Below are 72,089 nucleotides of genomic sequence, written 5' to 3'. Positions count from 1 at the left end.
ATGTCCGGGGTTGGTGGAGGTGAGTTATAGAGAGACAGACCAAGAGGAAAATTTGTTTTATTTAAGACAGGATCTCTCTATGTAGTAATTCTGGCTGTCTTGGACTTCACTATGTACACTAGACTGGTCTCCAAACCAGAGAGATACTCTTGCCTCTCCCTCCTGAGTTCTGAGATTAAGTGTTTGTACTACATGCCCCACTTCCAAGTGAACATGTGAAGAAGAGAAAGAAATGGTAGACAATTTCCAGACGAGAAAAGAAGGCTACTCTGTGGTCTTTCTAAGAAGCTTGAGAGGAAGCTCACAAACACCAATAGTTGAAAACTTGGCAGCCTCCTCATTCTCAGAGGAAGAAAGAGTGAGAACATTTTTTTTTTCTATAGCTCTATGCCCAAGCACAGCATACCCTTGGTCCCTGAGTATGATAAAACTAGAAGGCAAGACAAAGCTGTCAGAATCTGAAGAAGGGCAGAGCTTTGGTGAAATTAGAACATGGGATTCATAAACTCAAAGCCAGTCAGTGCTGAGTGTTAATGGTCAGCCTTGGCCTGATCATCAGAGAGAACTCAGGATTCTACTTCCTTGGTGGTCTGAAAAGACAGACGGAGATAAACTTCAGAACTAGGAGTAAGCTAATATGTCCCCTCTGGACCATGGAGACATAACAGAAAGTGGACCACTGCTTCTGAAAAACGTAAGTTTTACTCGCTAGATGTAATTGTCATCTCAGAGTCTTACTACCTCTCTCTGCTAACCTAGACCTAGTCCTGGAAGATTCTCGCCTCTATACAATCTGATCTATGCCTAGAATTTTTTCAGCCTCTGGGACTTACTGCTGAATAAGCTTACCCTTTCTAGTTCTTTCTGAACTCTGGCTGGCTCTTCAACTCAGCTGTTCTGGCTCAAACTCCTCTCCTAGCTGACTAATTCAAACTGGCATCTCTCAGCTTCTGACTGAATTGTTTTGCTCAGCCTCAAACCATTTCTAGCAATCTGTTCAAATTTTCTGGATCCTTCCTATTCTCTGGTTCTTCCTGTCTTTTCTTGGCCTTACAAGGCTTGTTCTCTCTTTAACCTGTCTCTGTAAAACATTCCTGGCAAAACTGTCTCTGAGTTCCATGAACTGAACTGCCATAAACTTATCTCCACTGCACTGACTCTCAACTCATGGACTCAACAAAACTTCCTAAGAACCGACTAGAACTCAGAGATCTTGCCTCTGTCTCTAGAGTACTGGGATTAAAGACATATACCACCATGCCTGGACCTAAGCTCTACTTTACCTGAAACTTGCTCTATACCAGGCTGGCCTTGAGCTCAGAGTTCTGCTTGCATCTGTTCCCTGGGATTAAAGGCATGTCTGTATTCCAACTGAATTATGTAGACCTAGAAGTTCTTTGGATGGGATCTCTTGCCAGAACAACTATGCTCTAAATTAAAATTTTCTCTACATGCTTCTCCACATTAGGTATAGATAGCAAAGTTTTCTACACTCTGTGATGTTCAAAAACAAGGCTCTTCTGCAGCACGGAGGGTAGAACACCAGAAACTTCTAGATGCTCTGATTCTGTCACCTCAGGTCCTTCTTGATTGGGTGTTCTTTTCACTTTCTCTATCCCAACTCACTCTTCCTTCTTGCCCCCAGATCTGTTCACAACCCTCTCTCAGCTCCCTGTTATCAAGGGTTCTCAAGCACCCTGACTTCTGGGGAGACAGACTGTAGGATAGTAGGGGTGGAGTGCTTCCCTCCCCACCTGCAGATGGCAGACCCTCTACTCCACAGCTCTCTCTCCCAAAATGTACTTTCTACTAGCCTAGCTACTTCACCACCATCAGGTTAGTGCCATGTCCCTTCTTGCCTTTGTCTGTAGCCACTGCAACAGTCTCTCTGAGTCACCTGCTCTGAATGTGCCTCCTGCTTTCTGCTTCTAGATTCCAGATACAGATTGCCACACTGGGTCCAAACAAATACCATTCTGTAGACAAACGAATTAACACATGTTTTGTTGCTGTTCTGTTGCTGTGGGGAGACACCATGACCAGGGCAACTCTTATAAAAGAAAGCATTACAGTTTCAGAGGTTTAGTCCATTATCACGTCAGCACACATGGCACTGTGGCAACAGCTGAGAGCTGCATCCTGTTCCACAGGTAAGAGGGGAGGGGGAAGGGATGGAAGAAGGGAAGAAAAGAGAGAGAGGGAGAGAGAGAGAGAGAGAGAGAGAGAGGTCTGGAATGGGCTTTTTGAAACCTCAAAGCCTACCCCTAGTGTCCCACTTCTTCCAAGGCCACACCCCATAATCCTTCTCAAGCAGTGCCACTTCCTGGTGACTAAGCATTCAGATATGTGTGTCAATGGGAACTACTCTTATTCAAATCTCAGCACACTATTCACACAGCATGCATCCTTGGGTAAGTTTCTCTCTCTCTCTCTCTCTCTCTCTCTCTCTCTCTCTCTCTCTTTCTGAGTCTCAGTTTCCCCAACAGGGGATGCATTCAATGAGGGGTTCAGTCTATGATGTTAGATGTATAGACTGTGAGTTTTGTAAGCTAGACATGTGGCTTAAGAAGTGATTCTGAAATTGCCTGGTGTGCTGGCCTTAGCACCGGGTCCCCTCTCTCAACAGCCCTGCTGTTTCATCTGGGAGATGTTCCTCTCAGCGACTCTTCCCACTTCCTGGACCTTTCATTCTTTGGAAAGCTTAGATCCAGACCCTTGAAAAGACACTCCTTTATCTCTCCACTTCAGCCCTTCCATGGGGCTTCAGCATTGGCAGACAGCTATTTTGATGCTAGACTTGTCAAGAGAAACTGGAGAGTAGCCTTGATTCATCATTTTTATTGATGGGATAAAAGGGCAAATTTCTGCCTTTAGAGTCTCACAGTGCTGCAGCCAGACTATTCATCTGAGGCCGAAATCTGCCTGAAATGTTTTTCACTGTGTACAATTACTGTGGCCTGCAAACAAATTGTGAAGGGCTCATTCGTTATTCCACACAGAAGCCAGGCTGGTGGCTATGGCCTATTCAAACACCCTGCACTGAGGAATTGCTATATCCCATCTCTGTGTTTGCTTCATATGTAGAAAGTGATGAATGGGTGTCTGAGGTATCAGAAGGTAGAGAGAGCCCACAAGGACAGACATAGAACTGGTACAAAGGGTGTTTTGTGATGGCCCCTTAGCCCTTGAGTTAGAAGAGTGGTTTGTTCTGGTCCTGTGGAGTAGAGGGTCTGCCATCTGCAGGTGGGGAGGGAAGCACTCCACCCCTACTATCCTACAGTCTGTCTCCCCAGAAGTCAGGGTGCTTGAGAACCCTTGATAACAGGGAGCTGAGAAGAGGGTTGTGAACAGATCTGGGGGCAAGAAGGAAGAGTGAGTTGAGATAGAGAAAGTGAAAAGAACACCCAATCGAGAAGCACCTGAGGTGACAGAATCAGAGCATCTAGAAGTTTCTGGTGTTCTACCCTCCAGATTGTAAATCCAGATTCAAGCATATCTCTTAGGTCATCCTGCCATGGGGCTCCTAGGCCACTGTGAGATTTAAGCAGATACTTTTTAAGGACACTAGAGTCATTTATGATGCACAAAAAGTGAGGTTAGATTAATGAGGTTTATGGATAAAAACATCTACTGTTCCTTCTCAGAGACTTATAAAAGGCACTGAGACATCCTGCAACAAAGTGGCGAGCAGACTTAATTGTGCCTCAAACGTATTCCATTCAGAAAGCTTTCAGCCCATCTTTATAACACACCCTGGCAAGCAGCAGTATCAAACCAGCCTCAGAAGTTTGGATTTAATGAAGAGGCTAAGCTAAGTCTCCATCCACATCCCACCCACTGGAAGAGTCCACAATAGAAGCCTCTAAAGCAGACATCTGTAGACTTCGAGAAAGTTTTGATCTGAAGAACTTCCCTCTTCTACTATGTCCAAGTACAAAGTCACGCAGGCCCACAGTGTTCCCAGAGAAGGGAGGGGCATGCACCTTCCCTGAATCTTCTGAGTTCCCAGTACAATGAAACAGATCATGTCAACTACCTTCCCACAGCTTATGAAGACACACAAAGATAAAGCAACAGCCACCAATTTCTGCAATGTCACACGGGTAGAAAAGAAAGCAGAGGACATTCATCATTGGACTGTCTAGACTGCCTGGTGTTGTGCATAGCCCTGGGTCTAGTTATATTTGATGTTAATTCCATTCTCCTGTGAGTGGTTGCGAACAAGGGATGAGTCAGCACTCAGGTGATTTCCTGTAAACCTGCTTCCTACCTTAATTTGTAATATAAAGGAGAGGTGATAATTGGGCAGATAAAAGGGAAGGTGGAGCTGAAGGAGAGGGAGAAAATGGAAGAGGGAGAGGATGCAGAGGAGGAGGAAGAAGAAGAAAAGTGGAGCAGAAGCACGTGACCTGGAGAAACCGTAAGTTCTAAGGAGTCTCATAAGCTGTGGAAGACAGTAGTGTAGCAGTAGATCTGCCCAATCTAGGTGCACAGCTTGTAATCATATTAACTGTGTTGTGTTTTCATTGCTGGGGCATATTTGGGTGGAGATTTACTACAACATCCTGGCTTCCGAATAATGACACACAGAGAGACTTATATTTATTTATGAATGCTTGGCCCTTACAGCTTAAGTTTGTTCCCAACTAGCTCATATAACTTAGTAACCAATTTACACTAATCCATCTTTGCCGTGGTGCCTGTTACCTCTAATTCTGTCCCCGTATATCTGACCTCATCTGTGCTTTGCTGGTGAATCCCACCAGCCTGACTCTTTCCCAGAGTTCCTATCTCTCCCCAAATATCCTGCCTTTCTCTCCTGCCCTGTCCTAGCCCTCAGCTCTTTAATAAAGCCAATCAGAGAATGCCTTAGGCAGGTGATGAAGGACAGAGACACACCTTCACACAGTGTATATAAATATTACCCCAACATAAGTTAGAACAGTGCCCAGAGTGGACACTCCCTCCAGAAAGCTTCTTCCTCTCTTGTGACCCTGTTCATCTGGATTTGTGTCTCACCTGCCCTGGCAAGAAGTTGTGAAGCCCTTGGCATTAGATTCCAATACAGACTCAGCCGCTCTGCAGACTCAGCTGCTGATCATCCTTCTCCATTCTTATTGCCATTTTTCTCTTTTATAGCCTGTCTGGTCTCACCTACATGCTTCCACAAATGCCCACATTGTCTCCCATTCTCCCTCTTCTCTCTACTTAGCTCACACTTCTCTAAGAGCTATCTCGACTGCTCTGAGCACCCACAAAGCTATTTGCTCCCAGAGTGCCCCTGAGGTCCTCATCCTTTCTGACCTGCATTAGTTGTCTCCTTATTAATGCTCTAAGACCATAGTGTAGGACCATCCTTGCCTAGTATACTCCATAGTGTTATATCTACCAGAAAAACTCAATAGGATACCCAAGATATAAGATACAATTTGCTAAACGCATGAAACTCAAGAAGAACGAAGACCAAAGTGTGGACACTTTGCCCCTTCTTAGAATTGGGAACAAAACACCCATGGAAGGAGTTACAGAGACAAAGTTTGGAGCTGTGTCAAAAGGATGGACCATCTAGAGCCTGCCATATCCAGGGTTCCATCCCATAATCAGCTTCCAAATGCTGACACCATTGCATACACTAGCAAGATTTTGCTGAAAGGACCCAGATATAGCTGTCTCTTGTGAGGGCCAGGGCCTAGCAAACACAGAAGTGGATGCTCACAGTCAACTATTGAATGGATCATAGGGCCCCCAATGGAGGAGCTAGAGAAAGCACCCAAGGAACTAAAGGGAACTGCAACCCTATAGGTGGAACAACAATATGAACTAACCAGTACCCCGGAGCTCTTGTCTCTAGCTGCATATGTGTCAAAAGATGGCCTAGTCGGCCATCACTGGAAAGAGAGGCCCATTGGACTTGCAAACTTTATATGCCCCAGTACAGGGGAACGCCAGGGTCAAAAAGTGGGAGTGGGTGGGTAGGGGAGTGGGTGGGAGGGTATGGGAGACTTTTGGGATAGCATTGGAAATGTAAATGAGGAAAATACCTAATTAAAAAAAAGAAAAGAAAAATAGAAGGGACTATTGAGACAAAAAAAAAAAAAAAAAAAAAAAAGAAAGAAAAACTCAAGTGTTAGTAAAGACCAGTGTATAAAAAATGTTTTTGTTAATATCCTTCTAAAATCTGTGTGTTTGTCCTATGAACTATATGCTAGTCATCTCTGAAAAATATCCTCAATGCCCACAAGAATAAAATCTAATTCAATAGGACAAAGCTATGCTCATTTTACCTGAATATGTTCACAGAGAGAAGCCAAATCAGATTCCATCCCTCTGTCTCCTAGCCTATGATGAAAAGGGCTTTTTCTAATCCAATAGCAAGACTGCAATGCCAGCAGCAGCTGCAACTACATCTGCTGTAAGTCAGGTAGACTGGGGCAGATAAAAGTGCCTTCCAAGTGGGCTGTAGCATTTCTCTGAGGATGAAAATACATTATTCATCTTTGTTAGATCTGGGTCATTGGTAAGACTTCCTTGGATACACACCTTTAAACACACCTTCCTGGTATATAGGCTCATAAAGATACTCCTGAAAAAAAATCTTAGCATGGCACAGAGGGGAAATTATAGGTATAGAATTGTGGGTATACTTCATTGGCTTTGCTTTTCAAAGACTCAAGTTAGCCAGAAACTAACAAAAAACATTTGTGTAGCAGTCGTGTCAAAACATTGACTCATTGTAATAAAAGGAGAGTAGTGCCTCTGGACTAAATACCTTGTCTTTACCTAGCATAAAAGAAAAAATTCTCACTTCACCTAGGTACAGAGAGGGAGCTAAAAATGTCAGTAAGGCTGACTTCACTCTGGAAGATCCTTTCCTTTCTTATGAAAGCTGTTTCTGTAGCTGACTGGAGGAACTGTCATAGAACAGAGGGTGAGAGTTCTCATCTTTTCTTCACCTGTGTGCTTTTGTTCATGTTCTAGAACTTGGGAAGGGGAAGTGTAAGATTTCCCTTTTGCCACTGGGTGATGTTTTATCAAAAGCTGCTTTTTTTTTCCTTTTCTCTCTCATTTATATATATATATATATATATATATATATATATATATATATATATATACTAATTACAGTTTCCCCTCCTCCTCCTCCTCCTCCTCCTCCTCCTCCTCCTCCTTCTCACAGGTGCTCTTCATATCCACTCCCAACCGGCTCCACATTCTTTCTGTCTCTGGTTAGAAAACAAACAGGCACTTAAGAAATTTTATAAAAATAAATTTTATAAAAATAAAATACAATAAAACAAAGCAAAAACAAAATTTTGAAGACTATTTTTTTTAAAAAGATTTATTTATAATAGTAAATATCTGAGTACACTGTAGCTGTCTTTAGACATACCAGAAGAGGGCATCGGATCTCATTACAGATTGTTGTGAGCCATCATGTGGTTGCTGGAATTTGAACTCAGGACATTCAGGAGAACAGTCAGTGCTCTTAACCACTGACCCATCTCTCCAGCCCCCCAAACAAACTTGAATAGGACAAAACCACATATAGGGGCCCAAAGAAAAAGTACAAGAACCACATATAGACACACGTGCTCATACACACAGGAATCCCACAAAAACACAAAATCAGAAACCATCATATAATAATATTTATGCAAAGAACCTGTAAGGTCAAAAACAAAATAATTAGTATATATAAGTGACCCTAAAAATTCCACCAGAAAACTCCTAAACCTGATAAATAGCTTCGGTAAAGTAGCTGGATATAAAATTAACTCAAACAAGTCAAGCCTTTCTCTACACAAAGAATAAACAGGCTGAGAAAAAATTAGGGAAACAACACACTTCTCAATAGTCACAAATAATATAAAATACCTTGGTGTGACTCTAACTAAGGAAGTGAAAGATCTGTATGATAAGAACTTCAAGTCTCTGAAGAAAGAAATTATAGAAGATCTCAGAAGATGGAAAGAACTCCCATGCTCATGGATTGGCAGGATCAATATAGTAAAAATGGCTACCTTGCCAAAGGAAATCTACAGATTCAATGCAATCCCCATCAAAATTCCAATTCAATTCTTCAACGAATTCGAAAGGGCAATCAGAAAATTCATCTGGAATAACAAAAAAAAAAAAAAACTAGGATAGCAAAAACTCTTCTCAAGGATAAAAGAACCTCTGGTGGAATCACCATGCCTGACCTAAAGCTCTACTAAAGAGCAATTGTGATAAAAACTGCATGGTACTGGTATAGTGAAAGACAAGTAGACCAATGGAATAGAATTGAAGACCCAGAAATGAACCCACACACCTATGGTCACTTGATCTTTGACAAGGGAGCAAAAACCATCCAGTGGAAAAAAGACAGCATCTTCAACAAATGGTGCTGGCACAACTGGCAGTTATCATGTAGAAGAATGCAAATTGATCCATTCCTAACTCCTTGTACTAAGGTCAAATCTAAGTGGATTAAGGAACTCCACATAAAACCAGAGACACTGAAACTCATAGAGGAGAAAGTAGGGAAAACCCTTGAAGATATGGGTACAGGGGAAAAATTCCTGATTAGAACAGCAATGGCTTGTGCTGTAAGATCGAGAATCTACAAATGGGACCTAATAAAATTGCAAAGCTTCTGCAAAAGACACCGTCAGTAAGACAAAAAGGCCACCAACAGACTGGGAAAGGATCTTTACCTATCCTAAATCAGATAGGGGACTAATATCCAATATATATAAAGAACTCAAGAAGGTGGACTCCAGAAAATCAAATAACCCCATTAAAAATGGGGCTCAGAGCTAAACAAAGAATTCTCACCTGAGGAATACCGAATGGCTGAGAAGCACCTGAAAAAATGTTCAACATCCTTAATCATCAGGGAAATGCAACTCAAAACAACCCTGAGATTCCACCTCACACCAGTCAGAATGACTAAGATAAAAATTCAGGTGACTGCAGATGCTGGCAAGAATGTGGAGAAAGAGGAACACTCCATTGTTGGTGGGATTGCAAGCTTGTACAGCCACTCTGGAAATCAGTCTGGTGGTTCCTCAGAAAACTGGATATTGTACTACCGGAGGATCCTGCAATACCTCTCCTGGGCATATATCCAGAAGATGTTCCAATCGGTAAGAAGGACACATGCTCCACTATGTTCATAGCAGCCTTATTTATAATAGCCAGAAGCTAGAAAGAACTCAGATGCCCCTCAACAGAGGAATTGATACAGAAAATGTGGTACATTTACACAACGGAGTACTACTCAGCTATTAAAAAGAATGAATTTATGAAATTCCTAGGCAAATGGATGGACCTGGAGGGTATCATCCTGAGTGAGGTAACCCAATCACAAAGGAACTCATACAATATGTACTCACTGATAAGTGGATATTAGCCCAGAAACTTAGGATACCCAAGATATAAGATACAATTTGCTAAACGCATGAAACTCAAGAAGAACGAAGACCAAAGTGTGAACACTTTGCCCCTTCTTAGAATTGGGAACAAAACACCCATGGAAGGAGTTACAGAGACAAAGTTTGGAGCTGTGTCAAAAGGATGGACCATCTAGAGCCTGCCATATCCAGGGTTCCATCCCATAATCAGCTTCCAAATGCTGACACCATTGCATATACTAGCAAGATTTTGCTGAAAGGACCCAGATATAGCTGTCTCTTGTGAGACTATGCCGGGGCCTAGCAAACACAGAAGTGGATGCTCACAGTCAGCTATTGGATGGATCACAGGGCCCCCAATGGAGGAGCTAGAGAAAGTACCCAAGGAGCTAAAGGGATCTGCAACCCTATAGGTAAAACAACATTATAAACTAATCAGTACCACGGAGCTCTTGACTCTAGCTGCATATGTATCAAAAGATGGCCTAGTCGGCCATCACTGGAAAGAAAGGCCCATTGGACTTGCAAACTTTATATGCCCCAGTACAGGGGAACGCCAGGGTCAAAAAGTGGGAGTGGGTGGGTAGGGGAGTGGGCGGGAGGGTATGGGGGACTTTTGGGATAGCATTGGAAATGTAAATGATGAAAATACCTAATAAAAATATTAAAAACAAAACAAAACAAAAAACCAAAAACAAACAAACAAACAAACAAACAAACCTGCCATGGCTTAACATTATGAGACAAAGGACCTCTAAAAATCCCCTTCAGTTAGTTCCTTTTGTGTTGGCCATTTCCTCTTAGGTATGCAGCCTACTCTTAGGAGTGGTTAGGTGCTCTTACACTCTTTCTGCCTCTTCTGCAGTTTTCTGACCCATGAGGGGAGGGATTTGATGGAGATGTCCCATTTAGGGCTGAATATTCCAAGGTCAGACATTCTGCATATTATCTAACCGTGGGTCTCTGTGTTTGTTCCCATCTACTGCAGGAGGAAGCTTCTCTGATGATGGCTGAGCAAGGCACTGATCTATGAGAGCAGCAGAATGTCATTCGTTAAGAGTCTTTTCTTACTCCTTTCCTTTAGTAGTATTTGGACTTCCTCTAGGTTCCTGGCATATCTAGTCTCAGGTTCTTGGCCACCCAAGCAGCAATGGGAATGGGTGCCATCTCATGGAGTGGGCCTTAAGCCCCCCCACAAGCTCTGAATCACTATTGCACTAGTCTATCTTTCAATCAGGTCACTGATGTAGAATTGAAGGGTTTATAGCTGGGTTGGTGTTTTCCTTTCTCTGGTAGTATACAGAGTGCCTTACAATACCGTGAACACTAATTCATAGGTGTTCTGGGTAGGCACCGGCTTGACTTCTCCATGTCCACTGAGTTTTCTAGGTGTTGCCTTCAGCGATGGAACCCTGCTGTCCATTTTTGGAGAGAAACCAATAGCCTTGGAAATAGCTTTGTTTCTGTTGTCGTTTTGATTTTGTTTTTGTTTTGTTTTTATTTTTTGAGACAGAGTTTCCCTGTGTAGTCATGACTATCCTGGAACTCACTCTATAGACCAATTTGACCTAGAACTCATAGATATGCCTGCCTCTGACTTGTGAGCACATAGACTTTCTAAATATCTGCAGATGCCTTTTAGCCTCTTAGAGACCAATGAGTTTGCGTTTTCTTTATAGAAAATTCACATTATTTTTATTTTGCTGTGGTTTTTGTTTTGTTTTTGAGACAGGGTTTCTACATGTAGCCCTTGCTGTCCTGGAACTCACTCTGTAAACCATGCTGGTCTAGAACTCACAGAGATTCACCTGTCTCTGCCTACAAGTGCTGGAATTAAAGGTGTGTGCCACCACTGCTCAGCAGAAATTCATATTCTAAAAAAAGAAACAAACAAACAAAAACAGCACGCCAACAGCCAACAAACAAACAAAAACAAAACCTCACTACAAATCCATCCAAGTAGGATTTTAAAATTTCGGAGAGGAACATGGATGATATCATCCCACTTTGTCTTCAGGACAAGATATGTCTTCCCACTATTTCAGGCCCTGAGCTTTTACATCCATCCAACATTAATCTTACTTTAAATATTAGTGTTGTGATCACAAGGTTGTTGGAGTCTGCCAAAAGACTCCCACTCACAAAGACCACAGAGACCGCCATCACTGCAAACTGCAAGAGGATTTTTTATTGATCTTATGGGACCCCCATCACCAGGCAGGCAAGAGGAGAGACCCCGAACAAAGAAGTAACACACGTTTTATACCTTGTAAGGGGCAGATTTAGGCAACAGGGCTAGCTGGATTATTCTCATTGGTGTAGCAAGTAACCCTTTCAGGCATTGGTTGGTTTGCATAGGGTGATTACCTTTGGTCTAGTGACTCACTCTGCCTGACCTTATGGTGGGTTATTATGATTGGTCAGCAAAACAGCAGTACATTTTGAACTTATGGGTCAGCTATTAACGTCACAGCTATTAACATCATGGGGAATTCTAGCGACAAGGTTAGGGCAGTTTGTGGTTTTTCTCAGTATTCAGTGTGGGGTGGGGTAGGGGAATTTTTCTGGGAACTACTAATCTTGTTTTGGCAGCTGCAGCCTTAGTCTGGTCATTTTGACCACTAGTTTGGAAAGTCCCTTCAGAAGGGGGAAGGGGCTGGATGGTCTTGAATTTATTTTGGAAGGGCCATTATTAATTTTGTTCTTTTCTGGTACAGACACTAAGCTTCTGATTTGCCAGTTTTCTTTTTTTTTAAAATAAATATGTTTGTTTTTATTTTTATTTCCTGTGCATGTGTGTTTTGCCTGAATGTGTGTGTGCACCATCTGCCTTTAGTACCCTCAGAGGCCAGAAGAGAGCATTGGATCTCCTAGAACTTGAGTTACAGACAGTTATGTTTCCATATGGGTGCTGGATCCTTTGGAACAAAGGTGATGTTCTTATCCACTGAGCCATCTCTTCAGCCTTTGCCAATTTTCTTTTATTGCACAATGTAGGGACTGGCCTTATAGACAGGTGACCTGTGTCTCTGTGGATATGACTTCCTCATAATTTTTATTTTGAGTTTTTGTCCTCTATGTAAAGTTTCGTGAGACAACAAGGCTGTGTGTAAGCAGAGTCTACATGTGCAATAATGTGTGCCAGACACACACCTGCATCACAGCGCTCACAAAAAGATTCACAGCTCCATGAAGACAGAACTGGGAGTTGCCTTAAGACCATAGTTCAATTCCCAGCAGCCACATGGAAGTTCACCACTGTCTGTAACTTGGGTTACTGGGGATCTGATGCTCTCTTCTGGCTTCTAAGGGCACTGCATGCAGGTGGTACTCATATATAACAGGCAGGCAGAGAGCAAGAACAATTTTGTCTACAACTAAGCCAGGGTCCTGCCCTGGAAGCCACACTGTGATTTTCTGAGAAGACAGTAACATTGTAACATCACAGGCAACCTCTTGCCTCCACGCCCTTCTTCTTTTTGTTACTTTGCTGCCTTACCTCTCTAGCTAAAAGAATGATAGGAAACAGCTTCAAGTTCACTTACCTTCCCATCTCCCTAATTCACCAGTGAGAGTCTGTAGAGTGGCCACATCACGTTGACTGAAGTGGGAACAGCTGAATCAGGTTTGTGCAGCATTTCTGGCGTTCTAATTAGAAATAAGATACATATGCATGTGTGAGCCCTGAGATACAAATTATGCAAGTCAGAAACACATTTGCTCTGAAAGCTAACATGGCACAACATAAACATAAACAAAACAGTGCATGCTAAGAATGTAAAATTCCCATTTTCTTTTCCTTAGAATGGCACCACATAGCAAAGATTACCATGGCAAGCTGAGGTTGAGCCAACTGGAAAAAGAAAAAACTCTGTATCTATGCCTTTGGCGGCATTTCCCCTACTTTTTGAATGCAGATTTCTCATCATTGTGTGGCAGCAGGTCTCTCAAGACAGAAGACTACTGTGGATACTCAGCGCTCTGAGTGCTTGCAGTAGATAGTTGGCACTGAAGAGGAGAGCTTTCTGAGCCTTCACTGTCCAGATGGTTCCTTAAGACATGAGTCACAGGACAGGGGAGAGGCTGGGCCGCAATGAGACCTGGTCTTGAGGCTCAGGTGTTCCAAGGAGAATAGGACAACTTCTTAGTGCCTAACTCACATGAAATTCTGAGTATCTGGTCACTATTATTTTCATAGGTTAAGCTCCTGGCAAAGGCATCCACAAATGCCCTCCTTTCAAAGACATTATGTTACTTATATGGTATAATTTATTTATTTAAATAACCTCAAGACTATATTGAATCCAATTCTTACTTAAAATTTTGTCCAGTAATTTTATCCTTTAGTTAGTGGAGCTTGCCTAAAATATTATCTATTTAGGGTGCTCTAAAGGTGACTTTAAATTCCCTCATTTCTGAAAGTAATATCTGTAACTGTTCTGTAAAAAAACAAAAAACAGGTTCCAGGACCCCGCAGAGTGTATTCTGCACAGGCCCCAGACATCTGGCCACTTTCCAGGCTAGAGGAAAGGGGTCCCGCCCTGCCCGGGAGCGCTTTTCCTGAGCATCGGCAGCAGACATCTTGGTTCTGGGACCCAGCCAAGAGTATTCTGCCCAGGTGAGAGTATGGAATACAGAAGCTAAAAGCTTCTGGGACAGGCGGGAGTCACAGAGCTTCTAAGACAGGCCCCTTTTCGGGCCCCAGACAGCTGGCCACTTTTCTGGCCAGAGGAGAGGGGTCCGCCCAGGCCGGGAGCGCTTGGCCTGAGCATCGGCTACAGACATCTTGGTTCCAGGACTCCTCCAAGAGTATTCTGCACAGGTGAGAGTGTAGAATACAGAAGCTAACAGCTTCTGGGACAGGCCAAAGCAACTCAGCTTCAGGACAGGTCCTGTTTTGGGCCTTTGTCTTCGGCCAGGAAGGAGGTCCTAAGGCCAGATATCTGTGCACCTTTCCTGTAAGAGGAGAGCTTGCCAGCAGAGAGTGCTCTGACCACTGAAACTCAGAGGAGAGAGCTAGTCTCCCAGGTCTGCTGATAGAGGCTAACAGAATCACCTGAGGAACAAGCTCTAACCAGAGACAACTATAACAACTAGCTCCAGAGATTACCAGATGGTGAAAGGCAAACGTAAGAATCCTACTAACAGAAATCAAGACCACTTACCATCATCAGAACGCAGCACTCCCACCCCACCTAGTCCTGGGCACCCCAACACAACCGAAAAGCTACACCCGGATTTAAAAGCATATATCATGATGATGGTAGAGGACATCAAGAAGGACTTTAATAACTCACTTAAAGAAATACAGGAGAACAGTGCTAAAGAGTTACAAGTCCTTAAAGAAAAACAGGAAAACGCAACCAAACAGGTAGAAGTCCTTAAAGAAAAACAGGAAAACACATCCAAACAGGTGATGGGAATGAACAAAACCATACTAGATCTAAAAAGGGAAGTAGACACAATAAAGAAAACCCAAAGTGAGGCAACGCTGGAGATAGAAACCCTAGGAAAGAAATCTGGAACCATAGATGCGAGCATCAGCAACAGAATACAAGAGATGGAAGAGAGAATCTCAGGTACAAAAGATTCCATAGAGAACATCTGCACAACAATCAAAGAAAATACAAAATGCAAAAGGATCCTAACTCAAAACATCCAGAAAACACAGGACACAATGAGAAGACCAAACCTACGGATAATAGGAGTTGATGAGAATGAAGATTTTCAACTTAAAGGGCCAGCAAATATCTTCAACAAAATTATAGAAGAAAAGTTCCCAAACCTAAAGAAAGACATGCCCATGATCATACAAGAAGCCTACAGAACTCCAGATAGACTGGACCAGAAAAGAAATTCCTCCTGACACATAATAATCAGAACAACAAATGTACTAAATAAAGATAGAATATTAAAAGCAGTAAGGGAGAAAAGTCAAGTAACATATAAAGGCAGGCCTATCAGAATTGCACTAGACTTTTCACCAGAGACTATGAAAGCCAGAAGAGCCTGGACAGATGTTATACACTAAGAGAACACAAATGCCAGCCCAGGCTACTATACCCGGCAAAACTCTCAATTACCATAGATGGAGAAACCATGGTATTCCACGACAAAATCAAATTCACACATTATCTTTCCATGAATCCAGCCCTTCAAAGGATAATAACAGAAAAAAAAAAAAAAACAATACAAGGACGGAAATCACGCCCTAGAAAAAGCAAGAAAGTAATCCCTCAACAAACCAAAAAGAAGACAGCCACAAGAACAGAATGGCAACTCTAACAACAAAAATAAAAGGAAACCTCTTCCGGTCAGAAAAGCACCGGGGCAGCTGGGGCGCAGGGTCGGCTGACACTCGCCAGCTACCCACAACACCCACCACAGGATCTTAAGACTTCTGGTGAGTGGAGCACAGCTTCTGCTCCAATCCAATTGCGCGGGACCTGAGACTGCATTAGTTAGGGAAGCAGAAACCGGCCTGAGTAGGGCCACAGGCCTCATCCGGCCGGATCAGCGCCGGGGTAGCTGGAGCGCAGGGTTGCCTGACACCCGCCAGCTACCCACGACCCCCGCCGCAGGATTTTGGGACTGCTGGTGAGTGGAACACAGCTTCTGCTCCAGTCCAATCACGCGGGACCTGAGACTGCTCTGGTTGGGGAGAGAGAAATCCGGCCTACATAGGGCCACAACCCTCTTCCGGTCAGAAAAGCTCCGGGACAGCTGGGGCGCAGGGTCGGCTGACACTCGCCAGCTACCCACAACACCCGCCACAGGATCTTAAGACTTCTGGAGAGTGGAACACAGCTTCTGCTCCAATCCAATTGCACGCGGGACCAGAGACTGCATTAGTTAGGGAAGCAGAAAACCGGCCTGAGTAGGACCACAGGCCTCTTCCGGCTGGACCAGCACCGGGGTACCGTCAGCTACCCACGACCCCCGCCGCAGGATTTAGAGACTGCTGGTGAGTGGAACACAGCTTCTGCTCCAATCTTTAAACAGTGACAACGATAACAACTAACCCCAGAGATTACCAGATGGCGAAAGGTAAACGTAATAATCTTACTAACAGAAACCAAGACCACTCACCATCATCAGAACCCAGCACCCCCACTTAGCCCAGTCCAGGGCACCCCAACACACCGGAAAAGCTAGACAAGGATCTAAATGCATATCTCCTGATGATGGTAGAGGACTTCGAGAAGGACTTTAATAACACACTTAAAGAACTACAGGAGAACACTGCTAAACAGGCAGAAGACACTAAAGAGGAAGCACAAAAATCCCTTAAAGAATTGCAGGAGAACACTGCTAAAGAGTTACAAATCCTTAAAGAAAAACAGGATAACATAATCAAACAGGTAGAAGTCCTTACAGAAAAACAGGAAAACACATCCAAACAGATGATGGAAATGAACAAAACCATACTAGACCTAAAAAGGGAAGTAGACACAATAAAGAAAACCCAAAATGAGGCAACACTGGAGATAGAAACACTAGGAAAGAAATCTGGAACTATACATACAAGCATCAGCAACAGAATACAAGAGATGGAAGAGAGAATCTCAGGTGCAGAAGATTCCATAGAGAACATCGGCACAACAATCAAGGAAAATGTAAAATGCAAAAAGATCCTAACTCAAAACATCCAAGAAATACAGGACACAATGAGAAGACCAAACCTACGGATAATAGGAGTGGATGAGAATGAAGATTTTCAACTCAAAGGACCAGCAAACATCTTCAACAAAATTATAGAAGAAAACTTCCCAAATCTAAAGAAAGAGATGCCCATGAACATACAAGAAGCCTACAGAACTCCAAATAGACTGGACCAGAAAAGAAACACCTCCCGACACATAATAATCAGAACAACAAATGCTCTAAATAAAGATAGAATACTAAAAGCAGTAAGAGAAAAAGGCCAAGTAACATATAAAGGCAAGCCTATCAGAATTACACCAGATTTTTCACCAGAGACTATGAAAGCCAGAAGATCCTGGACGGATGTTATACAGACACTAAAAGAACACAAATTCCAGCCCAGGCTACTATACCCAGCCAAACTCTCAATTAACATAGATGGAGAAACCAAAGTATTCCACGACAAAACCAAATTCACACATTATCTCTCCACGAATCCAGCCCTTCAAAGGATAATAACAGAAAAAAACCAATACAAGGACAGGAACCACGCCCTAGAAACAACAAGAAGGTAATCCCTCAACAAACCTAAAAGAAGACAGCCACAAGAACAAAATGCCAACTTTAACAACAAAAATAACAGGAAACAACAATTACTTTTCCTTAATATCTCTTAATATCAATGGACTCAACTCCCCGATAAAAAGACATAGACTAACAAACTGGCTACACAAACAAGACCCAACATTTTGCTGCTTACAGGAAACTCATCTCAGAGAAAAGGATAGACACTACCTCAGAATGAAAGGCTGGAAAACAATTTTCCAAGCAAATGGCATGAAGAAACAAGCTGGAGTAGCCATTCTAATATCTGATAAGATTGACTTCCAACCCAAAGTCATTAAAAAAGACAGGGAGGGACACTTCATACTCATCAAAGGTAAAATCCTCCAAGAGGAACTATCAATCCTGAATATCTATGCTCCAAATACAAAGGCAGCCACATTCATTAAAGAAACTTTAGTAAAGCTCAAAGCACACATTGCACCTCATACAATAATAGTGGGAGACTTCAACACACCACTTTCACCAATGGACAGATCATGGAAACAGAAACTAAACAGGGACACAGTGAAACTAAGAGAAATTATGAATCAAATGGATCTGGCAGATATCTACAGAACATTCTATCCTAAAACAAAAGTATATACCTTCTTCTCAGCACCTCATGGTACCTTCTCCAAAATTGACCACATAATTGGTCACAAAGCAGGCCTCAACAGATACAAAAATATTGAAATTGTCCCATGCATCCTATCAGATCACCATGGACTAAGGCTGATCTTCAATAACAAAATAAATAATAGAAAGCCAACCTTCACGTGGAAACTGAACAACACTCTTCTCAATGATACCTTGGTCAAGGAAGGAATAAAGAAAGAAATTAAGGACTTTTTAGAGTTCAATGAAAATGAAGCCACAACATACCCAAACTTATGGGACGCAATGAAAGCATTTCTAAGAGGAAAACTCATAGCTCTGAGTGCCTCCAAAAGGAAACTAGAGAGAGCACACATTAGCAGCTTGACAACACACCTAAAAGCACTAGAACAAAAGGAAGCAAATTCACCCAAGAGGAGTAGACGGCAGGAAATAATCAAACTCAGGGGTGAAATCAACCAAGTGGAAACAAGAAAAACTATTCAAAGAATCAACCAATCAAGGAGCTGGTTCTTTGAGAAAATCAACAAGATAGATAAACCCTTAGCCAGACTCACTAGAGGGCACAGGGAAAGCATCCTAATGAACAAAATCAGAAATGAAAAAGGAGACATAACAACAGATCCTGAAGACATCCAAAACACCATCAGATCCTTCTACCAAAGGCTATACTCAACAAAACTGGAGAACCTGGATGAAATGGAGAAGTTCCTAGACAGATACCAGGTACCAAAGTTGAATCAAGATCAGGTTAATGATCTAAACAGCCCTATATCCCCCAAAGAAATAGAAGCAGTCATTAATAGTCTCCCAACTAAAAAAAGCCCAGGACCAGATGGGTTTAGTGCAGAGTTCTATCAGACCTTCAAAGAAGATCTAATCCCAGTTCTTCACAAACTATTCCACAAAATAGAAACAGAAGGTACTCTACCCAACTCATTCTATGAAGCCACAATTACTCTGATACCTAAACCACAAAAAGACCCAACAAAGATAGAAAACTTCAGACCAATATCCCTTATGAATATTGATGCAAAAATCCTCAATAAAGTTCTTGCTAACCGAATCCAAGAACACATCAAAACAATCATCCATCCTGACCAAGTAGGTTTCATCCCAGGGATGCAGGGATGGTTCAATATACGGAAATCCATCAACGTAATCCAGTATATAAACAAACTCAAAGACAAAAACCACACGGTCATCTCGTTAGATGCGGAAAAAGCATTTGACAAGATCCAACACCCATTCATGATAAAAGTCTTGGAAAGATCAGGAATTCAAGGCCCATACCTAAACATGATAAAAGCAATCTACAGCAAACCAGTAGCCAACATCAAAGTAAATGGTCAGAAGCTTGAAGCAATCCCTCTAAAATCAGGGACTAGACAAGGCTGTCCACTTTCTCCATACCTATTCAACATTGTACTTGAAGTCCTAGCCAGAGCAATTCGACAACAAAAGGAGATCAAAGGGATACAAATTGGAAAAGATGAAGTCAAAATATCACTTTTTGCAGATGATATGATAGTATATATAAGTGACCCTAAAAATTCCACCAGAGAACTCCTAAGCCTGATAAACAGCTTCGGTGAAGTAGCTGGATATAAAATTAACTCAAACAAATCAATGGCCTTTCTCTACACAAAGAATAAACAGGCTGAGAAAGAAATTAGGGAAACAACACCCTTCTCAATAGTCACAAATAATATAAAATATCTTGGCGTGTCTCTAACTAAGGAAGTGAAAGATCTGTATAATAAAAACTTCAAGTCTCTGAAGAAAGAAATTATAGAAGATCTCAGAAGATGGAAAAACCTCCCATGCTCATGGATTGGCAGGATCAACATTGTAAAAATGGCTATCTTGCCAAAAGCAATCTACAGATTCAATGCAATCCCCATCAAAATTCCAAATCAATTCTTCAACGAATTAGAAAGTGCAATCTGCAAATTCATCTGGAATAACAAAAAACCTAGGATAGCAAAAACTCTTCTCAAGGATAAAGAACCTCTGGTGGAATCACCATGCCGGACCTAAAGCTCTACTACAGAGCAATTGTGATAAAAACTGCATGGCACTGGTATAGTGACATACAAATAGACCAATGGAATAGAATTCAAGACCCAGAAATGAACCCACACACCTATGGTCACTTGATCTTCGACAAGGGAGCTAAAAACATCCAGTGGAAGAAAGACAGCATTTTCAACAAATGGTGCTGGCACAACTGGTTGTTAACATGTAGAAGAATGCGAATCGATCCATTCCTATCTCCTTGTACTAAGGTCAAGTCTAAGTGGATCAAGGAACTTCACATAAAACCAGAGACACTGAAACTTATAGAGGAGAAAGTGGGGAAATGCCTTGAAGATATGGGCACAGGGGAAAAATTCCTGAATAGAACAGTAATGGCTTGTGCTGTAAGATCGAGAATTGACAAGTGGGACCTCATGAAACTACAAAGCTTCAGCAAGGCTAAAGACACCATCAATAAGACAAAAAAAAACACCAACAGACTGGGAAAGGATCTTCACCTATCCTAAATCAGATAGGGGACTAATATCCAATATATATAAAGAACTCAAGAAGGTGGACTCCAGAAAATCAAATAACCCCATTAAAAAATGGGGCTCAGAGCTAAACAAAGAATTCTCACCTGAGGAATACCGAATGGCTGAAAAGCACCTGAAAAAATGTTCAACATCCTTAATCATCAGGGAAATGCAAATCAAAACAACCCTGAGATTCCACCTCACACCAGTCAGAATGGCTAAGATCAAAAATTCAGGTGACAGCAGATGCTGGCGAGGATGTGGAGAAAGAGGAACACTCCTCCATTGTTGGTGGGATTGCAAGCTTGTACAACCACTCTGGAAATCAGTCTGGCGGTTCCTCAGAAAATTGGACATAGTACTACCGGAGGATCCAGCAATACCTCTCCTGGGCATATATCCAGAAGATGTCCCAACCGGTAAAAAGGACACATGCTCCACTATGTTCATAGCAGCCCTATTTTTAATAGCCAGAAGCTGGAAAGAACCCAGATGTCCCTCAACAGAGGAATGGATACAGAAATTATGGTACATTTACACAATGGAGTACTACTCAGCTATTAAAAAGAATGAATTTATGAAATTCCTAGCCAAATGGATGGACCTGGAGGGCATCATCTTGAGTGAAGTAACACAATCACAAAAGAACTCACACAATATGTATTCACTGATAAGTGGATATTAGCCCAAAACTTAGGATACCCAAGATATAAGATACAATTTGCTAAACGCATGAAACTCAAGAAGAAAGAAGACCAAAGTGTGGACACTGTGCCCCTTCTTAGAATTGGGAACAAAACACCCAGGGAAGGAGTTACAGAGACAAAGTTCATAGCTGTGATGAAAGGATGGACCATTTAGAGACTGCCGTATCCAGGGATCCATTCCATAATCAGCTTCTAAACGCTGACACCATTGCATACACTAGCAAGATTTTGCTGAAAGGACCCAAATATAGCTGTCTCTTGTGAGACGATGCCGGGGCCTAGCAAACACAGGAGTGGATGTTCACAGTCAGCTATTGGATGTATCACAGGGCTCTCAATGGAGAAGCTAGAGAAAGTACCCAAGGAGCTAAAGGGATCTGCAACCCTATTGTTGGAACAACATGATGTACTAACCAGAACCCCGGAGCTCTTGTCTCTAGCTGCATATGTATCGAAAGATGGCCTAGTCGGCCATCAATGGAAAGAGAGGCCCATTGGACTTGCAAACTTTATATGCCCCAATATAGGGGAATGCCAGGGCCAAAAGAATGGGAATGGGTGGGTAGGGAAGTGGGGGGCGCTATGGGGGACTTTTGGGATAGCATTGGAAATGTAATTGAGGAAAATATGTAATAAAAATATTAAAAATTTAAAAAAAATAAATAAAAGGAAACAACAATTACTTTTCCTTAATATCTCTTAATGGACTCAATTCCCCAATAAAAAGACATAGACTAACAGACTGGCTACACAAACAGGATCCAATATTCTGCTGCTTACAGGAAACCCATCTCAGGGAAAAAGACAGACACTACCTCAGAGTGAAAGGCGGGAAAACAATCTTCCAAGCAAATGGTCTGAAGAAACAAGCTGGAGTAGCCATTCTAATATCGCATAAAATCGACTTCCAACCCAAAGTTATCAAAAAAGACAAGGAGGGACACTTCATACTCATCAAAGGTAAAATCCTCCAAGAGGAACTCTAAATTCTGAATATCTATGCTCCAAATGCAAGGGCAGCCACATTCATTAAAGACACATTAGTAAAGCTCAAAGCACACATTGCATCTCACACAATAATAGTGGGAGACTTCAACACACCACTTTCATCAATGGACAGATCCTAGAAACAGAAACTAAACAGGGACACAGTGAAACTAAAGGAAGTTATGAAACAAATGGGCTTAACAGATATCTACAGAACATTTTATCCTAAAACAAAAGGATATACCTTCTTCTCAGCACCTGACGGTTCCTTCTCCAAAATTGACCATATAATTGTCACAAAACAGGCCTCAACAGATACAAAAATATTGAAATTGTCCCATGCATCCAATCAGACCACCATGGACTAAGGCTGATCTTCAATAACAACATAAATAATGGAGAGCCAACATTCACGTGGAAACTGAACAACACTCTTCTCAATGATACCTTGGTCAAGGAAGGAATAAAGAAAGAAATTAAGGACTTTTTAGAGTTTAATGAAAATGAAGCCACAACATACCCAAACCTATGGGACACAATGAAAGCATTTCTAAGAGGGAAACTCATAGCTCTGAATGCCTCCAAAAAGAAACTGAAGAGAGCACACACTAGCATCTTGACAACAAATCTAAAAGCTCTAGAAAAAAAGGAAGAAAATTTACCCAAGAGGAGTAGACGGCAGGAAATAATCAAACTCAGGGGTGAAATCAACCAAGTGGAAACAAGAAGAACTATTCAAAGAATTAACTAAACGAGGAGTTGGTTCTTTGAGAAAATCAATAAGATAGATAAACCCTTAGCCAGACTCACTAGAGGGCACAGGGACAACATCTCAATTAACAAAATCAGAAATGAAAAGGGAGACATAACAACAGACCCTGAAGAAATCCAAAACACCATCAGATCCTTCTACAAAAGGCTATACTCAACAAAACTGGAGAACCTGGATGAAATGGACAAGTTTCGAGACAGATACCAGGTACCAAAGTTAAATCAAGATCAGGTTAATGATCTAAACAGTCCCATATCCCCTAAAGAAATAGAAGCAGTCATTAATAGTCTCCCAACCAAGAAAAGCCCAGGACCAGATGGGTTTAGTGCAGAGTTCTATCAAACCTTCAAAGAAGAACTAATCTCAGTTCTTCACAAACTATTCCACAAAATAGAATCAGAAGGTACTCTACCCAGCTCATTCTATGAAGCCACAATTACTCTGATACCTAAACCACATAAAGACCCAACAAAAATAGAGAACTTCAGACCATTTTCCCTTATGAATATTGATGCAAAAATCCTCAATAAAGTTCTCGCTAACCGAATTCAAGAACACATCAAAACAATCATCCATCCTGACCAAGTAGGTTTCATCCCAGGGATGCAAGGATGGTTCAATATTCCAAAATCCATCAATGTAATCCATTATATAAACAAACTCAAAGACAAAAACCACATGATCATCTCATTAGTTGCTGAAAAAGCATTTAACAAAATCCAACACCCATTCATGATAAAAGTCTTGGAAAGATCAGGAATTCAAGGCCCATACCTAAACATGATAAAAGCAATCTACAGCAAACCAGTAGCCAACATCAAAGTAAATGGTGAGAAGCTGGAAGCAATCCCACTAAAATCAGGGACTAGACAAGGCTGCCCACTCTCTCCCTACCTATTCAACATTGTACTTGAAGTCCTAGCCAGAGCAATTAGACAACAAAAGGAGATCAAGGGGATACAAATCGGAAAAGAAGAAGTCAAAATATCACTTTTTGCAGATGATAAGATAGTATACATAAATGACCCTAAAAATTCCACCAGAGAACTCCTAAGCCTGATAAATAGCTTCGGTGAAGTAGCTGGATATAAAATTAACTCAAGCAAGTCAATGGCCTTTCTGTACACAAAGGATAAACAAGCAGAGAAGGAAATTAGGGAAACAACACCCTTCTCAATAGTCACAAACAATATAAAATACCTTGGCGTGACTCTAACTAAGGAAGTGAAAGATCTGTATGACAAGAACTTCAAGTCCCTGAAGAAAGAAATTAAAGAAGATCTCAGAAGATGGAAAAACCTCCCATGCTCATGGATTGGCAGGATCAACATTGTAAAAATGGCTATCTTGCCAAAAGCAATCTACAGATTCAATGCAATCCCCATCAAAATTCCAACTCAATTCTTCAACGAAGTAGAAAGGGCAATCTGCAAATTCATCTGGAACAACAAAAAACCTAGGATAGCAAAAACTCTTCTCAAGGATAAAAGAACCTCTGGTGGAATCACCATGCCTGACCTAAAGCTGTACTACAGAGCAATTGTGATAAAAACTGCATGGTACTGGTATAACGACAGACAAGTAGACCAATGGAACAGAATTGAAGACCCTGAGATCAACCCACATACCTATGGTCACTTGATCTTTGACAAGGGAGCAAAAACCATCCAGTGGAAAAAAGACAGCATTTTCAACAAATGGTGCTGGCACAAGTGGCGGTTATCATGTAGAAGAATGCGAATTGATCCATTCCTATCTCCTTGTACCAAGGTCAAATCTAAGTGGATTAAGGAACGCCACATAAAACCAGAGACACTGAAACTTATAGAGGAGAAAGTAGGGAAAAGCCTCGAAGATATGGGTACAGGGGAAAAATTCCTGAATAGGACAGCAAAGGCTTGCGCTGTAAGATCGAGAATCAATAAATGGGACCTCATAAAGTTGCAAAGCTTCTGCAAGGCAAAAAACACCGTCAATAAGACAAAAAGACCACCAACAGATTGGGAAAGGATCTTAACCTATCCTAAATCAGATAGGGGACTAATATCCAATATATATAAGGAACTCAAGAAGGTGGACTCCAGAAAATCAAATAACCCCGTTAAAAAATGGGGCTCAGAACTGAACAAAGAATTCTCACCTGAGGAATACCAAATGGCAGAGAAGCACCTGAAAAAATGTTCAACATCCTTAATCATCAGGGAAATGCAACTCAAAACAACCCTGAGATTCCACCTCACACCAGTCAGAATGGCTAAGATCAAAAATTCAGGTGACAGCAGATGCTGGCGAGGATGTGGAGAAAGAGGAACACTCCTTCATTGTTGGTGGGATTGCAAGCTGGTACAACCACTCTGGAAATCAGTTTGGTGGTTCCTCAGAAAATTGGACATAATACTACCAGAGGATCCAGCAATACCTCTCCTGGGCATATATCCAGAAGATGTTCCAACCGGTAAGAAGGACACATGCTCCACTATGTTCATAGCAGCCTTATTTATAATAGCCAGAAGCTGGAAAGAACCCAGATGCCCCTCAACAGAGGAATGGATACAGAAAATGTGGTACGTTTACACAATGGAGTACTACTCAGCTATTAAAAGGATTGAATTTATGAAATTCCTAGGCAAATGGATGGATCTGGAGGGCATCATCCTGAGTGCGGTAACATATTCACAAAGGAACTCACACAATATGTACTCACTGATAAGTGGATATTAGCCCAAAAACTTAGGATACCCAAGATATAAGATACAATTTGCTAAACGCATGAAACTCAAGAAGAACGAAGACCAAAGTGTGGACACTGTGCCCCTTCTTGGAATTGGGAACAAAACACCCATGGAAAGAGTTACAGAGATAAAGTTTGGAGCTGTGAAGAAAGGATGGACCATCTAAAGACTGCCATATCCAGGGATCCATCCCATAATCAGCTTCCAAATGCTGACACCATTGCATACACTAGCAAGATTTTGCTGAAAGGACCCAGATATAGCTGTCTCTTGTGAGACAATGCCGGGGCCTAGCAAACACAGAAGTGGATGCTCACAGTCAGCTATTGGATGGATCACAGGGCCCCCAATGGAGGAGCTAGAGAAAGTACCCAAGGAGCTAAAGGGAACTGCAACCCCATAGGTGGATCATTATCATGAACTAACCAGTACCCCAGAGCTCTTGACTCTAGCTGCATTTGTATCAAAAGATGGCCTAGTCGCCCATCACTGGAAAGAGAGGCCCATTGGACTTGCCAACTTTATATGCCCCAGTACAGGGGAATGCCAGGCCAAAAGGTGGGGGTGGGTGGGTGGGGGACTGGGGGGGGGAGATTATTGGGGACTTTTGGGATAGCATTGGAAATGTAATTGAGAAAAATACCTAATTAAAAAAAATCACTGAAGGGGAAAAAAACAATATACATATTTTACATTCCTCCATCAATTTATAAAAAAATAAAAAAATAAAGTCTCACATGTTATGAAAAAAAAAAAAAGAAAAAAGAAAAGGGAGACCTAACAACAGATCCTGAAGAAATCCAAAACACCATCAGATCCTTCTACAAAAGGCTATACTGAACAAAACTGGAAAACCTGGATGAAATGGACAAATTTCTAGACAGATACCAGGTACCAAAGTTAAATCAGGATCAAGTTAACGATCTAAACAGTCCCATATCCCCTAAAGAAATAGAAGCAGTCATTAATAGTCTCCCAGCCAAAAAAATCCAGGACCAGATGGGTTTAGTGCAGAGTTCTACCAGACCTTCAAAGAAGATCTAATTCCAGTTCTGCACAAACTATTCCACAAAATAGAAGTAGAGGGAACTCTACCAAACTCATTCTATGAAGCCACAATTACTCTGATACCTAAACCACAGAAAGATCCAACAAAGATAGAGAACTTCAGACCAATTTCCCTTATGAATATAGATGCAAAAATCCTCAATAAAATTCTCGCTAACTGATTCCAAGAACACATTAAAGCAATCATCCATCCTGACCAAGTAGGTTTTATTCCAGGGATGCAGGGATGGTTTAATATATGGAAATCCATCAACATAATCCAGTATATAAACAAACTCAAAGACAAAAACCACATGATCATCTCGTTATATGCGGAAAAAGCATTCGACAAGATCCAACACCCATTCATGATAAAAGTCTTGGAAAGGTCAGGAATTCAAGGCCCATACCTAAACATGATAAAAGCAATCTACAGCAAACCAGTAGCCAACATCAAAGTAAATGGTGAGAAGCTTGAAGCAATCCCACTAAAATCAGGGACTAGACAAGGCTGCCCACTTTCTCCCTACCTATTCAACATAGTACTTGAAGTCCTAGTCAGAGCAATTCGACAACAAAAGGAGATCAAGGGGATACAAATTGGAAAAGATGAAGTCAAAATATCACTCTTTGCAGATGATATGATAGTATATATAAGTGACCCTAAAAATTCCACCAGAGAACTCCTAAACCTGATAAACAGCTTCGTTGAAGTAGCTGGATAGAAAATTAACTCAAGCAAGTCAATGGCCTTTCTCTACACAAAGAATAAACAGGCTGAGAAAGAAATTAGGGAAACAACACCCTTCTCAATAGTCACAAATAATATAAAATATCTTGGTGTGACTCTAACTAAGGAAGTGAAAGATCTGTATGATAAAAACTTCAAGTCTCTGAAGAAAGAAATTATAGAAGATCTCAGAAGATGGAAAGATCTCCCATGCTCATGGATTGGCAGGATCAACATTGTAAAAATGGCTATCTTGCCAAAAGCAATCTACAGATTCAATGCAATCCCCATCAAAATTCCAACTCAATTCTTCAACGAATTAGAAAGAGCAATCTGCAAATTCATCTGGAATAACAAAAAACCTAGGATAGCAAAAACTCTTCTCAAGGATAAAAGTACCTCTGGTGGAATCACCATGCCTGACCTAAAGCTGTACTACAGAGCAATTGTGATAAAAACTGCATGGTACTGGTATAGTGACAGACCAGTAGACCAATGGAATAGAATTAAAGACCCAGAAATGAACCCACACACCTATGGTCACTTGATCTTCAACAAGGGAGCTAAAACCACCCAGTGGAAGAAAGACAGCATTTTCAATAAATGGTGCTGGCACAACTGGTTGTTATCATGTAGAAGAATGCGAATTGATCCATTCCTATCTCCTTGTACTAAGGTCAAATCTAAGTGGATCAAGGAACTTCACATAAAACCAGAGACACTGGAACTTATAGAGGAGAAAGTGGGGAAGAGCCTCGAAGATATAGGTACAGGGGAAAAATTCCTGAATAGAACAGCAATGGCTTGTGTTGTAAGATCAAGGATTGACAAATGGGACCTCATGAAACTGCAAAGCTTCTGAAAGGCCAAAAGACACCGTCAATAAGGCAAAAAGCCCCCACCAAATTGGGAAAGGATCTTTACCTATCTTAAATCAGATAGGGGACTAATATCCAATATATATAAATATCTCAAGAGGGTGGACTCCATAAAATCAAATAACCCCATTAAAAATGGGGCTCAGAGCTAAACAAAGAATTCTCACCTGAGGAACACCGAATGGCTGAGAAGCACCTGAAAAAATGTTCAACATCCTTAATCATCAGAGAAATGCAAATCAAAACAACCCTGAGATTTCATCTCACACCAGTCAGAATGGCTAAGATCAAAAATTCAGGTGACAGCAGATGCTGGCAAGGATATGGAGAAAGAGGAACGCTCCTCCATTGTTGGTGGGATTACAAGCTTGTACAACCACTCTGGAAATCACTCTAGCGGTTCCTCAGAAAATTGGACATAGTACTACAGGAGGATCCCACAATACCTCTTCTGGGCATATATACAAAAGATGTCCCAAGTGGTAAGAAGGACACATGCTCCACTATGTTCATAGCAGCCTTATTCATAATAGCCAGAAGCTGGAAAGAACCCAGATGCCCCTCAACAGAGGAATGGATACAAAAAATGTGGTACATTTATACAATGGAGTACTACTCAGCTATTAAAAAGAATGAATTTATGAAATTCCTAGGCAAATGGTTGGACCTGGCGGGCATCATCCTGAGTGAGGTAACACAATCACAAAAGAACTCAAAGAACTTATCAGTGAGTAACCATGTACTCAGTGATAAGTGGATATTAGCCCAGAAACTTAGTATAGGGAGATATAAGATACAATTTGCAAAACACATGAAACTGAAGAAGAATGAAGACCAAAGTGTGGACACTTTGCCCCTTCTTAGAATTGGAAACAATCACCCATGGAAGGAGTTACAGAGACAAAGTTTGGAGCTGAGACAAAAGGATGGACCATCTAGAGACTGACATATCCAGGGATCCATCCCATAATTAGCCTCCAAACGATGACATCATTGCATACACTAGCAAGCGTTGGCTGAAAGGACCCTGATATAGCTGTCTCTTGTGAGACTAGGCCGGGGCCTAGCAAACACATAAGTGGATGCTGACAGTCAGCTATTGGATGGATCATAGGGCCCCCAATAGAGGAGCTAAAGAAAGTATCCAAGGAGCTAAAGAGATCTGCAACCCTGTAGGTGCAACATTATGAACTAACCAGTAACCCGGATCTCTTGACTCCAGCTGCATATGTATCAAAAGGCGGCCTAGTCGGCCATCACTGGAAAGAGAGGCCCATTGGACAGGCAAACTTTATATGCCACAGTACAGGGGAATGCCAGGGCCAAAAAGTGGGAGTGGGTGGGTAGGGGAGTGGGTGGGAGGGTATGGGTGACTTTTGGGATAGCATTGGAAATGTAAATGAGGAAAATGCCTAATAAAAAGTAAAGAAAAAAACCAAAACAAACAAAAAACAAAACAAACAAAACAAAACAACAACAAAAAAACTGTCCCTCTAGTGCCTGTCTCCCTCCCTCCTTCCTTCTATATGTAGATGTTTTGTCTGTGTCTGTGTATCTTCCTCATGAAATGCCTGCAGAGGACAGAAGAGGGCCTTGGATCCCCTGGAATTGGAGTTATAAGTGATTGTTTTCTGTCCTGTGGATGCTAAGAACTAATTCCAGGTCTAATCTGCTGGAAGAGCAGCTAGTCCTCTTGAGTACTGAGCCACCACTCAAGCCCTGTTTTGTTTTTTGAGACAGAGTCTCTCTGGGATCTGGGGCTCAAGGGTTAGGTTCAGCTGTCAGGCTCTGCTTCCCCGGAACTGAGATTATAAAATTCAACCATGTCTGACATTTTTCCCTAGGTACTAGAGATGCAGCAACCACTTTACCAACTGACATATCTCCCTGGTCCCTTTCTATGATTTCTTTTGAAGGTTTTATGTTCCTGCATTATGTCACAAAGCATGCTTTTTAATCAAACAATGCCTGAGGTGTTTGCTAAGGTTCTTTTTTTATCTAAACCGTGGATCACTGACTCTCTTATCTTACCAACTGATCTTTCACATCAATGAACTAATTGGATCTTCTATTACTTTTCTTTCCTTAGCAATTTTTGGAATATGTGGATAGATAGATAGAGATAAACTTGCTGGCATTTTAAGTTGGAATTGATTCAAATTAAGTGGAACTGATATTTTAATATTGATTCTTTTAGCTCACACACATAGCATATTCATAAGCTTTAGAGGAAAACAGGGCTTGAGAAATGGAATTGGCCATCATTCCTCCAAAGATAGGGCAGAGACGAGGATGTTAAAGCTTCAGTCTGCCTAGACAATGTGGAGCCTGATCTTGTGACGTCTTGTGGGTAGGGGAAAAAGGTGGTGCCACAGGGAACAGGTCAGAGGTCAGCTGACATCACCTAGGTATTTGAAAGCTCTGAGGAGAGTTCTAGATTAGGTATCTGTAAAACAGATCTGGTTAGTATGCAATATGATAGTGGTCACATTTCCTGCCTTTCTCTCTTGGGGCTTTACTATTGGAAGGACCCATTCCCCAAGACTGTGGTGTGTGTGTGTGTGTGTGTGTGTGTGTGTGTGTGTGTGTGTGTGTGTGTGTGTGTGTAGCTTTTTGGTCCTACTTTGAATTTGTTATATATATATATTATATATATATAATACACACATACACACACACACACTAAAGAACATAAATTTCCTTGGTATTGCTCTAGAGACAGAGGAGTTCATGATCATGAGTTTGGTTTCTGGTGAGATCTCACTTCCTTGTATTTCTTAGTTCTTTGGGTGCTGCTACAAATATTTTTTAAATTTCAGGTTCCAATTGTCTATTATTAGTGTATGGACATATAATCAGCATGTATATAATGCCATCATATCTTGAAATTTACTCATTTAGTTCTTATTGTAGGAATTCTTCTTGGTAGAATATGATTTTCTAAATAAGTGATCACATCATATCCAAATAGAGATTATTTTGCCATTCTCTTTCTAATTTGGATATTGACTTTTTTTTCTTGACTTACTGCATTGGCTAAGATTTCCAATACAGTGTTTCAGAAGAATAATGAGAAAAGACACACCTGTGTGATTCTTTTTTTTTTTTTTTAAGATTTATTTATTATATGTAAGTACACTGTAGCTGTCTTCAGACACACCAGAAGAGTGCGTCAGATCTCATTTCAGGTGGTTGTGAGCCACCATGTGGTTGCTGGAATTTGAACTCTGGACCTTAGGAAGAGCAGTCGGGTGCTCTTACCCACTGAGCCATCTCACCAGCCCCACCTGTGTGATTCTTAATTTCAGGAGAAAGGGCCATGGGCCTCTCACCATTAAGTGTGGCAGCAGGGTAGGTTTTATAGACTTTACTAAGAATGTTTCTATGTTGGCAGTTTCAGTTATGAATATATAAAGTCAGTTTTATTATTGGCTTATACTAATAACAACTGAAAAGATGTTTTAAATGTATTAACAATACATTTTTAAGTTAGTGTTCTATTGCTGTGAAAAGACAGCATGACCATGGCATCTTTAAAAAAAAAAGATTTATTTATTTATTTGTGTATATGAGTGCTCTGCCTGCATATAAGCCTGCACAACAGAACAGGGCATCAGATTCCATTATAGATGTTTGTGAACCACCATGTGGTTGCTGGGATTTGAACTCAGAAACCCTGGAAGAGCAGTCAGTGCTCTTAACCACTGAGCCACCATCTCTCCAGCCCCAGAACATGGCAACTCTTATAAAAGAAATAATTTAACTGGGGACTTGCTTAGAGTTTCAGAGGGTCAGTCCATTATCATCATGGCAGCAAGCATCATGTGAACAGTAGCTGGGAGCTACATTCAGATCCACAGGCAGAAAGAAAGAATGGGCCTGCCGTGGGGCCTGCCTCAAGCCCATCCCTAGTGCCACATATCCTCCCACAAGGCCATGCCTCCTTATCCTTCTCAAATAATGCCACTTCCGGTGACTAAGCATTCAGATATATGATCCTTATTTAAATCACCACAATACCCAAACATAAATACTTAATGTCCTTATTTATTTTCTATTGCTGCAATAAATAATAGAACCAAAAACACAGGGCAGAAATCTGGTGGCATAACTGATGCCAGTCATGGAGGAGCTCTGCTCACTACTGGATTGCTCCCATGGCTTGCTCACCATGATCACACACACACACACACACACACACACACACACACACACACACACTGTAAATACAACCTGCTCAGTATGTACATGATCCCAGCGTTGATCACTTGGTATTGGATGACCAACTGCTGTTCCCTTTTCCCTGGGGAAGGGAGGACTATTTCTTCCCTTTCAGCATTCCTTGCTTGCTTGTTCTTTGCCTAAGGTTGAGGCCCTATAAGCTTCCCCCCTTCTACATTAGCATGGCTAGTGATGTCATCCTTGTCTAGGTCTCATTTAGGCAACATGTTGATGAGACTTGAGATGTGTAGCTTCCCTGATATTTCTAGGAGGCAATTTCACAGCAGACTCCCTGCTCCTCTGGCTTCCTCTATAATCCCTGAGGCTTAGGTACAAGGTGATGCTGTAGATATATTGTTTGCAGCTGAAAGCATAGGCATTTTTTCCTGCAATTTGATCAGCACTGGTTTTTATTAAGGTCTCTATTGCATGGAGAAGCGAGGAATGGGATCTATACACATATCTAAGGATAGATAATATGATATAATTTAGAATGTAGCTGGAAATTATGATGGGTTAGCAGAGTGGCTGTTGTAGGTTCTCCCTGAGACCCACAATGTCAGTAGCTGAAAGTCTAATTAGAAAGCTGTTGATTACTGCCAAGATGTATGTGACACCATTGTACCCATAGGCACATTGTGCTGTGCTGGTTGTTTTAGGTCAGAGGCATCATGGCTGGGCAGAGCTATTGATTGCTTCCTCTCCTTATAAGCTTACACGGAACCATCTAGTACCATGAAAGCTAGTCCTCAGAGAGGAGGCTTTCAGGTTAAATATGTTCAAATTCTCCAGGTCCTTTGAATTACATGGTGTCTTCAGCAATACAAACTAAACTTTAACCTCTTGGGGTAGGGAACAATGAAGGATAATAGCAATAGCCTATAGGTTCTGGTTCTGGTTCTGGTTCTGGTTCTGGGAGTATCTTGGATAACCAAGGCTAACAATTCAAAAGAGTGCTTCTCATGCGGTGTTGGAGTTTTTGTTAGATGGTCTAAAGTTCTTGGGGGGGGGGCATTGTCAGACCAGATGGGGGAAAATGTCATTTTAATCATCTATGTGTATGTATAGACATATATGTACTATATGTAATTTTAAAAATTCTTTCCTAGCCACTTTTATTTCTTCTTTTGAGAATTCTCTGCTCAGACCCAAAGCTCATACTTGTATATTTCTGACACCTTTGTCAAATATCAGATTGCTGAGGCTACGTGAACTCATGTTTGAGTTCCATTGATATCTACATATTTGTTTGTCTATATTACCATGGCTCTGTGGTACACCTTAAGATCTGGAATGGTAATATCTTCATCATCATTATTTCTGCTCAGAGTAGTTTTGGCTAACCAGAGGTCATATTAATTTCGAGACAGTTTTCCCATTTCTCTGAGGAGCACAATGGGGATTTTAACTGGGGGGACACTGAATCTGTAAATGGCTTTTGGTAGAAATTATTTTCACAATATTAATTCTACCAACTCATGAGTATAGGATGTCTTTCCATTCTGTAGACTTTTTCTCTTCCTTTAGGGATGTAATGTTGGCATTTCAGAAGCTTTCAGCTCCATGGTTGGCTTTGTTTTTATTTATTTCACTTTCCTTGAGGCTATTGTGAATGGGACTATGATTTCCTTCTCTGTATTTATGTTGTTCATGTATAGAAAAACTAATTTGTAAGGAGATGCCATATCCTGCCACACTGCAGAGATTGTTCATCATTTCTAGAAGCTCTTTGGTAGAACTTTGGGGAATCTCATACCCATAATACCATGTTATCAGCAAATAGGGGTAGTTTGACTTCATTTTCCATTTGCATCCTTTAATTTCGTTCTTTCTCCAGCTGGGGCTTCAAGTACTATATTGAGAAGGTATGGGGATAGTTGATGTTCTTGTCTTGTAACTTTTTTCAGCGGTATTGCTTATGGTTTTTTCTCCATTGGAGATGATATTATCTGTGAGTTTCTCATGTATAGCTTTTATTGTGTTGAGGTTTGTTCTCTGTGTTTGGTTTAAGACCCTGGGAAAAAGGAATGAGTTGCATATTTTACATACCAAATCAGACCTGGCCTCCAGGTTTTCTCAGCATCCCTCAGACCCTAGCTGATATACTCTGCCCCCAACCCTGAGGGTTTTCCTTCTCCCAGAGGATCTTCCCTATCTAATCCAGACATTCTAGTTTCTCCTCCTCTTCTTCCTGTTCTCCTTCTTTTCCTCCTCTTCTCTTCTCTTTCCCCTTCCTTCTCTCTCCCTTCCCATGGCAACTTCCCTGGTTCTTGAGAGCAGTCCTTCTATTTCTTTTATTAATATTATTAATTTAAGAAGGGTTGGGTAAATTCATTCTATGAAGCCACAGTTATTCTGCATATTCTTCCTTGGAAATGATATGGTTTCTGTTTAATCAGGAACTTGTCATAATTTCCTTTCATAGAGAACTTCATAAAAGATTTTTTTTCTACTTCTATCATGTTTAGTGTTCCAAATAGATTTTAAAAACTGGTTGAGTGCATATTACTTTTAGCTTCAGAAGAAATCATGTATATTTAAGAGGCATTTAACTATTATATATTATTTTGATGACTTAAAATGTCAATTCTGAATTGTATATTTAAAAATAAATATTATTAGTTTAATATTAACAACAACAACAACAACAACAATAATAATAATAATAAAGGAGGGTTGGGTATAAATTTTCTTTGAATCTCTAGTAGAATTATGTTGTGAATCCATCTGGATCTGAATTTTTTTTTTTTTTTTACATTATAGTAACAATTTTTTTCACTGTTTGAATATCTTCATGTATTGTGGGTTTATTTAAGTTGTGATCTCTCCTTGGTTTAACTTTGATAATTTGGCTGAATCTAGAAATTTGTCCTTTTTTTTAGATTTTGATTTGATGGAGTACAGGTTTTTAATGTATTCACTTACAATAATTTGAGTGTCTTTGGCTTCTCTTGCGATGTTTCCCTGTCTATTTCCAGTTCTGTTGATCTGTGTCCTCTCTTTCTTTTGGTTTGGCCAAGTTTCTATGCATCTTCTTTATCTTCTCAAAGAACCAGTTCTTAAATACATTGGGTATATATATATATATATATATATATATATATATATATATATATATTGTTTTGTCAGTTCTTAGATACATTGGGTTTTTTTTAATATTGTTTTGCTTCTTTTTCATCTATTTCCACTCTGATTTTTATTATTTCTCACTATCTGCTAGGTTTGAGTATGGTTTCTTCTTATTTGCTTTTTGTTTGTTTGTTTGTTTGTTTTTCACATTTTGGGGTTACCTTGTTATGCTATTTATTTGTGCTCTTTCTGTTTTTTTTTTTAATGCAGGGATTTAGAACTACAAATCACCCTCATAGGGGTGCCTTTAATGTGTCTCAGAGGTTTTGCTGTGTTGTTTTAATTTTCAATTAGTTCCAAGAAGTTTTATCTCTTGATTTCTTCTTTGATCCACTCATGGTTAGTAATGACCTGTTTAGTTTTGATGAGTTTGTATGTTTACTAGAGGTTTGCTTGTTGTCAGCTTTAAGTTTTATTAAATTATAGTCAGGTAGGGTAGGACACACAGGGTTATTTCAATATTTCTGAATTTATTAAGCTTTGGTTTTTTTTGTCCCAAGATATGGTCTATGTTAGAGAAATTTCCACATACTTCTAGGTAGAATGTATGTATATTCTTTGGTTTGAGGTGGAATATTCTGTACATATCTATTAAGTCCATTTGATGTAAGATGCCATTTAATTCTGGTGTTCCTCTGTTTTTTGTCCAGATGACCTGTCTGACGGAGAAAGTGGTGTATTGAAATCATCTATTGTTAATGGGTTGATGTTAATCCATGTCTTTAATCCCACGAGCACACTTTTTATGAAATTGTATACCTGAGTTTGGTGCATATGTATTTAACATAGTAACATCTCCCTAGTTAATTGTTTCCTTGATTAGAATGGAATATCCTTCTTTACATCTCCTGATTAGTTTTACTTTGAAGCCTGTCAGTAGGATAGCAATGCCTTGAGTGGCTACCATTCCTATTTCTTCAGTTTCTTCTGGGATAGTTTTTTCTTCTGCGCAGTTCCCTCTTCTGGCTTTGGAACGATCTGTTCCTTCTCAGTGAGGATCATCTCACTGTGGCAGGGGGAGCTCATGTATGGGTTAATCCGGCCATGAGCTCTGTAGGTTCGTCAGCGCATCTTAGGTGCTTTGTTCATCTGGATGTGTCCAATGACTAGAGAATCTACATCTAAACCCCTAAGTTCAGCATTCCTCTCTGCATTTTTAAGCATGTACAGCAAAAATTTAGCGCTCTTTTTGGTCCCTGTGACCAGCCCCATTGTTTGGCCTCGGCACATCTACCGACTCCACCATTATACCGCCGGAATTACATATTGCTTTTTTAAAGTGACATCCTTCAGATACTTGGTGGCTTTGCGGATATGCATACCATTGATGGCCTGGGCAGTTTCCCGGGTGTTTTGAAAGTGAATGCGAAGGTTTGAACCTCTTGATTTGCATGATTTTGTGGGGTTTTCTGGGTCAAGAGAGTAGCGAACCATCTTCGCAGGTCACCTCTGGCCACTTACAGGGAGAGGAAGCCAGCTTGTAGCCCATCTTTAAATGTTATCTTCACTTTATGTGGTAAGAAAAACAGGAATGAAATATGACATGACCACCGCCAGAGGGCGACCCTGCGAAGGTTGGGATGGCTCTAAAGAAGGAAAGGAAAGGAATGCCGGGAATTTCCCGGAATGGGAGGGTTTTAAATTCACAGTTTCAGGGGAACTTTGTCTATAACCAGAATAAGAGGCTCAACGGAGGCGACCGGAGGAAGACTGACTTAGGTGTCATGGGCAGAGGGGTCTGGAAATCGCCAGGGCTGCTGAGGTGAAGTTAGGCTGAAGTCTCAGAAACGTCCAGAACGAGATACCACCTAGAGCCACAGTTCAGTCTCTGACTCTCACAGATGTTTCTCTGGGAATGAGTGGCAAAAGGGGCCGGTGACAAGCGACTTGGGAGGAAAACTTGGGAGAAGTCTCTGAGAGTCAAATCCACAGCCAGTCTCTCTTTCCTTAACACTTAGGCACGTGCCAGACAAAACGCCTAGCCTGTGAGGAATAGTCACCTGGATTCAGCAGTGCCTTCCTGGGAAGAGAGAGGTCTCGTACCCCCAAAGAAGCACAAGCCTGCGAGTTAAGGGGACACTCCCTTCCTGCATGGCTGCATCAACATTGGTTACAGAAGCCTCTGACAGCCCAGGAGGACCCTGTGATCCTAGAAAACTACCAGAGGTTTGTGAGGGAACTAGCTGGGGAAGCACACAGTAGGCAATTTGTTCCACAGTTCCTCACACTCAGTTTCAACCCACTGCAGACAGAGTTTTTTACAGTTCTGTCTGCACCGAACCTGTGTGGGCCTTTTCTCGGGGTATTATAGCCACAAAGGTCGACTGGCCTCATTCCTCCATACATTCCTGCGGTTTCATCCATACAACCCCAAAGATGGCAGAATTGGGCTACTGACCACCTGTAGCCAGATCTGAAGATAGGATGTAGAAGTTACAACAAGTTAGAAAGTTAACAAATGTTCGGTTCTGTGTGGGACTGATTGCTGATGCTGGCTTGCAAGCTTGTTCTTGGGACTCCTTTTCTATGTTGACCACACTACTGCGAGTTGGATTCTAGCCGTATGCATGTCCCCAGCGTCTCCTCTCTCAGCTGCAGTGAATGTGAGCCATCATCTGTAGACTATTGTATGTGACGTGTTTTAGGGGTAGAATGCAGATATTCGATCCCAGCTGCAGTTTTTGGTATGAGGAATAAGCTGTAGACATATGTTTTCAATGCAAAGTTTCTTCCCAGTGCTGTGCTTATAGCATGGCTTTACCCGTTTTCTACAATGTTTTTAAACTCCTGTTTAGGCCCTGTAATACACACAGCACAAAAGCTCCAATCTGGGCTAGCCCTCACTGTGAATATAAGGGCTCCAATTCCTTGTCTGATGGCTAGTGCCATTTCACTTATTCTGCAAACCATGCTCAAAGACTAATTTTGTACCAGGTAATGCTGGCACATGCCTTTAATCCCAAGCACCCAGGAAAGAGAGGCAGGGAGATTTCTGTGGGTTTGAAGCCAGCCTGGTCTGCCAAGTGAGTTTCAGGACAACCACGACTAGACAGTGAAACCATGTCAGGGAAAAACCACTGCCGCCACCACCACCACTAACAACAACCAACAACAAACCAAAAAATAAAAACCAGAGATTAGAGGTCAGAGGTAAAACCATGGAGTATGGTAAAAAGAGCAATAGGCTCAAGGTAGGGCTAAGCAGCTTCCTTAAAAAGGAGCCACTAGGGCCCAGGCATGGTGTATTCCCTCAAAGGTTTGTGGCTAGAGGCTTGGTCTCCAGAGTGATAATGAGAGGTGGTGGAATCTTTAAGAACTGAGGCCCTTGTAGGTCATGGGCCTAAGGGGAAACCTACCAATGTTATTCTACTAAATGAATAAAACAACTAATGACACATTGCTATAACCACAGATCACAGTGTCCCTCAACCCTCATCAAAGAAGCTTTTTTTTTAAAAAAAAAATGATTTTCTTTCTTTTTTTTTTATGTGAATAGGTATAAAGGTTTTAGATTCCTTATAATTGGAGTTACAGACAGTTGTTAGCTGCCATGTGGGTTCTGGGCCTCGAACCTGCATTCTTTGGAAGAGCAGATAGTACTGTTAACCACTGAGCCATCTCTCCAGCCCCAAAGAAGCTCCTTGGGGTAGCATTGTTATTAACACAGACTCATAGCTGAAAAGTGTGCAGATAGTGAGAGATTTTGGATCATTTGGTTTTAAATGGGATGTCTTCACCCAACCCTCCCCTCAGGACCCAGGGATCTATGCCAAAGAGAAAGCAGAAAGATTGTAAGAGTCAGAGGTGGATTATCCCAAGGGAACAGTGTCTCTCAGACACAGTAAGGCTGGTACACATATGAACTCACAGAGACGGGCAGCGTGCACAAGATCTGCACAAAGAAAACCCCAGGACAGAGAAGAGGAAGGGGGCACAAAGTTCCATTCCTACCCAGGAAGGTTTCGCCTACCTGATAGGAAAGGGGAAAAAAAAACCAAAACAGCTTTCTTCAAAGGAGTGTCACTGGCTATATCAAACATACTCCAGGACAGGCCCCATGCTCAAGAGTAGTTGGCAGTGAAAATTAGACTTCATGTTTAGTGTGTGTGTGTGTGTGTGTGTGTGTGTGTGTGTGTGTGTGCGCGCGCGCATGCGCGCGCGCGCGCTTTTTGTCATTCTGTTCTGTTTGGTTGTTTTGGGTTTGTTTGTTTAAGAGAGAGACAGCATAAAGTTAGGTGGGTATGTAGATGGGAGAGGATCTAGGAGGAGTTGAGGGAGAGAAAGAATATGATCAAATTTATTGAATACCCCCTCCAGTGTTTTTATTAAAAAAAAAAAAACTTGAGGAAGTAATTAGGTCACCAATGGCACTGCCCTGGCAAGGGGTTGATGTCACTCTCACGGGGACCACACCTGGTTCTCAAGAGGGATTTGTTACAGTAGAGTGATCTCAGATCTTCAATTCTTGTTTAAGAAGTTAACAAGTTAAGTTCTTATTAAGAAGTTCTTGTTTACGTGGTTAACAGCTTCTATGGCTTCTTGTTTTGATAAATTTGTCTTCCCTTTCACATGCTTTCTCCGTGGCGCCATCTGCCTTGACACACCACAGTGAAGGCCTTTGACAGACCCGACTGGATAATTTCCAACCTCTAAAACAGTTCTTCCTGGAGTGTGGCTGGCATCCCTAGACCTAGTCTGACATACTTGAATATTTCAGCTACCGTGCTACCGAGGGGGAAAGTTAGATTGTCCCTGTTGCCATCAGGGCTTGCCGCTGTGCTTGTCCAAGTCTTTTGGAATCTATGGGACTCAGTTTCCCACCATCCAATGGGAAGAGAATCCTATTTTAAAATTTTTCTGTACTAGATCATTTCCTGGAGAGTTTTGTAACAATTAAGCCCAAATCTCTCAATATGGGACTTATTGATAAACTTAGGACCTTGTGCAGGCTTAACGCATGCTGAATCACCAAGTTATGCCTCTGGCCTCTAAAGCCCTAATTTTCTAATTAGGTCTAATGGTCATCTAGAATGAGAAAATATGAAAGCTTTCATCTCTCACCAGCACCCTCCAGTCCTTAGGTTCTCTCAATGTTCATTTACTTAGCACACTGGGTGTGTTAACACAGCCCCTGGTACTGCACACTGTGTGTGTTAACACAGCCTTTGGACCTGCTCACTGGGTGTGTTAACAAAGGCCCTGGAATCTACCTGCACACTGAATTACTAACACAATCTTGGATACCTGTGAGATTTGCTACAGGTATTTTCATTCTCAATGCAGTCTCTGGCTGTGAGTGTCCGTGACCTTTGCCCTCTCTAGGATGTCACATCACATCTCAGGAGGAGGACTTTGGCAGTTCCCACCAGTCCACATTGTGGCTTTAAGGACACAGGTGTGTTTTTAATTAACTCATCCCAGGACACAGTGAGAGACAGGGAATGAAGCTTGCTACGGACTCTGATCTCCCCGGAGGATCCCTGTTCTTATCACACATATATACAGCATGTGTCATCAGTTCTTAGGTTCCCTCCGTGTTCATTTACTTAGCACGCTGAGTATGTTAACACAGCTCCTGGTACTGCACACTGAGTATGTTAACACAGCCCCTGGTACTGCACACTGAGTATGTTAACACAGCTCCTGGTACTGCACACTGGGTGTGTTAACACAGCCCCTGGTACTCCAAGTTAGGAAAATTACTTGGAACTCTGCCAGCCTCTGACAAGCTGATCTCAACCCGGACATCTGAATCCCCAAATTCCTTTACTCATCGAATACTAACTAGGTCATCCTATAGTAGACTTTGAGTTAATTTGATAGTCAAAGACTATTTAGAAAAAGAAGGTGTTATTAGAACCAAAGATAGGCTGGGCAAAGGGGCGTGTGTCTTTAACCACAGGCTGGGGGAATCTCTATGAGTAGGGGTCCAACCTGGTCTACATGTCTAAGTCCTGGACAGCCAAGGGTGCATAGGGAGACCTTGTGTCAAAAAGCCAAACTCAAACAAACAAACAAAAATAACTAAAAAACAAAACTAAGGCATTGCATGATAGAGGAATGGAATTGATCTTGAAGATGAAACAAGTCGAGTGTTAGGATTTTATTTGTTTGTTCATATGATGAAGTGGCAACATGAAGAATCTCTCGGGGCCACTGACCAGCTGGGAGTTGGTAGTCTGCAGAGCGGCTGAAGGCTACTTCCTGCTCACTGCGCTGGCAGTTTTCCTTTTAGCTCATCTCCTATGATAACTCTCTATTGTTGTCATTTTATATTAAAATGAGCATACTCAGAAAGAACATATATGTGTATGTACTACATATATACCATATATGTATATGATACTTATATATGATAACAAATGGTAATATTTCCCCGTATATAATGAAAAAGCCATTTAAGGTGAGGCATTAACAAGTGGAAATGATTCTTCCCTTATGAGTGGTGCTGAGATTCTGAGAGCAAACACTAAGCAGAAAATTGTCAGAACCTGGGACCGTGGAAATTGAGATGTAGTAGAGACCAAGAAAACCAATGCCAAGGACTTGGGGCTCCAGCTGATACCCTCAAAATCCATGTAGCCCTTTTCTCTCAAGCTAGGGAGATGTTAGAGTGCTACTAAAGACTTTCAAGGTTTCTCCCATACCCGGAGTCTACAGTCCTTTAACTGCAGGTTATTAACCTGCTTGGTCAGCTGACAAGTCACCCAGGCATGCACAACAGAAAAGAGGCAGAGGAGAGCCTGGAGTCGCTGGGAGAAAGCCTGCTTTTGCAGCTGGATGCAGGGGTGTGTCTGTGGGAATAAGGAGGAAGGCAAGGCAAAGGGGTACTCAGAATAATGAGGAACTTATGCTTGTTCATTGTCCAAAGATGGCTGGCTGCACCTCGTGCACAGAAAAAGGTGTAATGACCTTTATGTCCACAAGGGGGTGGGGTTGGCTTTTCTTTGGTGCTTTTTAAAAATCCCAGAATCACCACTGACTTTCTATAGCAGCGTTTTCCTCTTCTGTTCCCATCAGCTCAATATATTTTGAGGAATGACCTTTCGTGGTAGAATATAGCACAGTGAAAGGAGTACCTTGTTGTAATCTGTCCCAGGCCATCTAAAGGCATGATCTGGTTAGCTGGGGCCTGATTTATCCACAGACAGCTGAATGAATGTAAGGATAGCTGTGATAGTATCCATACTGCAAATTGCCAGGTTTTTAAATTTAAAACAATGATATGATCGATTGGCCTATCATTTCTATAGTGTGTGAGCATGTATAGTTTCCAACTGATGTTTCAATGGTATCTTCACTATTTGTAATAATTTTAGGGAAATAATTTAGACTTTTAATTATTTATACTTATTGGTTTGGGCAGTATTTTAGTATTTTATTTTTCAGTAATTTTTTTATTGTTTTCAAACAATGTTTTCTGTCTGTTCTCAATAATTTCATGCAGTGATGTAATTTGGCTACTTCCGGTCACTCTCTATTCCATCTGGGGGCTCCTTCCCAAACGAGTTTAACCGTGAGTGGTTTCAGGGAATGAGCACAGAGTCATTTGTAGAAAGATGAGCAGTTTACCGTGGCTACACTACTGGAGAAAAATCACTCCTGGCCCCCAGCATCCTTCTGCTCCTAATAGCTCTAAGAGGTGTGGGTTTAATAACATTTTAGACCACCATGCAAAATCCTGGACTTCAGGGTACTTAGTTCTTAGTCGTTCCTCTATTGAACGGTCTTCCCTCGCCCTCCTCACATCACGCTGCTAGGAACCCTCCTTTCACAGTCTTTCTATTGCGTTTCACAAATTCCACTACCCTCTATTTTCTCCTTCATTCTCCTCCCAAAGACTTCTTCCCTTGGTGTGTCTTCTCTCTGTCTTTGCCTCTATCTCTCTGTCTGTCCGTTTGTCCCTGTTTCACATACATACATACACACACACACACACACACACACACACACACACACACACACACATCTATATTCCATATATGAAAGAAAATGTGACACATTACTTGTCTTTCTCACTCTGGCTATTTTCTTGCCAGTATAGTATTCTGGCTTCATTTTTCTTTACAGCTAAAAACCATCCATTGTATATATGAACTACATTTTCTGAATTCATTCATCCTTTGATGGACACCAAGACTGGTTCTATTTCATGGCTATGTGAATAATGCTGCAATAAGCACAGATGTACAAGCGCTGTGTGATATGCTGACTTCCAATGCTTTGGGTATGTTCCTTGGAGTCTGTGATTGGGTGTACCAAAGCATTAGTGTTCTAGTACTTTGAGGAAATGCAAATGACCTCCATAGTGACTGCACATAACATGAGCTCCATAGTGACTGCACATGACATGACCTCCATAGAGACTGCACATGACATGACCTCCATAGTGACTGCACATGACCTCTATAGCGACTACACATGACCTTCATAATGACATGTCTACATTGCCAGCAGCAGCATCGCCTACCATTTCTTTTGTGTTTGTTTTTTATGGTTCCCTCTGACTGGGATGAGATGGAATCTCAAAGCAGTTTTAATTTGTATTTCTCTGGCTACTAAAGGTTCTGAACAGTTTCCAAGTATTATCTACTTGTATTGCCCTGAGAACTGTCTGTTCAGCTTGTTAGCATGTTTATTCATTTGGGTGATTTGGGGCTTCGAGCACTGAGGTTTTGCAGTTTTATGAATGTTAGATGTTAATCCCTCATCTCATATGTTGTTGGCAGGGATTTTCCACGTTCTTTACCATTTCTTCACTTGAGTGGTTGATTTCTTTATTGGTCAGAAGGTGCTTAACTATATTGTGAGTCAATTCTTGGTCCTTTTCAGAAAGCCCTTGCCTGTGCCTGTGTCTTGGAGTATTCTCTTATAGGAGTTCCAAGGTTTGGTGCATTTTGAGTTGATTTTTATGAAGGGTGGGAGATATGGGTTTAGTCTCCCTACCCCAGGACCATTAGATCAAGAGGCTGGCTCTTTCCCCTAGTGTGTGTTTTTAACAGTTCTGTTACAACTTGTTTGGTTGCATCTGAGGGAGTTATTTCTGTCTCCTCTATTTGATTGGTCTATGTGCTGTTTTTGTGCAAGTTTAAACAGTACTCGCTACTATGGCTCTACAGGGCAACTGGAGATCAGGTATTGTGCAGCTCCTTCCATTTAGAATTGCTTTGGCCGTCCCGGGTCTTTTATGCTTTCATGCATAATCTAGTTTTTTGTTTTTGTTTTAGTTCTGTGAAGAATGTCATTGGAATTTTGAAGAGACTCACATCAAATTTGTAGGTTATTTTGCTTGCAAAATAATGATAATTCACAATGACAAGTCTGTTAGCTCATCGGTATGGTAAGTCATTTCATCTTCTAGTATCTTCTTCAGTTGTTTTCCTGGTTAAGTTAACTCTCAGGGTTTTCTTTTTCAAACTATTGTGAATAATATTTTTTCCTGACATTTCTTGGAACACTTGTTAGCGGTATATAGAAAAGCTGCTAAACTGCCTCTTCCCACGTGCTGAACTTTATCTTGCTACACTGATAAAGGTGTGTGAGTGAAAGAGCTTTTTGGTGGGCCTTGGAGGGTCATACAGTAGAGAACCATCATCTGCATACAGGGGGAATTTGACTCTTTCTTTGCCTACTTTATCTTTTCTCTCTCTCTTATCCTATTGTTCTTGCAAAGATTTCAAGCACTGTATTAATAAGAGTGAAGAAAATTGACTTGTTTCTGAGTTTAGGAGAAGTGTTTTGATACCTCCAATTTGTGTATGTGTTAGGGGTATATTACTTCTATTTGGTCAGTGTTTGTTGCAATGAGATGTTAAACTTTCCCAAATGCAATTCTGCATTTATTAAGATGATCCTGTGACTTTTGTCTTTAGGACTATTTTTGTGTTGTGCTACATTTATTGATGTAACAAACTTTGAACTCTAGGACGTGGCCATCTTAACAAGTAAGGTATGTTTCTTAGAGACAATGTAAGATCAGATCTTGTCTTTTACTCCAGACAATGTGTCTTTTTATTGGTGAGTTAAGTCATTTACATTTAGGATTATTATTGAATGATATTTCTTATTAGGTTTGAACCAACTTTGTATCCCTAATATGAAGCCAACTTGGTTGTGGTGTATATCTTTTTCATGTATGACTGAGTTCATTTTACAAATGTTTCATTTTCAATGTTTTCATCTCTGTTTATTTGGTACAGTGTGTGTGTGTGTGTATGTGTGTGTTTTGTTGTTGTTGTTATTGTTGTTAGCCCATCCTTAAACAGTTGATAGGATTGGCAGCTGTGGTGATTTGAATGAGAATGGTCTCCATAGGCTCTTATGTTTGGATGCTTGGTCCCCAGTAGGTGGAACTGTTCAGGAAGGATTAGGAGGTGTGACCTGCTTGAGAAGGTGTGTCATTCAGGGTGGGCTTCAAGGTTTCAAAAGCCCATACCAGGCCCAGTCTCACCCTCTCTCTACCTGCTACCTGTGGATCAAAATGTAAGCTCTTAGCTACCGTTTCATGGCAGTCACCCGCTGTGGAGTGACTCTGGGCCAGGCACACACTGTCCTTTAAGAAGTAGATAACTTAGCTAGTCAGATCCAGTAAATATGGGAGGAACTGGAGATGTTTTAAATTTCTTTCCATTTTTAGTTATCTTTTTTGAGGTAGGGGGTTGTGTGGGCCACTGTGCTCATATGAAGGTCAGAGGAAATCTTACAAGAGTCAATGGGTCCCGAAGCTTAAATTCCGGTCATCAGGCTTGATAGCAAGCACCTTTACTGCATGAGCCATCTTACCAGCCTGAATGGGTTTTGTGACTAATTATGCATTTTTCTTTTTCTTTCCTTTCTTTGTTTCTATTCTCTTTGCTTCCTTCTTTTATTTATTTGTTTGTTTGTTTGTTTGTTTAATATTTTATCTGTCATGCTTTAGACTAGTCTCAAACTTGTGAGCTCATGTGATCCTTCTGCATCGGCCTCCCGAGACGGTGGGACCATAAGTGTGCATAATCAACATGAAACACAATCTGGTATTACACATATCCAAACTGCTCAGTTTTAAAGCCAGAGGAGCTTGCCTCAAACTGACAACTCAGTTCTGAGGGACTGGAAACAAGAAAGCAATAGCTTCCCCATGAGTAGCCGAGGCAGAGCCTCCTTAGAGAGGTGTCATGCACAGGGAGCCTGGTAAGAGAAAGGAAAGTAGACTGCAGTGACATAGCAATGCAAGGAGACAGGTAGGGAGAAGCAAGGGAAGAGCAAGGCCAAGAGCTTGTTCATGGCAGTAGGAGCTCTTCAGGCCAGGGTGAATGGTCTACAGGAATCTGACATGACTCATGGTTCTTTCTAAGAGGGTGACTCCATTGACTTTGGCCTGACCCTGACTGTGAGTGAACAGCGATGTGGCCGATGAGCTTATCTGAGGGAAAACAAAAGCGGAGGGAAGACAACTGTAAGCTTGGATGTGTTCGGGGCATTTGGAGGTAAGCAAACCAAATTCTTGAGGAGACTGTGGTGGAATGAAAACAGTGTGTAGCATGTCCACATCCAAAGGACATCATCATCAATGTGTGACCCCTGACAATTCACAGTTCCAAGACATGATGTCCAGGGTGAAAGTGGACATTGCTAAGGACCCATAAGTGTCAATCTCAGTGTTGTCCTTCTGTGAACCCCAACACCTTTGAGGTAGGCAGTGTGTCACTGTCTCAGGAAGGTCCATCAGATGTGGGTTGTGTAGGCCTGCTTAGATAATTCTAATTCACACTTGTCCTTTCTATTCAAGCACAGACCAGGCTCCTTAAGTGTCTATCACTGTGGAAGGAATTCTGAACCTGTTTGCCCAACTCTCACTAAATCACAAGAGCACAGCAGGACAAGAGGGTCCCACTGGGAGCTGAAATCACAGCCTGTGATGGCATTCATGCTGGTACGCCTGTAGAGAGGCAGCTGCTGCGCCTGTCAACACTACTAGGAGCAGCTAGGAGCAAGTCCCCTGGGGTGGCCTCAAGCCCACATGCCATTCCACAGAATGCAGGAGGTCAGTTATAGAAGGCAACATGGCAGTGGCCCAAACCTAGCTGCCAACCCCAGGAACCCATTCCACAAGCTCCTGGTCCTCAGCCAGTAAGACTTCTGTAATAGAAACTCAAGGGAGCTGTATCCTTGTCCACAAAGGAGACCTTAAATTATTGTAGGAAAAGAAGAAAAGATTTATATACACATGTTAAGGCCAAGTCACACCTTAGACCATCTTTGACATCAGGAAACAGCTCTATTGAAGTGGCATGGCCACGTTGCTATCTGGAAACCAAAATTTACAAGCTAAGGCAAGTTTTCAGCTGTACAGAAGAGATCAAGAAGGGTGTGTGTGTGTGTGTGTGTGTGTGTGTGTTGTAAAGAGGCAGAAAAAAATTGTGTCTCTTGCAGGTAAAGACTCATCAAAGCAAGGGTTAGTTAGATTATGCTTTGTCTAATGTTCTGCCCCCAGGACAATTTCATACATTTGTCAATGGAGTTTCTTTGAGGAATCCTTTCTCTCTGGTGTCTATGTACATACACCACCTACGGCAAAACCAAGTCAGGCCAAAAGGCACTACTTAGTCCTCTGCAAGCACCTGGTGGGCTGAGGCCCAAGCAAGAACACCTTACTTTTGCCTCCCCTATCCAAGCATATCTGCTTGGATTTGGGCCTCTGATCCAGCCCACTGTTCTCTGAGCTCATTGGACTTATCACTTTGTATTAAGGTCATAGTTCATTAACTGTGGCTTAATAATTCTCTCTAAGATGTGCTCATTATCATACCTTCTCTATAGTAGGCTCAGGTGCCTTACATTACGGGAGTTGGGGTTGCAATCATCTTGATGTAGTTGCCACTATCAAAGTCCTTTTAAAGAAATGGCATTTATCATTGTATTAAACAGCCTGACCTGAGTCCCCAGAGAAGTCAGGCAAGATAACCAGTTTCTCACCTCCAGGGTAACTCCTTCATCTGCCTCTCTTTTAGTCTGATTCTGCATTTTCATTCACACAAGATCTTATACCAATACCATCCCCAATCTAAACACATAAATAAAACGGTCCCCAAAAGAGTATGAAAGACAAGATCTGCTCCTAACAGGGAAACAACAGCACAAGTTTTAGAGAACGTGCCCTAAAAGGAGAGTGCTTGGTGTGCTAAGTTTTCAGAGCTGCTTACTTCAAGGAGCAGGAACTTCTCTGGATAGATAACTATTTTACCAGGATTTCTAGGTATCTGCATATAGATGCTCACACACTGGAGAGAGTTCAAAAAGAGCAGTTAATATGAAATATTCTATAAAAGTACTGATAAATAACTTCAAAACAGTATGGCTAACAGTAGCAAGCCGTAGACACTCACTTCCATCTCCCGGCTGAGAGAGTCAGTGGGCTTTACTGGTCTTGGCTCCAGGATGTGAGCTGGCTTTTAGTTAATGTTTCTTGTGTCTCCAGATTTGGGGACTGGCACTTGCTTGGGGCCTTCTTTCTGTGTGACAATGACAGAAATGCCAGAAGGATAAAGGAGAAACCACAATACCTCTTGAGAGGTTGTCTCTAATGTCCCTCTGTCCACCTTCTCTTAGAGGAGGCCCATGTAACGCCAGGCCCAACATTAGTGATCCAGGATGAAGGGAAAGGATTCAGCCATCCACAATGACACAGAGGTCTCAGAGAATTGAGAGTGCTCAGAGGTATGTTTGGGAACAGGAAAATGGGGATATAAGTGTCAGATGATGAGTTCAGGAAGATTGGGAGTGACTATGGCAGACATGGTGACCTCACCAAGGAGAGTAGCTTTTATCATGTAGGCAATGGTATGATACTTAGGGGTAAGGAATGACTTGGCTGTGACTTCCCTTGCCCCAGCTGCTCCAAGGCACACAGGAGCACCTCACCACGTGAATGGAAACCACTGTCTTCTGCCAGGGACAAGGAGAAGCCTTTGGGGACAGGTCTGGGTACTTGGCCAATGTCACTCTGGGTATGACGTGTCACAAACAAACTTAGCTATGACTGGACTCATAGATCAGCTGAGTGCTCTGGGTAGAAGCTACAGAATAAGGGTTGAAAGCACAGAACTGGCCACAAAACTAAATGTTCAGCCAGAGAGAACCTTATGATTCAATTCTAGTCCCACTTAAATCAAGGCTCAGTTTCCACACTGATAAAACAGTGCTATTCCCACACTTTATAGACTTAAAGCCAGAATGAAGTGATACAGGCAAATTGGAATGGCTAATGAGTGTGTGTGACATTTTGAGTTGGTTTGTTTTCTCCTTTGCAGTACTGAAGTACTGAACCCAGGGCCTTCTAAAAGCCCAGGTACTGAGCTAAACCCCTGAATGTTTTATTTCACTTTTCTTTTGAGACATGGTCTTGATATTTAACTTAGATGGGCCGTCAACTCCTCCTGTCTCAGTCTCCCAAGTAGCTAGTATTACGAGCTCACATGATAGACCTAACTAATCATTCATCATATTGGTAATAAGATGCTTACCTGAAGATCTGCAATAGTTGAAGCCAAGGGAACAGCTAGTCTTCCAGTGAACTAACACTGTCCAGATGGCCCCCAGCTTATGAAGATTACATTTACAATTTTCAACTTTACAGTAACACAAAAGAAGCGCACTATCTCGTTGTGTAGCTCTGGCTCCCCTGTAAGTTATTAGGTAGCCAGGGCTGGTCAGGAACTCTGAAAGCTCATCCTGTCTCCTAAAAGTGCTATGATTAAAGGTGTGTACCACCATACCCAGCCAGTCTTTTAACTTTTAAATTTGTATATTTCCCACTCTGGTCTTCTCCCCAGATGCTGGGCAGGGGCAGCATGGTGTAACTTCCAGTTAGCCCTGTGGTCATCACCGAAACGGCCCATACTCTATAGTGCTATGTTGTTAACCATGATGTCCTTCAGGTCCGATGTGAAGCATTTTCAGCAAGATATTTCCAATGTACAATCTATGGCCTTATCAGGGTTTGGTCTGACTATGGGTCTGGTTTGGGAGGTCCCTGCACTAGCAGGAATATTGGTGAAAAAGAAACAAAGCATTGTCTCCTGGAGACGAGAGGACCCATGATACACTGTCAACAAAGATGGAAAGAATGCTAAGCACTGAGACTCTTCATATTTAGCACAGTTGAGACTGTACCACCAACTAAAATTGATTGCTGTTTACAAGACCCCAAGGACTAAGAGAGAACGCACCTAGCAGACGATGACCACAATGGAACTAACTACCAAACAGCTCCTGACACTGCCATGTCATTTCCACAGGCCAAAGGTATAGGTGGCTTAGTTGACTCCTTTGAAGTAAGATAAAAGTTAGTATTCTTTCCCCTTCCATTCTGTGTACTTGAGAAATAGTGGCATGTGGTGGGGGGTGGGAATGGGGTCTTAAACTGTGACTATGGTAGATCCAGGAAAAGGAATTAACAAAGAAGAAGGATGTGACAGGAGCTCAGTTGGTCTGTAGAAGTGTAAGCTATTGGAAGGGAATCAGTTCAACTAAAAATAACCTTAGGAAAGGAGACACCCTGAAGTGGAGTTTGTTTGTGCATTTTGCATCTAAATACAGATAGCCACAGAGCTGTAACTTAGCCAATTACAACTTGGAGGCTTATTTGATTCTGTACCTACTAGTGGGGGATCAGGTTTCTCAAGTGGACTCATTCTTTGATAGACAGGCTGGAAGCTAACACTATGAAAACCAATAGCAGTTAGCAGATTTGGCTACCAGGTTTGTGCATCTTCAGGAACCTGGACCACTCCCAAGAGTGGTGAGAGTGGATGGTCAGTTCCCTATCTCAGGAATGCATGCTTGCAGGAAGCTCTGACACACTGTGGACAGTTAAAATAATAAGATGTAGACTATTGGAATTATCTGAACAAGACTGGGGGAAGAGATTTCCTACTATGATATTTTGATGACTTACTTAATGGAACTAATGAGACCAATGTACCCTAAAGAAGATTTATAATACTATTAGCAACAATGGAAGGATACTAAATATTAAGGGCCTAGACTATACAAATTACCTTCTTAGATTACCTCCTTTTATAAGGCCCAACAGTATAATCTTAGATAAGAAGTTTCTTAGGGGTAGATATTGAAAGTATATATGCCCCAGAAAACATCTTATCAAATATCCCAGGAGCCAGGATATATGGAAAGGCGAAAAATGGTGTATAACACAGAATGGAAATCAGGGAGGAAATGTCAAAAGACATAGGGGGTTTAAAGAGAGCAGAACACAGACTCTGTCAAGCCAGCATAGCCAGAAGACAGGAGGTGGGTGTTCTTGAACTCGAGCATGGGAGTCCTGAGGGAGGCAGGTCTTGGGCAAATGTTTGGTTTTCCATTTCCTTCTCCTCCTCTTTCTCTCCACCATGCTTCTTCTGTTACTTTCTTTCAGGGTTTGTTCTGGTATCAAAGGTGTCCTGATTATAACAAAGATATTGTTTATAACCTCCTTATGCCAAGTATCCTATATGAAAGTCAAATTTGTTTATACTGTTTATAGCCTGGAATAATTTATGGCAACATTACTAAAATAGATCAAGGAATTGTGTTTTGCTTTTCATACCTACATAAGAATAAGGCTTGGAAAAATTCTTCCTTGTTTTACAAATATTCTTTTATGGGAGATTTAATACCTGTCAAGCTCAATGATAAGTGGAAACATTTCCTAAAGGCAAAAAGTGGGGGGAATGACATCTTAGCCTTTCCATACATGTCTTCTTAACCATTGGCTAAGACAAGCTCAAGCAGAGGCTTCTGTGGTCTATTCTGGCTCAGGAAAGACTCACATCCCTATTCTCCCAGGAGGGCAAGGCTGGGGTCAGACAGAAAGATCAGACTGGAGGCTTCTCTAAAGAAGGAATCCTTGAGCCAGGACACTGAGAGGGAAGATAGTGTTTCTAACACAGGATGACAACACCTGGACTGAAAGGAACAAGCAACTGGTGGATGTACAAACCACAGAGGTGGAATGAGAAGGTCTTAAGTGCATGGAGGATGGGAGGTGGTTCCATTGGTAATGTTCCTATCATGAGCATCTGGACTAGAATTTGGATCCTTTTCACCCATGTGAAAAGCCTGGAGCAGGCAGACACAGACCCCATGACTGAGATGGGGAAGAGGGTGGATCCCTAAAGCTTATTAGCCAGCCAGTCTAGTGCATCACAAGCTTCAGGGTTTGTAAGAGACCCTGTTTCAAAATAAAATAAGACAGAGAAGAATGAAGACACACAATACTAATACCTGACCTCCACATGAGCTCTACACACTTTTGCACAAACTTTTGTACATACACCACACACACACACACACACACACAAACACATGGAAGTCTTGGATAAATGGAATCAGAATCAGAAATAAGGAAAACACAGTTTAAAGTGATAATAGCAGAGAGATGTTTGAGAAGTGGTAGGAGACTTCTAGGTTCAAATTCAAGAAATTCTCTGACACACGATCAACAAATTAATTTATACCAAAGGTCTAATCTATCTCAAAGGACAGATAGGAAGATAACATTTCAAAGAAACTAGAGAAGAAAAATGCTAGCATACTGTGAAACTGCTTTCCTTTGCAAGAGTGGAACACAAAGCCAACAGAGCATGTGGTTAATGTAAGCTTTTAAATGAGGAACATGGAGTTTCATAGTCATGAACAGACTAGAAAACATTGAGGACATGGCTGGAAAGAGGGCTCAACAGTTAAGAGAATGTACTGCTCTTGTAAAGGACTCAGGTTCAGTTCTCAGCACCCATATGGTGGCTTATAATCACCTGTAATGCCAGTTCCAGGGAGTCTGATGCCCTCTTCTGACCTCCTCAGGTCCCTGTATGCATAGAGTGTACATATATATACTCAAGCACACACACATACAATGAAATAAATAAATTCTTAAAAAGCATTGGGAACACCATAACCACATGGAAATTCATAAAATCAAGTAAGAAGAAAACACGGGCATCTAATGGAAACATTATACCTGCAGAAGAGACATAGGATAAAACTATACATTAAAATATAAGTAAAGTAAGCCAGGGCAAACAGGCAGTTAGCATCAATGTGGAAAGGTAGGTAAACTGGAGCATGGTAGGAAATTATCTGAGGTACTAGTGAGTGGTGAAAACTGTTGGCTTGTGTGCTTCTACATTAATGTAATGTATTCTGATCACTTCTCTGTGCTTTGATTCCCATTCTGAAAAGCACTCATAATAATAGTGATAAGATTTCCAGAAAGATTGACTAACACATATGGCACTTGTGTTGATTAAGTTGAGTTCATAGCAATAGAGCAGATCATGATATTTATCAGAGGGTATAGGAAGAGAAGAGAAGGAGAAAGAGGAGGGGAGAAGAATGGGGGAAAATACAAGAGGAAGAAAGACAGAGAGGATGAGAGGAGAGAGTGGAAAGGAAGGGGCATTGTGTACAGTTTTATACAGAGGGGGTACAGTTTTATACAGGGGGGAGAGCAGGTTTTGACATCTATTGCACAGAGAGATGACTGTACTTGATAGTCAATGATAATGTATTATATATGTCAGAATAGCTAAATCCATTTCAGATATCACTTCCTCGAATGAGAGTTAAGTGAGGTGCTAGATATGCCAGCTAACATGATATAATTATATTACATACATATATCAAAGCATCATATCTTATAAACACAAACCAGCTTTAATTGATCAATCAAAACTTAAACAAATTAATAAAATGTAAAGCACTAAGACCAATACCCGACTCTTAATGAATCTTCTCCTGGTCGGTTCATCACCAGCTATTTTGGACACACTGATAATGGGTCACCTATTAGTCATTCATCTCCCACAATGCACTTCTTTGACTAGAAGACTATAGAGATAACCTCCAGAGTTCTCCAACTGTTAAGATTCTGTACGTAGTCACTTTGTGACATCTATCTGTAATTTATGTCATTTAGGTTTCATCATTTACTATGGGGTGTATTTGTGTGTGTGTGTGTGTGTGTGTGTGTGTGTGTGTGTGTGTGAGACTTCTAAAAATGTACAAGGAGCTAGATATGAGGCAAATATTCATCAAGTATTATCAGAGAATCTGTTGATAACTGGCATTCATGTGCAAACCAAGGTAAAGCCATGGTGACCAAAACTATGTTAAAATAATTCCTACCTGAGCCAGGATGAAGGCTCTCTCACTAGGATGATGGCAGTGGCTTACCATAATTGTAACATTTAATCAACTGATTCGGTAAATTATCACTCTTTCCATCTACCAGTTAATAAATTAAAACCCATACAGTTAAGGTATGTTTACAAATACTCAGATCTGGTATTAAATGAAGTGGAAGCCTAGTGCCAGGCCTACTTAGAGACAATCCCATGTCATTTCCCACTAGGTTACTATGTTGGAGTGACCTTTCTTCACATTGTATTATGGCATGTGTTGTCTTTTCAAATGTTAATTCTGTACCAGCAGAGATCTAAGAGCTGGCAGAATTTTGGTATTATTATTTCTATGGGCCACGACCAGGTTTTCTATTTGAAAATGCTTGTCCTTCCACATCTACCCCAAAGATGAAGGTTATGTGGTCCTCGATGCCTTAGGCAACCAAAGAGGTGGACCAGACATTGTCTTACTACTGATTGGTTATAATAAAGATTTGACAGCTAATAGCTGGGCAGAATGTAAGGGGCAGAACTTCTGAGCAGGCAAGGACATAGATGGGGCACAAGCAGAGGTAGCAGAATCAAAAGAGACAGGGAAGGGAAGAGAAAAGAGACTGGAGAAGATCAGGGAGGTAAAGAGCGAGCCAGATGACAGGGACACAGGCTGGGAGGTTGAGTTAAGTTGGAAGCTAGCTGAGAGATTGTCCCAGCAAAATCCCAACGTTTTAAACTACACAGAACTCTCCTGTCTTCTTTGAACTGTTCATATGTCTGTGTGTGTCTGTGTGAGGGTATGAGCACATACGTACAGGTCTTCAGGGATAAGACTTGGCTTTCCTGGAGCTGCAGTTCCAGGCAGTTGTGACTTGTCCCATGTGTGTGGTCGGAACCAAACTCAGGTCCTCTGGAAAAACATTGTATTCTATTAATTTCTGAGCTATCATCCCTCCAGCCCCATCACATTGATTTGAAATGTGACAAAGCATGGAAAATAGTAATTGCAAATAAAAAGAAACCAGAGCTATAGAAATATCATTGATTTCAACTTTATGTTAAATAACATTTTTAACATAAAGGCAAATAAGAGTTATGTCTAGAAGTCATGGTGTCTTATTTCTGGTCACCAGTGTATACAGGACGTGGTAGGTTTCCCTGCACATCCTGGATGGGGCTTGGTGCTGCCTGCGCTTGGGCTTATTGGCTTTGCCCCTGAGGTCAGTGGGTGCTAAGGGATCCCAGCTCTGGCTCTGTGACTTCAGAGATTCCAAATAGGCTATAAAAATGTGAGCCAAGATCAGAAAGTATCTCATTAACAAGGTAATGCTGACACGTGAAACTTCGAGAGAAGTGACAGCATGTAGATGAATACACTGTCATGGTAACGCCAGGAAAAAAGAACTGGGGCAAAGGTGAGTATCAGTCATCAAAATCCATGATTGCCCACTAGCTGCTTCTTTTGTTGTCTGGTTGGTTAGATCCACTCGTGAGGTGAAAGCTCTCATTTTAGTGTGCCCTTGCTGCTCAGCTGTATATAAGCTGTCACTTCCCATGAGACTGCTTTGGTAGAAGGATATCTCAGGCCTTGTGGCTACTTTTTGCCTTACACTCTAGGTAGAAACCCCAGTGTAGTGCTGAGCAGGCACTTTCAATATGAGAATCCTCCTTTTCGGGTATCTATTATCCATGAACATGAGCCAACATGGTGGTTTGGCTCCTACCTTCTATAGTGTCTGGCACAATGGTTTGGTGGGTTTAGTTCCTTTTGAGTTCTCGTGAATAGAATGGCTTCATTCTTGCCTTTGTATCTTTGCTGTTTTACCTCTAAAGCCTTCTCAGATCTTCCCACAACTGTAGGACAGTAGCAATGGCACCTGACAGCACATTCTTCATGTTGGACCACAGGATTCTTCCCTAGTTTTAACATCTCTTATTTCTAAGCATCCAGAACACTTTATTTCAAGTAACTCAGCTACGAACAGTGTTATTTTGATTGATTTTTTATTTCAGTACTGAAGGACCTGTGTGCCAGACACTGTAGAAAGCACTTCCAGGAGCATCTCATGTCCCCTTGTAATGGCCTGTAATACTTGTCCTAATTCAATGTCAGGTGAAGATCCAGGGGCAAATGAACTTACACTAGATCTTCAGGCTATGCCAGGTGAAGCCGTAGAACACACAAATCAGGCCCACTACTGCTCTCCAAACCGGTCCCACTGGACAACTCAGAAAGGACTTCTAGTGTGCCCTCAGTTACTATGTTTGCCCTCTGTTTCCATTTCAGACATGCCAAGAGCACATGATTGACAGGGAAGGCAACTCCTGGGATGGCAGCCAGCCGCTCCTCTTGGTTCAGTGCCATTGGTCAGGCTGGTACACAGGAACGCGTGCTCACATCTCCCTGTGCTGGAGCAACTGTCAAGTACTTGGCCTTTGACATGACCTTTGGGGATCCTCGCTGACTTGCTTCAGACAGGGGTTTTCCATGAATTCATGTGATGCGGATTTCCACACAAGAGTCCTTATTTTTTCCATGTAAAACAAAGACATTATACCCTAAAAATTTACAGTGTAAGAGATGAATTGTTCATTTAGATGGTTCCAATTTCATTACTGATTTTTCTGTAAGTTTACCTGTATTTTTGATGTTTCTAACTGGTATGTCAAAACTTCAAAATGGAGAACTAGGTGATTTGCACTGTGATCTCTGCAGTCAAAATGGGCCATGAAAATACTGTTTAGATTTTTAGACTGTTTACATCTGGGCTGGGGGTAGAAGTGGGCAGTAGGAGCCAGAATCAGAACACTGGGATGCACAACTACTTGTAAGTTTAGTTGCCATAAATTCCTCAGAAAAACAGCTTGGGTTGGGGGCTGGTGTGTACACCTGTGTAATGTATAAGATTGGAGGCTGAAAGGGGACTTCAGAGGTATTGTGGGGGTTTGAATGGTTGAGAATGGCCCAAGTAGGCTCTTATATTTGAATATTTGGTCCCCAATTAGCGGAACTCTTTGGGAAGAATTAGGAGGTGTGGCCTTGTTTGGAAGAGATGTGTCACTATGGGTAGGCTTTGAGGTTTCAAAAGCTCATGCCATTCCCAGCTGTCTTTCTCTGCCTTGTGGTTATTCCAAGATGTAAGCTTTCAGCTACTGCTCTGTCCCCATGCCTGTCTTGCCTGTGCTATGCTCCTATCATGATAGGCATGAAACTGTAATCCCCAATTAGTATCTTCTTTTATAAGTTGCTTTGGTCATGGTGTCTCTTTGTCACAATAGAAAAGTAACCAAGACAATAGTGTTTACAGGAGGTAAACACTTCTCATTATTCCTCTGTACTGATCTTCACATGGTGGCAATTTCATATGGCTCAAATGAATAGCACTGTGGGAAATGAGAAGGTGGTGGTAGTGTTAGAAGACAGACAACACCACTGTACAGATGGCTCTTCCCATCCAGCAACTCTAAAACGAGGCAGGAGATTTGATTCAGCAGTGGTCAAAACCAGTTCTCAAATATTTAGAGGACTTAAGATATACCGGGAGAACTAAGAAGCAAATGAGTTGCAGAAGATTTATTTACTATTAAAACTAAAGTGTAGTTCTGAAGCCTCATGTCTCCCATGATCCAATGACCTGAGACTTCAGTAATGGTAGTAAGGTCAAGAAAGAGAATCAGACTGACCATGTAGATAAACAGCGTCTTTGAGACCAAGACTGCACATGAGGGATACATAACTGAGGTCATAGTGTTTATTTGGTGCATGAACTATATATTAAAAGTCCTTAACTTCAGCAGCAGGTATGACTGTGTGTGCTGCATGCTAGGGTCAGGACAGTATAGATGGAAGGACTAATAAAAAGAGACAAAGCATAAATCCATGTTAGTGGGCACTGATAAACACCTCTCTAAACTCCTCGTATCCCTGTGATCAGAGGATAGGGCAGTGAAGGCCTTGGGATGTTTCATGTTCTGGTGCCCACCAGATCCTAGCTGACAAATATTGATCAAAACTGCCAGTTGGATGCTAACTCCTCATTCCTGATAATTAAACTGGAAAGGACTTCAAACTGTGAGAACAAAGAGTGCAGACAGACAGCCTCAGACTGCTCAAAATATCTTCCCCAGGGTCCCTCAGTAGGTAGCCCTTTCCAAGAATGTGTTTATCAAAAGGGCAACTGGAAACTTTGCTTTCCTATGAACTCTGTTAACTTGCAACTTGAGATAGCCACAGATTGCCTCTCTTCAGAGAAGTATACTAACTATTTATAATTTCAGCTGGGACTGTCACCTCCCCTCTATGGCTAAAAGTTAGGACACATCCATTTGCCCGTCCAGGTTATAAGTGGTCTTGGATGTGCCTGCTGCCCAGCTAACTGCAAATGTTTCCTTGTAGATACATTCTTGTTGTTCAGACTGGAAAACCATAGTCTAAGATGCTCCCAGAAGCAACTGTTCTGTCTCTACTCCTTGGGGTACTTTCAAGAACTTTCTACCACCAGAGGAACTTATCTGACTTGTACTACAATATACTGTCAAGACACAAGAGGCCAGCAAGCATGATTTTGTACTGGAATGTTACATTTTCCTACTAAGGCTCCAATTGGAACCTTAAATTTTTTTATACAAGGGAAAAAATGGATCATGCATCTATTGGAGTAGCAGGGTCCTGCTCTGTTCTTACCTAGGGGGGTCTCCTGCCACTTCAAATATAAGTTTCCAACTCAGCTTAGTGAGCAATTCTCAAGCCTGAATACATGAAATAGCAACAGGAAAAAAAATCTGAAAATTGAAAACTCCAAGCCATCCAAATCAGTGCAGGCTTGCCCTGTCCTTCTGGTGCTGCCTAAAGTACAGTCACAAACATGTTGGTTGGTTTCCATGTGCATACTTCCCTCTTATAGAAAACCCCTAAATCCTCCAGAAGTCTCTTGTTTCTGCCCACAGGCCCTGTTGCGGAATGTCCCTCCTGGGCCCTGGATCTGAAGGGGCCTCACACACAGCTCATCACCTCTGAAGCACCATGAACAAAGCAGCCAGATGAGAACTCCCAGCAGACAGCTACTGATGGAGAAACCAAAAGTGTGGAGTTGTGAAAGCAGGGCTTCAGATAACAGGCAGGTCAGAGCCAGTGCCTTTCTGAGGAGAGGTCAGCCTTCCTCTCACTAAAACTACATCTGAAAATAGGAAGGGCACGTGATGTCAGAGGAGGCTCCATTAAGAGCTGGTGTTGCCTTAATGTGTCCCAGAAGTCCTCAAGTATAAAATATAAGAACAATTTTTCCAAATAATCACATTAAAAACCTTAGCTCATCTCTACCTCTTCTTTCTGAAGGACATTAAATTACTTCTCTATTGCTGTGACAAAATACTATGACTGTGACAACCTACAGATGAAGGAGTGAATTTGGGCTTACTTACGGTTCCATCAGGATTAGCATCCATGATGGACAGAGCAAATGCGTGGTGGTTGGAGCTGGAAATGGAGGTCACGTTGTCAACCTCAAGCAGGAAGCAGAGAGTGAACTAGAAATGGTACAATGGTACAAGTCTTTATGCTCTCAAAGCTTACCTCCAGTGATATCCTTTCTCCAGCAAACCACATCTTCTGGACCTATTCAGGGGGGTGGCATTTGATTCAAATGACAACAGACTATTGTCTCACCTGAGGAGATGCCTTAGACTCCAGTTTGAGGACTGAACAGCATTGCAAGTCATGGGTTTGGAGTTAGCCAAACCTGGCCTTGAAGTCTAGCCCTATCACTTCCAACATAGACCAGACCAGTTTACTTGACTTCCCAGAGCCTGCTTCCACATATGCAAAACAAGAAAACTACATTACTGATTTGGAGACTAGGGCCGGAAAGATGGCTTAGTTGGTAAACATGCCTGCCACCAAGCCTGGTGACTAGAGTGCAAGCCCTGGAATTCGCCAGGTGGAAAGGAAGAACCAGCCCCTACAAGTTGCCCTCTGACTCCTGGGAACTGTGTACACTCAGTAGCATACATGTGTGCATGCTTGAGTTTGCATGCACACACACAAAATGTTAAATCTTGTGTGTGTGTGATTTGAAGATCGAATATAATATATGGAAAGTGGTCATGTCCTGTGGTGCTAGCACACAGCAAGCCCTCCATGATGCCCTCCTGTCACTGGGGCAAGATTCCTCATCTTAGAAGTCTTCAGGGATGACTTCTAAGATTTCTACCCCACTTTCTGCCTTAAGCTTCTTTTCCACAACAACAAACATATTTTCTTCAAGTCAGCCTCCGGAAGTCAAGATTAAAATGTCATACAAAAGTATGTGTACATAATTCATAGATAATTTATCTAGCATGCTTTAGGCCCTGAGTTTGATTCCTAACATTGGAAAACAACAAATCAGCCAGGAATATTTTTATTCCGTCAGTCATTCATTCTGTTGTTGATCATCTAGCTCTGTAGTTTATGCTGATCTCTCTATGTGGTTCAGGCTGCCCAGAAATTTGAAGCAACCCTCCTACCTCAACCTCCCAAGTGTTATAGTTGCAAGAGTGACCCCACCCCAAACACAAGAGTGACCCCCTCCCTCTACAAGGTTCAGGCCAGAAATAGTTATTTTAAAAATTACTTTAGAGTTGTGTCCTAAAATTAGATTCTTCAAACTTCAGGAAATGGAACTTTCAGCTCTTAAAATACTTTTCAAATACAGTAGAGGAACTTTATATTTAATTAATCTTGAATAAAAATAACAAAAAATGTAACTTGACTTTCTTTTTAAAGGAAATTTGGGATTATGATGAATGAGTAAAAGTTGCTGGGACTTTGAGGAAAAGGAGGTATTCCTACAAAGACCAAGGATTTAAGAAAACTCTGTAACATAAAAGTAGCAAACGAAACCGATAGGAAAGTAGTTTCAAAAATATTGAAATTGAAAGACATTTCAAAATAATTAATTATCATGCTGAAAGGGGGAGATAATTGTTCACTGAACAAGAAAAGAATTTATTCTTTAAGAAAGCATTCAGATACCAAACGAGAAGTTTTAAAAATAAAACTGTAATCAGTAGTGATGAAAATTCCATTAGACATTTGAAAGTTTAAAATAGAGAAAAACATTTTAGAATTTTATAAAACAGAACCATGTTGGCTGAGCACTTCACCAAAATGGATGCAACCATCGGATTTACCCACCACCATCTTTGTTTGTGACATCATGAAAATTGTCATAACCAAGTGATGTCACCATCTTAGTCAGTGCAACCATGGATCTTGAACCAAAATGGCGTCACCCGTAAAACTTTTAGCCCCATGGAACCCTCAGGGGATCACCTTTTATATTAGACTAACAAAATAACATCAGACGTCCCTGGTTGTTTTCTGGGGTTTCTGTTTGTTTGTTTGATATCATTTTGACACTTTGTTTTATACGACATATTTACTGACTTCTAGAAGGAACTTTAAAGGTTTCCTAGCCCCGTGCCTTCAACACTAGCCAGGTATCCAAGGCAGCTGATAGTTTGAAATTGCTAGACACAAAGCTCATGTGAATTTACATCAGTCTAGAACAGTCTCTGAGATTCATAGATCCCTAGGGAAGCCAGAAGAATCTGTTGCCAGGCTCTAACAACAGCTGGAGGCAAAGAGCCTGTGTGGGCTGGAGGCTGGAGATGCAAGCTGTCCTGGATCTCAGTGTCTTCTCTTTCTGCAGAGCATGCATTTCCAAGTCTGTTATTTTCTAGCTGAAATACTCAGGACTTCTCTGCTTCAAACTTGTCTATTTTTGTTTCTGCCCCACTGCATGCTGGGAACCCATACTTTTGTTTTTGTTTTCTTTTTTAATTAATTACTAATTAATTAATTTACATTCCAAACACTACTCCCCATGTCCCTCCCTCACAGGGTCCCTCCCTCGACCCTTCTCTGCTGAGAGGGTGGGATCTCCTAGGTATCCCCCAACCCTGGCATGTCAAGTCTCTTCCAGATTACCTGCAACCTCTTCCACTGAGATCAGTCAGGACAGCCATGAAAACTGACCTGCCTGTCTGATACATATGTGCTAGAGGCCTTTCCAACCCATGTAAGTTCTTTGATTGGTGGCTTAGATTCTGAAAGCCCTCAGGATTCCAGGTTTGTTGACTCTGTTGGTCTTCCTTTGGGGTTCCCATCTACTTTAGGGCTTTCAATCCTTCCCCTAACTCTTCCATAAGTGTCCCTGACTTCTGTCTAATGTATGGCTGTGAGTATCTGCATCTGTTTCAGTCAGCTGCACACAAGCATAACAGAGGATCATTAACAGTGTCAGGGATTGGTGCTGGCAAACCAGTTGGCTTTGCAGTTGGGCTGGTTCTTTGTTGGCCTTTCCTTCGGTCTGTGCTCCATCCCTGCATTTCTTTTAGACAGGACAAATATTGGGTCTAAAGGTTTGTGAGTTGGTTGATGTCCTTATCCCTCTGAGACTAGGGGTTCTACCTGGCTGCAGAAGGTGGCCTCTTCAGGTTCCACGTCCCTGTTGTTAGGCATCTCAACTAAGGTCACCTATGTTGACTTCTGGGAGCCTCCCCTATCCCAGGTCTCTGGAACTTTTTAGAGATTCTCCTCCCACCCAAGCCCCCCTCCCCCCAAACATCTGTAGATTTCCACTCACTCTCCTGGCTCTCTGGGTCTCTCTCCTGTCTGCCCCCATACCTGAACCTGCCTCCCTATCCCCCTCCCCCAAGTTCCCTCCTCCCTCTGCCTCCTATGATTATTTTGTTTCCCCTTCTAAGTGTGATTCAAACATCCTTGCTTGGGCCACCCTTCTTGTTTAACTTCTTTGGGTTTGTGGGGTATATCATGGGCATTCTGTACTATATGGCTACAATCCACTTATCAGTGAATACATATCATACATATTCTTTTGAGTCTGGGTTACCTCACTCAGGATGATATTTTCTAGTTCCATCCATTTGCCTGCAAAATTCATGATGTCCTTGTTTTAAATAGTTGAATAGCATTCCATTGTGTAAATGGGCCACATTTTCTGTATCCATTTTTTGGATACAGAGCCAGGGATATCTGGGCTGTTTCTAGTTTCTGCCTATTATGAATAAAGCTGCTATAAACATAGTGGAACATGTGCCCTTGTGGTATGGTGGAGATCTTTTGGGTATGTGCCCAACAACACTATAGCTGGGTCTTCAGGTAGAACTATTTCCAACTTTCTGAGAAACTGTCAGATTGATTTCTCGAGTGGTTGTACCAGTTTGCAGTCCCGCCAGCAATGGAGGAGTGTTCCTTTTTCTCCACATCCTTACTACCATGTGCTGTCCCTTGGGTTTTTGATCTTAACTATTCTGATTGGCAAAAGGTAGAATCTCAGGGTTGTTTTGATTTGCATGACTAAGGATGTTGAGTATTTCTTTAAGTGTTTCTTGACTACTTGCGATTCCTCTGTTGAGAATTCTCTGTTTAGTTCTGTGCCCTGTTTTTTAAAACTGGGTTATTTGGTTTGTTGGAGTTTAACTTCTTGAGTTCTTTATATATTTTGAACATTAGCCCTCGGTCTGATGTAAGTTACTGAAGATCTTTTCCCAACCTGTAGGTTACCATTTTGTTCTGTTGACAGTGTCCTTTGCCTTACAGAATCTTTTTTGTTTCCTGAGGTCCCATTTATCAATTGTTGATCTTAGGGCCTGAACAATTGGTGTTCTGTTCAGGAAATTGTCTCTTGTATCAATGTTCACTCTGGTCTTTCCCAAATGTTTATGTCTCTTCCCTTTTCTGTATTATCCCTTGCATCCACTATGAACCTCCTCTACCATACCCAGGAGCAGCCATGCCTTCCTTTTTCTTTTCTTCATTCAATGGTTAAATGTCTCCTCTCTGTCCCTCTCTGTAAACCATCTGAATGGAACCTCTCACTGTTTCTAGCCAGTCCAACAGCTTTCAACAGGCCTGAAAACAGATCTTGGTTTCGTCATTGGCACTTAGGGTTATATCTTTAGATGGAGCAGGGTTAAGAACAGGAGATAGAAATTGGCTAGACAGTTTAGAATTTAAAAGATCCCAAAGCAAAGTCACCAGTTTCTTTTCTTGACTGAAAGCTAAAAATGTCCATGGGATTTTTTGCAGCTTCATCCTTGCCAGAGGCCATATATGCCGAAAGTGTTTGGGGGAGCTCTGATTTCTGATCTTGTTTATGTAAGACTGTAGGGTTACCTCTAAAGGAGGCCAGTAGTTAGACTTAGCAATGCTTATTAAGAGAAAACTCATAATCAGAATAGGCCTGGGTGGAGACCTAATGTTCCAATGGGGCCAAGTCACTATCTTAGCCAAGGACCACCCCTAGGACAGCAGGGTCACAATAAGCCATGCTGAAGAAATAGTTGGAATAATGAACTCCTTGTACTTGATAATTAGCTCAGGCTTATCAAGTCAGCTATTATTAAATGCCCCCACCCTCACCCCCTACCACAGCTGCCCACACACACAGCAATTTCTTACACAAGACATGACAAAGAGAACCAACATCTTAATGAGTTTGAAGAAAAAGAATGTTTAAAAATCAGAGGAGGGATTTGTAAGAAACATTAAATATGAGTCTTTTCTGTTCAATACAGTAAAACATGAACTTTAAAGTTTTTCTATCTCCTAACCTTGTGAAACCTTTATGCAAATGTCTTGATCTCTCCACCCAGTAAAACCTTTGTTTACACAAAGGCTCTTGAGTTGGAGGAACTTGATGACCTGTCTGCTGTCCTCTTTTCTTCATTTTCTGTGTGCTGATTCCTATAAGACTAGCCAATCTGTGAGGTCAGACTCCAGCCAACAGGGAGACATCACGGCCATCACCTGCATTAGAGTAAAAGCCAAGCGAACTTCCTGTCTAGAGCACTTCCTCTTTGTAACATAGTCTTGATCAAGAGTTAAGTTTTGCTTCAAGACACTTCAAAATAAATATTTTTTTTAAGCAGAGAAAATGTTGGTGTGGGGTGGGAGGCTTAGTGGGAAAATTAGTGGATCCATTTGAGATAGAAGTTCCATGAAGAGCAAACAGATGATGAAAGTGAGAAAATAATCGGTAACATATATAAGAAAATTCCCAGGAAAGATGAGCAGTATGTTTGGAGAAGTATGTTTGGAGACAACAGAAACACCAACAAACAGGCAAGAGTCATGATGATAAAGTTACAAAACATCCTGGACAGAGGACTGTGAGAAGTCCTAACTTTCTACAGAAAGTAACACAGAAAAATCAACAGATGACATTGGATGGGGGCAGAGCGGGAGAACACGAGTTCGCCAACAGAAAACCTCCATTAGAAACACCGAGGAAGTAAATCCCAGGGGGAAATCTCCTTCTTAGAATTCTACCTACACCCAATCAAGCAACAATGTTCGAGAGGAATTGACTCTAGGATCTCCTGTGGGTGCTAAAATCCACAGATATTCCAGTCTCTGCTATAATATAAAATTGTGGGGTGCTTCCATATAGCCTCCACACTTCCTCCCACACACTACAAATCTTCTCTACCCTACTTATCAGATCCATGCCCTAAAGTATTATTAGCTCCTTCCTAGTAAATGCTTGTATCAGCAGAAGAACCTCACCTCAAGCAGAGGGGGAAGTTATCAGTTCATCCCTGAGGAGGCAGGTATTAATTCAGAAGAGATTTGGGCAAGAAGGCATCAAAGGATGACCAGGAAATAAGAAAAGACCACAAGTAGTGGTCTCATTTTCAGAGCATCAAGGTCATGGGAGATACTGGTTTTCATAACACTGTCATAAAGTATGCGTGGGAAATAGAAAGTGAATGATGCTCCAGTTGGGGTACGTCAAGAACACTGCACTTAGCTTAGGGGTGACATCTCAAAGGAGCTTTAGAAGAAGAAGCATAAACACATAGTAAAAAAATAAAATAAAAAATAAAAAACATATGCTTGTGAGAGTGTTTAGAGAAAATGAGAAGAGTGAACCTGGAGACAAGAAGGTAAAGATATGACACCATAACTTTATTGTAGCTATAGACCTGTTATGAAGACAAAGAATAGTTTGTAATGAGTGTGTCAAAAGCCAGATTCATGCTTGAAGACCTCTGAACGGTTGGGGCTCTACTTATGAGCTACCCAATGGTACATCTGTCTAGATCATTGTGAATGTCCCTTAGTGGAGCTACTACCGACTGTGTAGTAGGGAGGCCATGGGTGTGTGCTACCTTCATATCCCTAGCTGTCAGAAACCATGCCTGACATGTGGCAGGCACTTCAAGTCAGGGGTAGGTGGATTTGGGCTTAATATAGCTTTGGCTCAAAAGAACATAAAGACATAGAAGGGACCTGGCCCTTCTGCTGAGGTGCTGAGTGGCTGGTGCCTGGAGCCACTGGGAGCAACTGGATTTTCTTATTGCCTGAAAGCTTCTAGATAGCTTGTAGAGCCCTCCCAACCTCAGAAGCTCTCAATTGCAGCTAGTTTTTACTCTATGTGAACAATCTCACCTGTTCTGGAAAAATCTCCAACCATGTTTTAAAATGTTCATTTCTGTCAATAAAGTAAGTTTTTAAAAAAAGAAATCTATTCAAAAGATACAAACTCCAAAATGCTGGAATGGAGCTAAGGCCTGCCTGACAGCAACAGCTCCCTTAGTCCCTTCTCAGGTTTACAGGGAGAGAGAGAGGGATGAACTCACCATAAGAGCTCCCTTTGCTCATGTCCACAGTGAGTTTCAAACTTCTGGAACAGTACCAGTTACTTCTGAGATCAAAAAGACTTTACAGATTTATAAAAGTATTTATATGCATTTATATTTAAAACATATTGAATACATAAATATTGAAAATATTTATAAATAGAAATATTTAAAGGGACCATCAAAGCACCGCATGAATGACACACAAAATCTGAAGCAAGGCAAAAGCAACAGAAAGCTGATTAAGACTCCTTGAATCCTTGAGTCTTGAAGTCTCTATTGCTCCTACCTCCCAATCTACCCTATCTGGATCCATGGGACAGAATTATAGAGACTAAAGCAAGAAGTGCAACATAAAACCAGAAGACAGCTGTCATTCCTGTTTAGCATTATACAACCTTCACAGCCGGAAACAATGGCCCACCTGAGCAAGATGGAAGTTTCCTTTACCATAAAGTGAGAAGAGTGGGTTGTATTAAGAACCCAGAAAATCACCAGCAGTGGCAAAAAACATGCTCCAGGTTAGCGTCCAAATTGCCAAGGAGCTCTGGATGCCATCTATCATCTTTATCCCAGGGTTCACTGTTTGTCTAGCTTTGTCCTATGCACACACCACTGCCATGCCCCCTCCCCCCATAGCTTTTCTAAAGAACAGATGTCTAACTGAATGTGCTGTGATCTCTAAAGGTGACAGTCTGGGAACCTGGGTGGCCAGCTTTCATTGTCCCCTGGCTCAACAATGTTCTGTGGTCCTGCTCGGAGGACAGTGAGGAAGGCAGATAGAAGAAAGTAAGAGGGACATCAGAAAGAGAGGTGTGGACACCCTAGAGGAGGTAGCAAGCCTGCGTTCAGTTCTTGTGGACCTCAAGCATCTGCCTATTTTTATGACTCCTCTTGGCTGCCTCTGTCAGGGAGCTTTAAGGACATCAGTGCCCAGACATCTGTTTTGAAAGGCATCATTTCAAGGACAGAGCCGCAGGAGAGAGGATCACCAATGGCCTTCACAATTTGAAAAGCAGAAAAACTACCTCACTTCAAGTTCACAAACCTCAGGAGGAGATAGTGACAGGGTTGAAGAAGGTTCCTAAGAGCTGACAGGAGCTGTCCCTATGTCACACTTCACACCTATGTTTCAGGGACACCCACAAGACAACCACTTTCCCAGGCTCCTGACTTTTTTTAAATTTTCCTGTTAAATTTTAAGCCTTCTGTCTAAGGAACTCCCTTTAGAGATTAAAATTATATATATATATTTTAAAAACGGAGGGGGAGAAACCCTTGTTTGTCACTGCCTAGCAGGGACAGAAAGGGTCAGAACTGATGATATGTGAAGATGTGGGTAGTGTAGAGGCAGTTTGGTTAGTGTGCCTAAGAGGCCACAGGTTCTGTCCTTCAGGCATTCCTCCTGACTCATTGTTGGTGTCTCTAGTTACAGACAGCTTAAAGTCCAAAACTGAGTTTTTTGAGTCACCTGGATGTAGGAACTGGAAGCACGTGCCAGAGTCCACCATGAAAGGTATGGAGCCCACGAGAACAGTGCTGGAAATACCACTCAGGTGATACACGACTTCTACACACAGCATGGAAAATCTGCAAGAACCTGTGACTGACAGGGCCAGGTCCACTGAGGGACCAGTCAGGAGGTAGGAAGGTCTGGGATTCTCTTGGTTCTTCTTCATACACCTCATGTCAGTCCTTGCAATAAAGTGAGAAACAATGACCTCTTGTCAGACCACAGCTCCAGCAAGTACCTGACCCTAAAAGGCTTTGCTGCCTCATCCTCTCCACAAAACCAAGTGTCTCCAACTGGACACTTGGAAAGAAAACAGGCTTGGATAATTGTGGTTAGACAAACAATTTCAAGACCATTTGGCCTGAGTGTTTAGAAGGCTCAGGGGGCCGGAGGAATGCAGTAGATTTACAGGAAGAGGAACAAGAGCACACACATTCCTCCAGGATGCACAACCACCAAGCTCGTGTTTATTTTTTAGAATCAGTAATGTCTGGAGAGAGGTCACCCTTCCTGAGGCTGCAGAGTGAAGACATGCCCTGAAGTCATGGTGAGACAACACAAATGGGGGTGGTGGTGGTGGAAGGACATCTAATGTGTCTAAGAAAAGCTAGTTCTAATTCTGAGGTGGGAACTCTGTTTGAGTCTTCTGTGAGACTCCACAGGGACCCAGCCCGAGGGAGTGTGGATGCACCCTTCAGCAGCTGGCTGGTAAGTAAAAGAGCTGTGGTTTGTGTCACCTAGAGGTCTATGTGTTGAAGGTGGGTCAGCCTGTGGGCTTTTGGGCTGTTGGACTCTTAAAGTATCAGGAGGCTGGAGAGATGACTGAGGAGGTAAGGGCACTTCCTGTCAAGCCTGGTACCCTGAGTTCTATCCACAGAACCCACCTACTGGAGAACCAACTTCCACTTCCATAAGTCACCCTTTAACCTCCAAACATGTGCCATGGTGCATGTGGGTGCACACACGGGAAACACACACACACAGAGACACACACACACACCACTTACACACACCCCACCCACACAGACACACACACATACAGACACACACATACACACAGAGACACACACACAGATACACACAGACACACATACATACATCCACACCCACTACACATAAACACACACATACCTCTCACACACACCACACATAAACACCATATATACACACATATATACCCATACACACTACACATACACACCACACACAAAAAAAACCCCACAAATACACCACACAAACATACACACAGGGACACAGACACACACACCCATACACCCATATACACTACAAAGACACACATACATGCACACACATACACACACACAGAAACATACACCCACACATAAACACAGACACACACATACCATACACACACATACTAAATAAATAAATGCTTAAAAATGTTTTAAAAGTAGAAGCTGTAGGCTGACCAAACATGAACTAAACTGTTTGCCAGAAGAAAAAAAACAAAAACAAAAACAAAAACAAAAACAAAAAATCTTTCCATCTTTTTAAACTTGATCCCCTCGGATAGATGGTCACTGTAGCAGACAACTGAGAAACACCATGAGATGATGAAGTCTATTAGTGTAAAGAGTGGAGGGAGACTGGAATAAGCTGGCACGTTCTCCCTCTCCTTACCCTGACAGTCACCAGTGCTGAAATGCTCTAGGATAGCCAGATCTGTCATTTCATGAGAGACCGAAAGCTTTATTTTCATATGGGATCTTATAAGGCTGCCAACATGTTTTAAAGACACAGTATTATCCAAGGTCTCAAACAAAACTCTACCAGCTAGGATTGATCTGTAGACCTCTGTAACATGACACCTCACTCAGAGAAGTAATCTAGAATCTGTTTATAACAGAAGATGGGTTCCCAAGATAGAAGAAAAGAAGCACACAACTCTAGCCTTCTCAGAGTGGAAGCAATTGTGAGTCCAGCACTTCAGCTTAAAAAAGAAACTGAGGAGCGGCGGGCGCCATCTTGGTTCCATGACTCCGCCGAACTTAGGAAATTAGTCTGCACAGGTGAGAGTGTGCAGACTAAGCTCAGGAACAAAAGGAAGCAAATTCACCCAAGAGGAGTAGATGGCAGGAAATAATCAAACTCAGGGGTGAAATCAACCAAGTGGAAACAAGAAGAACTATTCAAAGGATCAAACAAACAAGGATCTGGTTCTTTGAGAAAATCAACAAGATAGATAAACCCTTAGCCAGACTCACTAGAGGGCATAGGGAAAGCATCCTAATTAACAAAATCAGAAATGAAAAGAGAGACATAACAACAGATCCTGAAGAAATCCAAAACACTATCAGATCCTTCTACAAAAGGCTATACTCAACAAAACTGGAGAACCTGGATGAAATGGAGAAGTTTCTAGACAGATACCAGGTACCAAAGTTGAATCAAGATCAGGTTAATGATCTAAACAACCCTATATCCCCCAAAGAAATAGAAGCAGTCATTAATAGTCTCCCAACCAAAAAAAGCTCAGGATCAGACGGGGTTAGTGCAGAGTTCTATCAGACCTTCAAAGAAGATCTAATCCCAGTTCTTCACAAAATATACCACAAAATAAAAACAGAAGGTACTCTCCCCAACTCATTCTATGAAGTCAGAATTACTCTGATACCTAAACCACAAAAAGACCCCACAAACTTCAGACCAATATCCCTTATGAATATTGATGTAAAAATCCTCAATAAAGTTTTTGCTAACTGAATCCAAGAACACATCAAAACAATCATCCA

General features: G+C 41.6%; 1 long non-coding RNA gene across 2 annotated transcripts; it reads left to right on the top strand.

Moving 5' to 3' along the window:
* The first annotated feature begins 45,092 nt into the window (after positions 1–45,092).
* On the top strand, positions 45,093–61,813 carry LOC110303661 (uncharacterized). Of its 2 annotated transcripts, XR_003837213.2 has the most exons (4): positions 45,093–45,153; positions 45,246–45,358; positions 47,355–47,486; positions 57,463–61,813. It is a non-coding gene; the product is annotated as an uncharacterized LOC110303661 (long non-coding RNA). The 2 variants fall into 2 exon arrangements; XR_003837214.2 differs by lacking the exons at positions 45,093–45,153; positions 45,246–45,358 and adding an exon at positions 45,673–45,967.
* Positions 61,814–72,089: the final 10,276 nt, after the last annotated feature.

Source organism: Mus caroli, unplaced genomic scaffold (assembly GCF_978045245.1).
Source record: "Mus caroli unplaced genomic scaffold, Mus_caroli_1 scaffold_1, whole genome shotgun sequence".
NCBI classification, from domain to species: domain Eukaryota; kingdom Metazoa; phylum Chordata; class Mammalia; order Rodentia; family Muridae; genus Mus; species Mus caroli.
This window is presented reverse-complemented; position numbering and strand designations above follow the sequence as displayed.